At 36.0% G+C, this 53,279-nt stretch overlaps 1 protein-coding gene across 3 annotated transcripts; it reads left to right on the top strand.

The window, feature by feature from the left end:
- Nucleotides 1–12,031: 12,031 nt before the first annotated feature.
- MTMR6 (myotubularin related protein 6) lies at nt 12,032–47,097 on the top strand. Of its 3 annotated transcripts, XM_081814743.1 has the most exons (15): nt 12,032–12,201; nt 21,716–21,832; nt 25,777–25,939; nt 27,171–27,328; nt 27,815–27,943; nt 30,771–30,905; nt 32,261–32,374; nt 33,769–33,901; nt 34,624–34,733; nt 35,138–35,263; nt 37,948–37,997; nt 38,424–38,624; nt 40,375–40,506; nt 40,592–40,718; nt 43,761–47,097. In XM_081814743.1, exons 1-15 carry the CDS (start codon nt 12,178–12,180, stop codon nt 44,019–44,021), a joined length of 1,980 nt encoding a protein of 659 aa, XP_081670869.1. In that variant the 5' UTR covers nt 12,032–12,177; the 3' UTR covers nt 44,022–47,097. The 3 variants fall into 3 exon arrangements, with proteins under 3 accessions (XP_081670869.1, XP_006738185.1, XP_081670870.1); XM_006738122.3 differs by lacking the exon at nt 32,261–32,374 and having other exon boundaries at nt 43,761–45,989; XM_081814744.1 differs by lacking the exons at nt 32,261–32,374; nt 40,592–40,718 and having other exon boundaries at nt 43,761–45,989.
- Nucleotides 47,098–53,279: the final 6,182 nt, after the last annotated feature.

The following is a 53,279-nucleotide window of genomic DNA, read 5'->3' as shown; positions in this document are numbered from 1 at the left end:
CATCATGATTGTTTATTTAATGCTTTGTTGTGTATTTTTTATTTTTGATGCAAAAAACCACCATCTTTAAGTGGAAGTTCAATTAAGAAAATGCTATTTAATTAAAGTCATCAATAATTAGTCACATCACTATTGTAAGTGGTTTTTGTAGGCACATACAAGGCAAATCGAGGTGTCCCCTAAAACTTGGATGAAAAAGGAAGTTATAACTATACACATCAAAACAAAACTAGTCAAGGGTGCCTGGGTGGCTCAGTCAGTTACACATCTGCCTTTGGCTCAGGTCATGATCCCAGGATCCTGGGATCAAGCCCCACATAGGGCTCCCTGCTCGGTGGGGAGTCCGCTTCTCCCTCTCCCTCTGCCTGCCGCTCCCCCAGCTTGTACTCTCTCTCTGTGTGTCAAATACATAAATTAAAAAAAAAAACTAATTAAAGCACAAACATTTAAGGACTCCACAGAAAGAGAGCATGGTGTCTAGACCATATCTTGATATGAACTTAGTTGGCCGAACGGCATAAAGAAACAACAGGGCCCTCAGAAGGAGGCTTTTTCAGCAATAAAGCCTAAATTAGGGTTACTTGATATATCCCTATAATAATGAACCTTCAGGGCTGCCTCCAGAGGCTTACCTGGCCCAGAAACACTACTATATTGTCCTGCAGTTGATACATCCCAATAGGATTTACAGATGCATCAAGATTTTGACTAAGTGAGAACAGCCTATCACAACATTTTTTCCCTTGCTCTGAATTCGTCCTGACTAAGCAAACTTCTCAACAGTAAAGTGTCTGTATAGCTTTATAGGAAGAGAATATGTTGACCATGATACTGTCTGCTTTAAACTCTATTTCTCAGGGTCAATGATTAAGTTGGTATTTTGATATTCACCAGTCTAACTAACCCTAAGAAACAGATTTCTCCTTGGCTGTCTGGTCTTCCTTCAGGTTAGCCTCAGTGGACTTCTTCATTGAAAACTATAACTGTTATAAGTGCCCTATTTGCATAAGCGATGAGATGAAGATAGCAGGAAATACTTAATCTGATTAATTTTATTGTGCTCCCACTTTTTTAGGGAAAGAGAGGATTTAGGAACACTGGTGCACATTGAAGTCCTCTTAAACTGGACCATATGTTTGATGAACATTAATAAGAACAAAACACATCTAAATGAATGAAACTCTTCTCTTTTCTAGTGTCTCTTTATTTCCCTTGAGTGAACCACCCCTTTGTAGTGACAGAGGAATTGGGGCTCTTTGTTTCTTGCGGTAATTGCTGGGGGTAGAGCTACTGACAGAAAAGCAAATGGTCTAGATCCTTTGGAACCTGTGTATGGTGCCTAACTGGGGCTTCTACTCAGTTTCTGCTACTCGTGAAAACAAGACATCTGTTCCCAGACTTCCTTGTGCCCATTCAAATGCACAGTCCTTTCAAATAGTGATATGGGAGATCCCTAACAAAATGCTTACCTCATCGTTCTATAGCTTGGCTTGCCAATTGTCAAACTCTCCTACAAAGATTGTTTCTAATTAACATTTTATTTCTTGAAAGGATGGTCAAAGATCATCAGATATTAAAGAACAGTTGTGACGTGAAAGTCAGAAACCAAAACAACAAACCTAGAAGGAATCTAGAGGGAATAGAGATAATTCGGGAAGCAAAATAAATAAATAAATAAGTTTATTTTTATTGTATCTCATACCTAGAGATATGAGATCCACAAAATCAGAACCAGGTGCTACCAAAAAAAAAAAATTGGAAAAAGGAAAATGTATGTAACCAAATAAACTCTTAGCCTGGAAGGAACAATATTCCAGTAGCAATAGGCACACCTAGTGCTCAGATCTTGGATTCTAATATCATTCCAGGTAAAAGGACTAGATCTCCTTGGAGAAATGGTTAATTATAAGAGCTGGGGTGGAAAAGATGCAAGATGAGCCTGGAGCGTATTATAGTGCTAGAAAGTAAGGAAGTGCTCAAAAACAAAAACAAAAACAGCCCCACCTATGTTGATGAGATATGTCAAAGGGACATAGGAGCCAAGTGAAAGATTTCTTGACGGCCAAAGCTGGAACAATTCGAGTAAGAAAATAAGGAACTCCGAGATTATAACCAAAAGTATAAAATGAACATCCATGAGTTCATACTGATGTAAACAAATGATAGAATGAATGAATGAATAAATAAATAGGGAAGAATAGAAAAATATCTTGTGCTGAAGAATTCCAAATAATTTATGTAGAAACACTGCCCTACAAGAGGGGAAGAACAACTTCCTACTCTGTAAGTGTAGACTGTGAACAGTGATCTCTTTCAAAAGAGGACACTATAGGGTTGCCTGGGTGGCTCAGTTGGTTAAGTGCCTTCAGCTCAGGTGACCATCCCAGGGTCCTGGGATCCGCATTGGGCTCCTTGCCCAGCAGGGAGCCTGCTTTTCTCTCTGCCTGCCACTCCCCCTGCTTGTGCTCTGTCTCTGACAAATAAATAAATAAAATTGTTAAAAAAAAAAAAAGAGGACACTATAGAAATGGGGAAATAGTACCTTTATGGAGGAGAAACTTGACAAACATTACCTCAATCAGGTGATTAAGGTGAACATCAGCAGTGATTAATCATGTTGGGTGTATGTACCCTTGACATGATGTGATAAAAATGGCATTTTATCTCTGTGATCTTCCTCCTCTAAACCCTGAACCCTAGTTCAACTATGAAAAAAACGTTAGGCAAATTCCAACACAAGGGCATTCTACAAAATACATGACCGGTACTCTGCAAAACTGTCAAGGTTATGAAAAATCAAAGAAAATAAAAAACTGTCATAGTTGAGGGAGACATGACTCCTAAAAGTAATGTGATATCCTGAATAGAATTCTGGCACAGAAATGGGACATTAGATAAAAACTAAAGAAATCTGCATAAAATGTGAGCTTCAGCTAATGATAATGTATCCATATTGGTTCATTAATGTAACAAATATACTAATGTAAGATACTAACAATAGAAGAGACTAGATATGAAGTATGTGGGAACTGTCTGCATTACCTTTTCAATTATTCTGTAAATATAAAACTGTCCTAAAAATAAGGTCTATTTAAAATTTAAAAAGAGCTCTTGGAAATTAAAAATATAACTGCAGCAATTAAAAAACATTAGAAACAATGGACTATAAAGTTATAAGAATTTCCCAGAAAGTATATTAGAAAGACAAAAGCCTAGAGAATAGGAATAAAAGGATAATAAAATTAGAGTCAGACCAGGAGTTTTCACATCTGATAAAAGAAAGAAAGAAGAAAGGGAGGGAAATAGGAAGAACAATGAGGAACAGAAGAAGAAAAGGAGGAAAAAAGCAGAAAAAAAATAGAGAAAAAGGAAGAAAAAGTAATTATCTCAGAAATAATACAAGAAAATTTCCTAGAACCAAAGAAAATGTGTTTTTAGATTAAAAGAGCTTAGCATGTGTGTAAACACTAGATGGGAATAAAGGAGAAAACCAAGTTTCCTTATTTTAAAATTTCAGATCATGGGGGTAAAGAGATCCAAAAAGCTTCCTGAGAAAATAAAGCAGGGATACCCACAGGGAAATGAGGAAGTCATCAGATTTCTGAACAGGTACATTGGAAGTTAGGATGTGTTTCTGGGAGCTCTCATAATCCTAAGAGAATTTTTTTTTTTCCAGCACAGGATTCTAGACCCAACCAAACTATCCATCAAAGATTTGCCTTTCACCTTACTTCAGGAAGTCAATAAAGAATATACTCCACCAAAATAAAACAAGAAGAATAAAACATAAGATCTAGGAGTTCAACACAAAAGACTTATTAGGACATTTCCCTGGCTGATGGTGAAGGGGAGTCCCAAAGATAATATCTGTTTGGTAGGCCTAGAGAACAATTAGACCAGACTGGAACAAGAGAAGTAGAGGTTCCTAGAGATACCTAGGGACCTCTAGAAAGATGTCTCAAGGAAAAACAATGGACCTGAGAAATTATCTGCCAGTGTTAGCCATGAGGAGTATTGTATCTAGTGTGAGACTAGTTAACACGAGAGTGAAAGAAGACTAAGCAAATTACTCCAAGAGGCCACTGAGCCAGAAAAAAAATTTCAATTATATAAGAAAGGAAACGTAAGTAGTGTACTTAATTTGGATTAACAGTGAGCAGTATATAAGAATAATAATGACAATATGAATAGGCATTTAATTTTTTTAAAGTGTTAAAACTCTAGGAGGACAAGAGGTGGGAGAAATGTGAGTCTGGGAGCAGGGATGTTGCAAAATAGCAAAATTCTGACCTCCAGTTAAGGAAGTAAACAGATTATCTAAAACTGAAAAAAAAAAAATCAAGAAAGAGTCCCATAACTATGTTACTTAGACATATGTAAGTAAAAACAGAAGAAATAGACAGAAATCAAGATGAGTACTTTGGGGAAGTAGGAATAGTGATGAAGCATGGGATAACCAAATTTTGTCATAAGTTTTATACTACTCTTGAACTTTTAAAACCATTATATTATTTTGGAAAAAAGTTCACATTTCCTACTTCATAGACTTTTCCCAATTGTGAAAATATCATACTTGCAGAAGAAGGCATAAAGTATATAAGTACTGTTTACAGACTAGACACCCTCATCTCTAAACACCACATTGTAACTACCACTCACATCAAGAAACTGAGTGCTGTAAGCAATTTAGAAGTTAGAAGCCCTTCCTCAATCACACCCCAATGGTAACCATTATCCTAGCTATTGTAAGGATATATTCTTTACTTTTCTTTATAGATTTAACACCTACATGCTCAGCCCTAAACACAGTTGAGTTTTGCCTATTTTTGAACTATAATATAAATGGAATCATACCGTATGCATCATTTTGTGCCTTGAATTTTTTTAAAATTATTTTTAAAGTAGGCTCCACACCCAGCATGGGGCCCAGAGCAGGGTTTGAACTCACGACCCTGAGATCTAGACCTGAGCTGAGATCAAGAATCAGATGCTTAACTGACTGAGCCACCCAGGTGCTCCTGTGCCTTGCATCTTTTGCTCAACCTTATGTTTAAATTTTCATCCTTGTTACATGTAACTGAAGATTGTTCCTTTCCATTGCTGCATGGTATTCCATTTTTTGACTACATCACCATTTATCTGTCTCTTTTACTGTTGCTATTGTTTATAGTTTTGGGCTATTAGAATGGGGCTGCTATAAACATTATTATACATGTATCCTATGCATATGCTTAAGATTCTCTAGAGTCCACATTTAGGAGTGAGCTGATGGCTCCAAGGCTATGTACATGTTCCATTGGATAAGGGGATGATAAACTGTTTTTGAAAGGCTTTGTAACAAATTACACTGCTACAGCAACCATCATCTGAGAGTCCATGCTGTTACATATCCTTGCCAAAACATGTTACTATCAACATTTTTTAATTTTCCTGATTAATAATAATGTTAAATACTTTTACATATATTTATTAAACTTTTGGCTATCCTATTTTGTTAAGTCCTGTTCAAAGGTTTTTCCCATTTTTCTGTGGAGCCTCTGCCTTTTTCTAATTTATTTGTAGGAATTCTTTATATTTTCTGAATATGAATCCTTTGTATATTATATGTGTTAAAACTGTTTTACACTTGGGGCACCTGGGTGGCTCAGTTGGTTAAGCCTCTGACTCTTGACTTCAGGTGTGGTCATGATCTCAGGGTCCCGGGATTGAGCCCCATGTGAGGCTCTGTGCTCGGCACAGAGCCTGCTTGTCCCTCTCCCTCTGCTCCTTCCCCCTACTTGCTCTCTTTCCCTTTCTCAAATAAATAAATAAAATATTTTTAAAAACTGCCTTACACTCTATGGTTTGCCCTTGTACTGCCTTATTGTTGTCTTTTTTCTTTTTTAGGAATAGAAATGTACAATTTAAATATTGTTCAATTTATTATCTACAATGTTTTTATGGTCTGTTTTAAATATTATTCTCTATAATAAAGTCATGAGAATATTCTCACTTACCCTCCAAAAGTTTATTATGCTGCTCTTCACATTTGGGTCTTTAATCAACATGGGAATACATAGTGTGGGGTAAGGATCAAATTTCATTTTTTGACCCATATAGATAGCAAATTTTCTCAGCCCCATTTACTGAAAAGAGAGTTTCCCCACACTGATCTGCAATATCACATTTTTCATAAATCAAATATCTACATATATGTAATTTTATTTCTGGACTCTCATTCTATTTGCCTATTCTTGCAAGATGCCACCCTACTTATTGTAAATTTATAAAGTCTCGAAAATTCCTTTGGGAAGATCTTGTCTTCTCATTCTTCCTCAGAATTATTCTTAGCCCTTTACATTACCGTATATGTTGTAGAATCAGCTTATCATATATACATAATGACAACTCCCCTGCACCTCCAAAATATATACACACACCAATCTGTTAGCATAGTGATTGGGAATACATTGAATTTGTAGATAGATTAGTTTGGGAAGAATTGATATATTTTAAAATTGAGTTTTCTATTCCATGAACATAGTGCATCCTTCCATTTATTTAAGTTTGTGTGTGTGTGTGTGTGTGTGTGTGTGTGTGTGTGTTGGGGGGAGAGAGAGAGAGAGAGATTGAGATTGAGATTGATCTATCTCAATATATCTATCCATCCATCCATTTATGGAGTTTTATAATATTCTCTATAAATATCTTACACATATTTTGTTAAATTTGTTCATTGACATCTGATATTCTTTTTGTGCTGTGGCAAATACACTTTTTAAAAATTCCATTTTCACCTTCTACTAAATTGGAACTTATATGCTGTTTCTATTGTTTTAGCAGTTACCCTAGCAATTAAAACATATAAACACAACTCTTTTTTTTGAGAGGGAGAGAGAGGGATGGGGGCATGGGGGAAGGAGAAGAGGGAATGGGAGAGAGAGAGAGAGAGAGAGAGAGAGAGAATCTTAAGTAGGAGAATCACAACCCTGAAATCATAACCTGAGCCAAAATCAACAGTCAGAGGCTTAACTGACTGAGCCACCCAGGCGACCCTAAGCACAACTTTTAAGACTGCATTCCTACTCTTAACCAAGATGATGCAAGGATCCTAAGATACTTTATTTCACTCCTCACTCATATATTTGAATTGTTTTTTCAACTTTACAGAACTTTATTATTATTGTTTTATGCAGTGTTTATTTACATTTACTCATTTCTTTACATTTAAAAAAATCTTCATTTCTTTTGTATCTTAGATCTTCCATCTGTGATCATTTTCCTTATTCTAAAGTATAATTTAGAATTTGCTTTAATATGGGTCAAGGCAAACTCAGTCTTTTGTTTTGTTTTTTGGAAAATGAGTTTTTCCCCCTACTCTCATTTTCTGAAAGATATTTTTTTTCTGGGAAAAGTATTTTATTTATTTATTTATTTATATTCATTTTTTAAAAGATTTTTTTTTCTAAGTAATCTCTACACCCAACATGGGGCTCAAACTTACAACCCGGAGATCAGGTGTCACATGCTCTACCGTCTGAGCTAGCCAGGTGCCCCTGGGAAAAGTATTTGAGATTGTCAGTTGTTTCTTTCTGTATTTGGAAGATACCATTGCAATGTTACATGGCTTCTATTGCTGATAAGAAGTCAGCTGTAAGTTTAATTGTTGATCTACTGGAGGTAATTTGTACTTCTAGTCTGGATGCTTTTAAGATCCCCATTTTTGTCTTTGGTGTTGCCATAATGAATTCATCATAGTGAATCTGTAGTTCACTATTACGTGTCTGGAGATGGATTTCTTTTTCTTTATCATACTTGGGATTTGTTGGCTGCTTTATTCTGTGAATGGATGTCTTCCATGCATTCTGAAAAAAAAATATCAGGCATTATCTCTTCAAATATTATCTTTGCCCCAGTTGCTCTCTTTCTCTCTCTTATTCTTGTGAAACTGTGATCAGGTTTATTATAGGTCTTTTGAGTCTGTCCTTCATTTTTCTTAACCTCTTTTCATATAATCTTTTTGTCTCTCTGTATTCCTTTCCTTTGGGGATAATTTCCTTTTAGTTATTTCTGGTTTTCTAATTCTTCTTATTTGTCTAATCTATTAAACCCATCCAATGAGCTTTCCATTCCAATTTTTGTATTACATTTGTAGAAGTTACATTTGGTTCTTCTTCATATTTGCTATATTATTCAAAAATCATTTTCTCATATACTGCAGACATTTTAAATATCTTTCATTTCTTTAAACACAACAGCTGCTTTATAAACAAAGCCCGATAATTATAAAATCTTTTATTGCCATTATGTTGTAACTGCCAATGATCTCTTGAGAATTGTCTCCTTACGTACTAGTTATTTTTTTATCGTGATGAATTATTTTCCTTTGAAAATTAATTGTGAGGATTATTTGAAACCTATTGTAGAGGGATAGTCCAACCAAAAAGGATTTGTATTTGCTGTAATAAGATTCCTAGGCACTACTAAATCCAAACACTTTCAACTATATTCACAGCTTGACATTTGGGGTAAGTTTTTTAGGTGGTAAGAATCTAGGCTGTAAATCCATCTATTAAATTTTTGTGGTTGTAATATATCCAAGACAGGCAATTTCTCAATATCAATGCAAATTTTCTGATGTATTCTAGGGGTTGGGTTGGTTGTGTTTCCATACAGCCCTGGCTTTATGTGGGAAGACTACCTCATTACACTCCCCCCTGGAGTGGGCTCTAGATTTTAACTTCGGAATTTCATGTCCTGTAAGAAATGGAAATTGTCCTCTTGCCACAATTTCACTATCCTGCTTACCTCTGTGGGTATACACTTTCCCTTATAGTTTGCACTTGTACATTCTCACTAACTTGTCAGTTACCTGGTGCTTTACAGAACTTGATTTCTACTTTGTTATTTTAGGTTTTTTTTTAAGGCAGGTTCATTTCCTAGCCTATTATATTATCATAAATGGAACTTCTATATGGATTTTGAAAAACAAATCAGTGTAGAATAGCTGTTAAGAAAACAGACTCTAGAGTCAGACTGTCTGGCTTTACATCGTGGATCTAGGCTTTATCTTCTCTGCGATATTGGGCAAGATACTTAACTTCATTGTATTCCACTTTCCTCATCTTTAAACTGAGGGAAGGAATAGTATTTTCCTCACAACACAGGTGATGTATTTGATAGAATTTCTGCCTCCTGATAATCACTTATTACCTCTCTGTGAAAATTGGTGAGAGAGAAAAAAGTGAGAAAGGACAAGAGAAAAGAGCGGGAGAGGATAACCTGCTATGTGAAGGCAAACTGTAGGGAAACAGGAACTGGGAAAAATGACAAAAATGTGGGAGAAACAGTATACAAAGAGGTTTTATTAAAAAAGTCTTGATGTATGTTATTCAATATAATTCACCCTATTTTGCATTCTCAAAAGATCTTCAGTAAGGACCTACATTAGTTTTCAATGTGTGTTTTTTAAAGCAGGATTTGTGTTTTTTTTGGGTGTGATACTGTACCAAGACTGCTGTCTAGGTGGCTCAATCTTATTCTTATTTCATATATACCTACAGGAGTAAGTAATTTCATCACAAAGACTGCTATGTTAAATAAGCGCTTGCTTTGCCAATCTGTCTGAAGCAGAGCAGGCTTAAAAAAAAAAAAAAATCCCAAACCAAAACGAACCAACACCAAGACAAGTTGAATTAAATAAGTGAATGAAATGCTGGCAAATTTTTAACTAGAAAAGAAAACTTAAGATGTTAGGCCTTTGTAGCACCAAACACAGCAAAGAGGTGATGTAAAAATGATGATGATGTTTTACAAAGAGCACTTTCTAGTTACAATAAGTGAAACTGCTTAGAACCCCTGGGAAACATAAAGCAGGGTTTCTCCACCGCTTCTCCACCTCTTCACAGGTGACATGTCGGCCTGGTAATTCTTCACTGGGAGGTGTGTGTCTGGTGCGCTGTAGGATGTTCAGCAGAAGAGCTAGCCTTTGCCACTGGATGCCAGTAGCACTCTCCACACGTGCACCCAGCTGTGACCACCAAAAATATCTCCAGATATTGCCAAATACCCTCGGAGGGGCAAAATCACTTCAGACTGAGAACCACTGAAATAGAGGAATTACAAAAAATCATCCACAATCCTCCCACCTAGAAATGTAAACTTTTTGTTTATATAAATAAAAATTACAAAACAGAGTCACATTGATCTTATTCTATAGCCAGCTTATTTTTCACTCGGTAAACAGCATCAACATTTTTGTTATATAACAGTCCTCTGCAGCATAATTTTTTTGGTAGTGCAAGTACTTTATAACAAAATAATCCTGATTCCTCCTTCCTCCCTCCCATCCCTTGTATCATTGCTGTCCTTCCCTTCATTTCACTTATAAACACATACACAAACACATATGCACACGTGTGTGCACACATACATAATCAGATATATTATTGCTATTATTATTTTGAACAAAATGCTTCTTATTAGATCAATAAAGAATAAGGAAATGTTTTTATTTTACTTTCACTTATTCCTTCTCCAATACTCTATGCATAGATCCAATTTTCTGATCTATATCATTTTCCTTCCCTCTAAAGGATTTCTTTTAACATTTTTTTCCCAAGGCAGCTCTACTGGGAACAAATTTGCTCAATTTTTGTTTATCTGAGAAAGGCTTTATTTCACTTTACTTTTTTCTTGCTTGTGCAGCCTCATCACATCTGAAGAGAAGTCAAATGTGATTGTTATCTTTGCTCTTCTATTGGTAGACTGTTTTTCCCCTCTGGCTTTTTCAGAATTTTTTCTTTATCTTTGACTTTGTATAGTTTGAGAATGATATGCAGTTTTTCTGACATCTATGCTGCTTGGTGTTCTCTGAGCTTACTGGGTCTGACTTTTGGTGTATGACATTAATTTGAGGGAATATCTCAGACCTTATTGTTCCAAATACTTGCTTATGTTCCTTTTTTTCTTCAGATATTCATTACATGTGTGTGTTACACTTTTTGTAGATGTCCAGCAGTTCTTGGATATTCTGCTCTGGTTTTGTTTTTGTTTTGTTTTGTTTTTCAGGCTTTGTTTCCTTTATTTTTCAGCTTTGGAGGTTTCTGTTAAGATATTTCAAGCTCTCTGTGGATAGAGATCTCTTTCCTTAGCCATGTCCAGACTATTAATAACCCCACCAGAGGCATTCTTCATTTCTTTTGTAGTGTTTTTTTTAATCTCTAGCATTTCTCTTCAGTTCTTTCTTAGGATTCCCATCTCTCTGTTTACATTGTCCATCTGTTCTAGCATGTTGTCTCCTTTACCCGGATAAATTAGAGCCTTTAGTATATTAATCTGAATTGTTTTAAATTTTCAATCTGATAATTCCAACATCCCTGTCATATCCAAGTCTTGGTTTTGGTGCTAGCTCTGTGTCTTCACACGTTTTCTGCCCTTCAGTATGCCTTGTAAGTTTTCCTGGATTGTTGGACATAAGGTACTTGGTAAAAGAAACTGGCGCCCGGTAAGGCTGCTGCTTGTGGGTTTCTATTCCCTTAACGTTGTGTATTTTGCCTGCCCCTCTCTCTAATTCTGGGGGTAGCGGTTTTCCCCGTGACCTCAGGTCTCTTGCAGATCAAGGAAAAGTTGATGATTTTTCAGTTTGTTCAGCTTTTACTTGTTAGGATCTACTGCATATTATTATTATTATTATTTTGCCCATTGAACATTTATTTAAGATCTACTCCATGATTTTTAATGGAAAACTGGTGTGTATGGACATAGTACACTTTTACATAACTAATTGTGTAGTATTGGGAATTTTGATTGTTTCAAATAAGGCTACAGTAAATGTATCTGATGATCGATCCTTAGAATAGATTCTTGGAGGGGCGGGGTTGGTGGTGATGAGCCTCCACCAGCAGGCGGCGCTGTAGGACCTACGGCGGCCCGGGAAGAGCCAGACGCCGCTCTCCCTTGGAGGGCACTCTGCCCCGCCCGTCTTCTCCCCTCCGCGGCCGCGGGTTTGCGGAAGTGTTTCTAGGAGACGGCGCCCGCCGGCTGCGCCTGCGCGGTTGACGCTGCCAGGGGGCGGGCTAACTGGCCGCGGCGCGGCCCGCTGGTAGTTCCTGCTGGGCCTGGGTCGTTGGGCCTCCCCGGGTTCTCTCGCTCCATGGTACGCCTGTGAGTCACGTTGCCGGCGAACGTCTCCTCGGGATGGAGCACATCCGTACGACCAAGGTAGTCGGACGCGGAGAATTGTTAGCCGCTAGCCATGGTCTGACCCGGCAGAGGTGGGGGGCGACGGTAACTCGGCTGGCCGGACCAGGGCTGAGGACCGGCCGCGCGGGGGCCTGCCCGGGCCTAGTCTGGGAGGGCAGGGGCAGTTCGGGCCAGGGTGGGTGCGGAGGCCTCCTGTACCTATGGGAGTGGGAGTCCCGCTTTCAGCCCTTGGTGTTGGGGTGTGGATGTTTTGGGCTGCTGGGGGTTGAGTCCCATGAAATTGGTCGCCGCCTTCTCAGCGCTACACTTTCTTGGGCAAAATTGGGGCTGCTTTAGCTTCAGCTGCTTTCAGGCATTCGCCTCCCTAAAGACCGGAAAACGGGTGGGTCCTCAAATCATCATTGTAATATTGTGTAAGCTTTTCCTTGTTCACGTTGAATTGTCCCGTGTCACAGATTCTTGATGCAAGTTTTGGAGGCGCTGAGATCAGCACTCTGCCCCACCTCACTTTGTTGTCTCTGTCTCCATCCAGTCATTTAGGTTTGGTACTCCGTCTCTCTGCTTCAAAACTTCATTGTCTTTAGTGTCAATAGTCAGTTTAACAGAGGAGTTACGGAGAAGGAAAACATGTTATCCCATATTTTAAAGTGTCTGATGGAATTCTTTTTCAGTTGATCTTATTAAATCCCATGCTTAATTTTTGCACGCGAAAGGCATTTATTTTTAGGAACGAACAAATATTCTTATAATTCCATTACAAATGTTGAAAATGAAGGCAATGGCATCAAAATATTACCAAGTTACGTTACCAAGAATGAAGTTCAGCTTCAACCTTGGGCGGGAGAAAACATAAACCAAGACCAGAAGAATTGAATCACATAATTTTAAGATCGCCTGGAGCCTAACAAAATTAGGAAGAGGACCCCCTGTGAATCTTGACTCCTCTGTTTTCCTAACTCCATTGCTCCATTGCCGCGCATCCTAAAGTTACCGTTCATTTAGAAAAAATTGCGACATACGTTATCTTCATTTGTTCCATGGAGAATTTGAGGTCTATGTCATTAAAATTTTTCACGAACCTTCTTAAGGTGTTATGGATTTTGTTAGAGCTTGTTTATAACATTGCACGTACTATAATATTTGAAGATGCTAAAAACTAACCCCTTTTTAAAAATCTTTTTTTTTTTCTTAAGGGAAGAATGGTAAAGTAACTGTATAATTCAGGTTGCTGGCTCTTAAAGTTTGAAAATAGAAGGGTGGTTAAGTAAATAACCAAACTAGTAGAAAACGCAGAGATGGAAAAGAGGACTAGAGCATGCATCAGCTCAGGTTCTTGTCCTGGTTCCAGGGTGCCAAGTGTGTATTATATAGTAGTTTTTCACAGTGGGCCTATCCTGATGGTTTAGTAAGGTCCTTTTATGACTTTTTAAGGAGCAGAAGATTTCTGAATAATTTTCTATTAAAATTACTTTTCAGGTTGTGTTCTTTTATTACTTTGAGTTATTCTTCTAGCATAGGACCACCAGTACTCTGAAATAATCATAAGTGGCTATAGGTAGACTGCAATTAAACTAATACTTACTAGGTCCCAGTTGTGTGCCAGGTACAGGATAGATACTGGCTGTAGAGCAGTGAGCACGATAGACCTGGACCTCACTGTACATTCTGACAATTGTGTGAACTGTAATATTTTCTTAAATTATGACTTATTCTTAAAAGATTGTTGTGAACATAGCCTATTGCATTATTATACTACTTTGCATAACCTTCACTTGGACATGGTTAATTTACTGCAAAAATGATTGTATTTCAAAACTAAAAATGAATTGCTTTCAGTTTACTTAGCTGTTTTGAACTATGCAGTTTAGTCACCGATCAAGAATTGACTGTAGAGTAGTTCTATGTAACTTTATTCTATGTGGAGACAGCTGTATTTGAGAAGTAATAATTACCAATTCTTGAGCAACTCTATGTCAGTGTAGCCAACTGTGCAATATTACTTTACACTATTTACAGTTTCACAAGTATGCTAATTTATACACAGTTGTCACTAATTTCTTTTTTTTTTAAAGATTTTATATATTTATTTTGACAGAGAGTTGTCACTAATTTCTTAAATAACCCTGCCAGTTGGATACATTATCAGCATTTGCAGATGAGAAGGAAATAGGCTTGGAGAGTTGAAGTAATCTGCCCAGTTATCTCATGAGGGGTGGAGTTAAGATTTAAACCAAAGTTTGTCGTAATTTTTTTCATTACTCTCTAGTTTTAATCTGATTGTTAAAATGTATTAATATTCAGAAATGAATCCTAATGAATTCTAAGAGCTTTTTTCCTCTAAACCTCTTCTTGACATAAGTAAATAATATTTATGTGGTATTATTTTTGTATTGTTTATGGTCATTTTTTTTTATTATTGTTTACAAACCAGAGATTTATCAGGTAAAGTATTTTAGCTGAGTACTGATTAAATGGCTTTATAGCTATAAAATTCAGGAACAGATATACCATCCTGTTTTGGTCACATTTGGTTTACTTACTGCATAGCATCATTAAAGATGTCAAGTCTAGTCTGAATTTGAATTTTTGAAAGACTATTTCCAAGCTCTGCCTATCACTTTGAGCTCTAATTTTGCCATAATGAGATAGTCTTGCCAGGAAACAATGGGAAATATGCAGAGACAGTTCTTTATGCAGTCTTTCTCCTTTCCCTGCCAGGCTCCAGTGCTTTGGCTGACATCATCTGTTGATGTCGAATGATATTGTGCTGTTTGTGAATGGAACTTTACAGAATGTAATGGAAGAATGTTTTCCTAAACTATATATGGAAGACTGCTTTCTACAGTTTGTTAAGGGATGGAATGTCCCAAGAACATCTGACCCCATTAGGGCTCAAGTTGAATTATACCAAAAGTAATGCCTAGTTTGTTCTTAGCTTGCTACCCATTTTTGTCATTAGAATGTGTGATCATAGGTGTATGTACACAAATATGTGTAATCAGTTACAAAGAGGGAAAGAGATGCAAACTAAGAATGACTAAAAATAAGAACCAATAGATTGTGGGGAGCACCTGAATGCTTTTCCTCACATAAAGGCTATTTTGACTCACTAATATTATTCCATTATACAGGTGAGAAAACTGAAATTTGCAGAAATTAAATAACTTGTCCTGACTCAAACAGCTAGTTCTAATAAGGAAGAGGTGGAGCTGGGAACTTGAATCCAGGTCTTTCTGATACTAGTCCTGTTCTCTTAATCATAGCACTCCTCTGCCTCACAGAGTAATTGTCTAATCAAGAGATTTGAGGGGCACCTGGGTGGCTCAGTTAGTTAAGTGCCTTCGGCTCAAGTCATGATCTCAGGGTCCAGGATCGAGCCCCACATCAAGCTCCCTGCTCAGGGGGAGTCTGCTTCTCCCTCTCCCTCTGCCCACCCCCACTTGTGCACCCAGACACGCTCCCTTCTCCCTCTCTCTCTCAAGTAAATAAATAAAATCTTTTAAAAATAAATAATTAATTAATAGATTTGAATAGTGAGGTACGTCAGTGTGAGTAGGACTGGAAGGAAGGTAGGGGATGGAGGAGAGGAACTTAGGTGGTAGGATTTTGTCTAGTAGGTAGCCTATTATGAGGTTGTAGGGTTAGGGGAAAGGTATGGTCCAGAAGAATAGATTTGGGAGTTGTCAGTGTTTAGGTAGTCATTGATGTTTTCTTTTATGGATGAGTTTATGCAAGGAGTACATGTGTAGAGGCTCTTTGGAGAAGAGTGTGAAGGTTAGAGCCCTGAGAATACTTACAAAGGGGCAAGCGGAGGAAGAGGAGTCAGAGAAAGAGTATTAGGGATATAATGGGAAGAGGTGAATCACAAGAAGGGAAGTCTTCCCTATTCTAATTTCCTTCTTTGCTCCCTCTTCCTCTGCTCTCTCTTTTTCTTAGGGCCTGGTACTGTTCTATGTACTGGGGAAATGGTGGTTCCCAGACAAAAGTCCCTGCCATTCCAAAACTTATTTTCTAGTTGGGGGAGACACAACAGTAAACAAAGTTAATAAGCCAAATAATAATATAGTAGATGGTAGTAAATGCTATGGAGAGTGCCAGGGTGAGATTGGGGGAGGACAGTTGTAAATAGGGTAGTTAGGGAAGTTCTTACAGAGATAGTGACAGTTGAGTACAGACTGAAAGTGGTCAGGGAGCAAGCCATCTTCATAGGGGCAGGGGTTGGGGAGGGGTGGCTGGAAGAGTCCCAGCAGAGGGAACGGCAAGGGTGAAAGCCCTATGTTGGGCATGCCTGGTTAGTAAAAATCAGCAAGAAGACCAGTGTGGCTAGATCGGAGTGAGTGAAGGAGAGAGCACAGTAGGAAATTAAAAGTTGGGGACAGCAGCAAGGCTTGAAGGCTAATGTGAAATCTTTGCTTTTACTTAGTGAGACAGGAAGCCATTCATAGAAAGTCACCTGTATTCAGTGCTGCAGAAAAGCAAAGTAAGATAGGACTGAAAAGTGTCCTTGGATTTATGATCTATTTTGTTTGGTGATTTATGTAGCCAGACGCTGTTGTAGGAACTTGGGATACACGAACAAAGAAAAATGAAAACCTCTGTCCTTTTGAGGGTTATTTTCCACTTCGCAAAGGCAACTTGATGCTCTTTTTTTTTTTTTTAAAGATGTCAGTGCTATGGAGTGTGGAATAATGATACTAAGAGTCGCGAATGGGTGCCTGGCTATAGGGGCAGCTCACAACAAGTCAGAGAAGTCATGACAGTGTGTTTTCTACTTCGGTAGCCCTGTCATGTAGTTGTAAAGTACAACTGTTGGCTACAGAACATTGATTGAAGATGGCCATTGGTCCTTTCTTGTCCCAGAAACCACTTGGTGTCCGAATTTTCTGGATGTAATACTGAGTATTTGTGATATCCTCTGTTTTTTCATTTCCAGCTTTGTAATCAGCTGAAATTTGAACTTCCTGTTCAGAGTACCTTTTAGTGCAGGCCCAAAGTTGGCAACAATTCAACTAAATGGCCCTCAAAGTAATGTATTGGCATTTCCCATCCTTACCATAATGACTACACCCTCCAATTCTCCTCTTCCTACTCTGTTTCTTCTTTGTTCTTTCTCTTCCCAAAACTTTGTCCTTCTTCCCCATTCTCTTTTTGCCTGTGATAACCTATAATTAAAGGGTCCTAACACTATTTCCGTAGTGTCTCAGTGCTAGTGACCTGGAAGTCGTGATTGCTTCCTAAATACTTGACTTAAAACATTTCCAGGAAAGCATTGGGAAAAATCTGTAGCAATATCTGTAAAGTACTTTCAGTTCCTTGGTGAAAAGGGGAAATATGAGGCAGCAGTTGGTGCTTAGAAGTTGGCTAAGTCTCTGGTTTGAAATTTGTATGCTGATAATTTTAGCAAAGAAAAGGCTCTGCTTTCTTTTGTTTTTTACATTTATCTTAGGATTTGCAGCTAAGAACAGAATAATCAGTAAACTCAGAACCTAAAGTTTTTCCAGAACCTAAAGTACTAAATAAATGTTTTAGAATAATGTTCAGATTAATTTTATTATCAGTCATATCCATATAACGATTGCCATATTGAAGCAGTCATGTAATGATTTTTCTATTATATTTTCTTGATTTGAATATAATTTTCCATTTACTAAAGTAATAAATAACCCTCAATTTATTAAAGTCCTATATAGTCTCTTTTCTCTCAGATTTATATTTCCTTTTGTACCTTATCTTAGTGAATGGCAACCAGTCTGACAAGCTTAACATCTTCAAGAAGCCTCTCTTTCTCCTTCCTTCTCACATCTGTTTTGTCATCTCAAGATGGGCTTCCTCTTTATCCTGTCTATTGCAACTTAATCTGGGCCTTTATCATATCTCTCCAGGCACCCTTAGATTACTTCGTTAGCCTTTTACCTGGTTACTCACCTCCTGTCTCTTCTCTTCTCAACATTTTCTCCAAATTGCCATTGGAAACATCTTCTTAAAAACCATATCTAGTCATGGCTACTGTGCTTAAAATCCTCTGTATCCTTTTATCTGCCACACAGATGCTCTACCTTAACAGGTGTTTCTTTTTCATCAAATATTATTGTCTCTCCCCTTTTGTGTTCTCTCTCTTCTGAGAATTCTGTATTTTCTGTTATAGTTAAGAAAATTTTGTTCAGCTTTGCTTTCAATATTATATTAGGAAAACAGTTTTTTCCAGCTGTAGGACACATTAGAATATTGAATTTGCTTTTAAAGTCCATGTGCCTCCTCCTTCCTTTCTCCATTTGAACTTGAACATTAGTTTAAGACAGAGGACTGTCAGGGCTCAACTTACCTCATCAGCTTACTAACTTAACTAACAGTACTCATTTTTGCAGACATCTGAGCATTTTATTGCTTACTGTTTGTCAAGCAAACTTGGGGTCAAGTACCTACATTTATTATCCAGCCTTACTACAGCCCTCAAGGGAGAGATTGTTGTCCTTATTTTATAGATAAAGAAAATGGGACCCAGACAATTTGGCCTTTAGTTGGTGGCCAGTAAATTTCGGTGGAGTGAATCAGTAAACTCTCTTTCCCGAAAATGTCTGTTTATGTGGATGTTCTTCAAAGATGTGTGTGTATGTGTGTGGGGGGGTGGGGTTTGCATATACCCATAATGCAGTTGTATATTTTAAAGGACCAAAGTTGTAAGAAGCGCTTTTAAAAAGTGGAAGGACTACACAAGCTGGAGCCTTAAATACTTGGGAGAAGAGCATAAAGATAGAGAAGGAACCTAGCCTAATGTGAGTTAAGAGCAAGAGGGATTAATTTGGAGTTGCATAAAAATGACCTGGTGAGCTTCTTAAGATCTTTGGGGGCACCTACGTAGCTCAGTTGGTTAAGCGTCTGATCCCGGGGTCCTGCTCCGTGAGGAGTCTGCTTCTGCCTCTGCCCCTACCCTCGTGCACACTCTCTCTCTCTCTCTAATAAATAAAAAACCTTTAAGAAAAATACAGATTTTTGGTCTCCATCTCCTGAGATGGCTGAGTGAAGTTGAGTGGGGCTTAGGATTTGTATTTATGCAGAATTTTGGAGATGATTCAGATGAACAGCTAGGCTTTGGGACTTGAATGTAGGTAATCAGAATTAAAGATCTAATAAATGGAATTTCAGATAATTTTGGATTTAGAGATTGGGGGAATCAAGAAATAGGCTTGGAGTGTTAGGAAGAGTATTTTTAACTTGAATTTCCAATCTTGATAGACAACAAGCTCGAAAGAACTATGTAGTGTTATGCAGCTCTAGAGGAAGAGTGACTTTGTCTTAATTGGGTGAGTTGTATAATAAAGTTAGATTTTATTTATTTAAGGAAGAAATGGTTCTAAATAATGAAATAAATGATGATCTCCAAGAAAAGTTTTCATACAGGTTTATAAGAAGGAAGTTTTCCTATTATCTTAAAGGACAATGTGTATAATGATTTTTATATGTCAAATCAACTGTCAGACCTGAGCTATATAAATTAGATCATCTCTCTAAGTTTCCAGCAGAAAGTGTTAAAATTCAATTCATTGCCTCCCCATACAAATAAAATTTTGTATCAAAAACATGTATTTTAATTTTACATTTAAATTTTAATTTATTTGAACAGCTGCTGTTATAAGTAAAAAAAAAACACTCTGGAATTAAATTTCTTTGGGAGGAGCTAAGTAGCTTTTTACGTGGTAGTTATTATTTTGGAAATCATAATTTCATAATGAGGGGCTTTTGCTTCTTCAATTTTAGTAAGGGAAAAGAAAATATATGTGGGAGGGAAGTACAGAATTAATGAGATAATTGTTAGTAATCTGGTTTGAAGACATACAGGTTAAAGAACTATCTACGAACTGCTGTTATAGCTGTGGATTAACAATTTTAAGTTGGTAGTGGTTGTTTTACTCTTTTTCTCCTCCCCAAAAGAATGGACAGCAATAAATAATTGTGTTTTCAAAACAGTAGTCTCTTACATAGTCCTGGCCAACTCTAACCCAGCTCTCCAGTGGCAGCATTGTGTGTGTGTGTGTGTGTGTGTGTGTGCGCACGCACACGCACGCACACACGCTATTAATAAAGAAGTACTATGTACCTCACTGTCTCAGCCACTAGAGGACATAGAAACAGCATGCGATATAATCTGTGATAGGGAATTCGAACCAGGAGGAACTAACTACAAAGCTGAGACATTAAGTAAGTAAATTAATTTTCTGAGAAGGATTCCAATTAGGAGACAGAGCATCAAGTGAGCCCCGAAGAATGCTTAGCACTTAGCTAAGCAGAAGAGACTATGTTAGGAAGGAAGAACAGTATGAGTAAAAGCACAGAGCTGACCACAAAACATTGTCTTGGGTGGAGTGGTGAGGAGAATATAGAGATTAAGTTGGACTTTGCAACCATTTGTTTCTTGATTTAATTTTTCTGGTAGTTTACCTCCATGATGCTAGATAATAACCTTATATATAAGAAACAACAGGTGTTGCTGAGGTTGTGGAGAAAGGGGAACCCTCTTGCACTGTTGGTAGGAATGTAAACTGGTGTAGCCACTGTGGAGAACAGTATGGAGGTTCCTCAAAAAGTTAAAAATAGAACTATCCTATGATCCAGCAATTGCACTACTAGCTATTTACCCAAAGGATACAAAAATACAGATTCGAAGGGGTGCATGCACCTCAGTGTTTACAGCAACATTATCAACAAAGCCAAACTATGGAGAGAGCCCAAATGTCCATAAACTGATGAATGGATAAAGAAGATGTGTGTGTATATATATATACACACACACACACATACACACACACACACTGGAATAATACTCAGCCATCAAAAGAAATTTTGCCAATTGCGACAAGGTCGATGGAGCTAGAGGGTATTATACTAAGTGAAATAAGTCAGTCAGAGAAAGAAATAGATATGATCTCACTCATATGTGGAATTTAAAGAAAACAGATGAACATATGGGAAGGGGGAAAAGAAAAATAGGAGAGAGGGAAATAAACCATAAGAGACTCTTAATGATAGAGAACAAACTCAGGGTTGATGGAGGGAGTTGGTGGGGGATGGGCTAGATGGGTGGTGGATACTTAAGGGGGTACTTGTTGTGATGAGCACTGGGTGTTGTATGTAAGTGATGAATCACTGAATTCTACTCCAGACACCAATATTGCACTGTATGTTAACTAAATAATATTTAAATTAAAAAATATATGGACTCTTGAATATGAAAACTGTTTATACCATGTGCCTCCTTCCTGTTCCCCTTAATATTTGTGTTATTTTTTTACAGAGTACCTTTATTGGTTGTATTTCTAACTCTAAACAGTACCTGTGTAATGTGGTTTACATATTCCCCAAGATATGTGAAATTTAATGTTCAACATTAAATAAACTCATGTTTTTGAATAGAAAGAAGAAAAGCTTTGAAAATGGTACATTTAAAAAAAAAAGAAAATGGTACATTTAAATCCTAGGATAACAAAGAATTTGTATTACTTTTGAAATGAGAAATAACTTCTTTTTCTTTTTTTAGGTTGAGCAAGTAAAATTACTTGACCGATTCAGTACCAGCAACAAGTCACTAACAGGAACGCTTTATCTTACGGCCACACATCTATTATTTATAGACTCTCATCAGAAAGAAACCTGGGTAAGAAGGGCATCTTCTGTACTGCTTACCATACTTAAGTAATGGACTTGGCCTTTTGCTGTATTTCATTTTGATCATGTACAAAAAATTTAATCATTAGTTACCTGTTTCAACAAAAAATTTTTCAAAGTCACCTGATCACTTCTACCCTCCCTCCTAATAAAACATGGATACCATGTAGAATGTGGAACTCTTTTATAAGATACAGCAAGACTCTTTTTATCTGCATTAATAATTATAGAATACCTACTTGTTCCTTTTAATTTTTAAAAATGTAATTAATATATGTACATTTTAATATTTAATATTAAGTTCACATGGCATAGTCCACAGTATTTTTTTTTAAGATTTTATTTATTTATTTGAGAGAGAGAATGAGAGGGCACCTCATCCATGGTATTTTTGTACAAAATTACAATTACAGTGTTTTTTAATTGATTGATTGTAGATCAAATAATACAGTAATGGATATTTTGTATATATTACTTCCTGTATATATGCCAAAGTTTCTCAGAGGTATCTGCCTGGGAGTAAAATTACTGGATCTTATAATAAAAATAAGGGCATATTTTCCTTCACTAAATATGGCCCCTTTCCAAAACAGTTGTCTCAAAATATTCTCAGTAGAAAGTGATACATTGTCCACCATTGTTGGCAACATTGATATTGTTAGCTTTAAAATTTTTGCCTCCAGTGGATGTGCAATTGTGATTTTAATTTGCTGATTATAAGGAAATTGTCCTTTCAGATATTTTGGCCTTTAGATTTCCTTTTCTTTTTCTCTTGGGCTATTTGTCCTTTTACTGGCTTTATAAGAGTCTGGTTTTTAATGTTTTGTCAGGTATGTGTGTTGTAAATAACTTCTCCCAGTGTGTGGCTTGTCTTGTGTGTATATACATCTTTGAATTAAAGTTTAAAATTTTAGTGTATTAGATTTTTCATTTTTTTCTTTTATGGTTTATGCTGTATTCTGACTTAAGGGATTCTTAAAGGCATAAAGATTCTCCTGTATTTTTTTCTAAAAGCTTACATTTTATATTTCAAGTATAAGTTGTTAACACATATGGGAAATATTTTCTTGGATGATATAACTTAGGGATTCATTTTTGTTTTTATTCTTTTCAAATGGATACTGGCGCCATTTATTGACAGTTTCGATGCGTTAATGTGTAGTATCAACTCTGTCATAAATAAAGTGAGGGTTTGCTTTTGACCTCGCTATTCTGTTCTTTTGATGTATTGATTCCACTGTGTAATAGCATACTGCTTTATTGACTCTAGCTTTTTAATAGTCTCTCTTTTTTTTTTTTAAAGATTTTTTATTTATTTGACAGAGAGAGACACAGCAAGAGAGGGAACACAAGCAGGGAGAGTGGGAGGGGGGGAAGCAGGCTTCCCGCACAGCAGGGAGCCCGATGCGGGGCTCGATCCCAGGACCCCGGGATCATGACCTGAGCCGAAGGCAGACGCTTAACCATCTGAGCCACCCAGGCGCCCCAATACAGTCTCTCTTTTATTGTACTCTCTTGATTTCCCCAGGAAGGCCATCGAGTTGATAGGTGATTGCAATAAGTAAGTCAAGATACTTACCTGAGATGTTGATCTCGGGGAGTTATATTCCCTCAAGCACTAGAGTTCTTCCCCATCCAGTGTTGGCCCAGGAACTGTCAAGGGTTTTACGTAGCAGGACCTTGTTAAATCATTAGTCATGTTATCATCCACTCTGTCTACCCTGCCTTTGTCCATCTGCCTTAATATCTTCTCAGTATGTTTTCCATCTCCTAGAGATAGACAGGGAAGTTTCCCATAGACCTCTTCTTGCATATGTTGGGAACGTAGTTTGGGGAGCAGTGAAAAAAGATCTATGTTATTCTCTCCTGTTGTTGTTTTATCAGTATATTCCCATCTATCTCTCCTGAATGAAATCTGTTTAGTATACTCGATCCATAGAAATGAACATTTTAGATCTAGACGGGGACTAACTTTACCTTTTTTCTCATTTTACAGATAATTCTTTTTTCAAGATCACATTATTAGTGGCAGAGCCAGGTCTCTTCAACATTTTCTTCTTGCAAATGATTTTGGGTCTTAATTAGAATCATAAAAGTGATACATTATAGTAGCTTATTGTCTCTTATTCTCTACTTAGATGTTACTGTTAGATCATTTTGAGTAACTTGGCACAAGCCTGCTAATATAAATGTTACTAGTGCTAAATCTTAGCCATAAGTTGGGCCATGTGTAGTGTATACTAAATATCTGTGTTGTGTATACTTTCAATGTCTGTAGAACAAGCTCTTTTCTTATTAATCTTTTTTAAGCTTTTCTTGATGATTTTATGCATTTAACCTTGCATGTGAACTTTAGAAAATACATATAATTAATATGATTAATATCAGCATTTAATATTATAATTACATAGTATATATGTATGATATAAATAATCATCCATCTCTTACCCTGCCACAGAAAAAGACAAAAAGCAGTTTGGAATTTTTTACTGAACTTATATCAAAGTTTTAGATTAATTTGGGATGAATTGATTTCTTTCCATGATTGAGTTTTTATCGTTCAGGAACCTGCCATGACTCTAAGATCTTTGATTTTCTAGAAAAACTTTCTATAAATATTTTAAATTCATAGGAATGGTATTGAGAAAAAGAAAACTTTTTTTTTTAGTAGCAAACAATATTAGAACTGGTATGAATGATAATCATATATTTAAAATGCCATCAAGTATTGAGTTTATAGTAGGACTTTCTATTCATTCAATAAACATTGTGATGGAGGTATAAGCAATGATACTTGTATTGCTGGTTTGGTCAAGTTTTAAGTTTGGATTTCTAAGATACGACATTTGAAACTTTTTTTTTTTTTTAATTTGAGGAGGGTCATTATAATGTTCCAGATACTGGAGATAGAATGGTGCTCAACTTAGCTGTAGTATTGCTCCTTACAAAGTTCTCAACATCCGGCTGGAGAAATAGACATTCACTATACAAAGAATTACTCATGTTCTAAGTACTGTGAAGGAAAAGTATAGGCATAAGAAAATGGACAGGACCTAACTTACTTGGGAAAGGCCATGGGGGTTGTCAGGCTGTTCTTCTTGGTGATGATGTTTAAACAAAGGCCAGAAATAATACTAGGAGTTCCTAGGTGAAGAAGTAGATCTACGGGCGCCTGGGTGGCTCAGTTGGTTAAGCGACTGCCTTCGGCTCAGGTCATGATCCTGGAGTCCCGGGATCGAGTCCCGCATCGGGCTCCCTGCTCAGCGGGGGGTCTGCCTCTCCCTCTGACCCTCTTCCCTCTCGTGCTCTCTGTCTCTCATTCTCTCTCTCAAATAAATAAATAAAATCTTAAAAAAAAAAAAAAAAAGAAGTAGATCTACAATTTCCCAGTTAGTAAGAGCAACTCAGTGTGTATAGAGGAGGTTGGTGCATTTGAGGAGCCAAAAGAGGACTCTGTCACTCGAACTTGATGTGGGGAGGGACTTGAAATGAGTCTAAAGCCTACAGTCTGGGAAATGACATGACATCACTTTTTTAAAAATCGCTTTTTAATGGTCACTCAGCTGCCTTGTAGAAAATGGAGTATAGGGGGTCAAGAGTAGATACGGAGAGAGCTTTCCTAAAAGGCCACTTACAGTTACCTAGGTGAGAAACAATGGGAGCATTGCAGCTAAGGGAGTGACCGGACATGGAGAGAAGTAGGCAGGCTGCAGAGATATGTCGGAGATGCAGTTCTCGGGGTTTGATGATGTATTGAGTATGTGGAGTGATGGAGGAAGTATCAGAGAGCGTAGCTCCGGCTTAGGCATTCAGTCACACATTTTGAGTACTTTGTTTGAAGAGGGCATTTCTAACATTTATGTATTCTGGAAGAGAATATGATATTTAGTGCTCTTTGATGATGATGATGATCACGTTTTTTCCATGCTGTAGATATTGCACCACCATATTGCCTTAGTAGAGAAACTAGCTTTGACTACTTCTGGATGCCCACTGGTGATTCAGTGCAAGAACTTCAGGATTGTGCATTTCATTGTTCCCAGAGAAAGAGATTGCCATGATATTTACAATTCTTTGCTACAGCTGTCAAAACAAGGTACTGTTTTTAGAGACCAAAGCTTACTTAATTTTGAGATGGATTATCTAAGATACTTAATATGCCATTGTTACTTTATACTTGAAGTTACTCTTAAGTTCTTGTGCACTCTATTCCAAAAAGTTTGACTTGGAAATAATTAGATGCTTCTGATCTGAATCGTAAGAATGGTTTCCAAAGAAGGGGTAAGAGTAAGGAAAAAGTTAAACATTTAGAGTACAGATTTTAAAAACCATAGATTTTTATTAATGTTTTTAAAATTTGTTGGTAGCCAACAGCACAGCTTTTTTTTTTAAGTGGGTATCCACAACCAAGGGGAATAACTTGGAAATTGATTGCTGAATGAAAAGTTAAGGAAGCTCAGGCTCCTCTGGTAGCAGTGGGACCAATGAATTTAATTGACCAGAGTGGAGCATAAGGGAGATGACCAGAGAGAAAAGAGAGGGTGAATCCTACTTTACTAGAGGTGGGAGTGAGAGGAGTGTAGGCCAGAAAGAGGAATCCTGTCACTATGCCTTTGGGATCAGGAGGCTTTCTCCCCCCAACTTGACTTGAATTATGTAGATCTCTCCAAGAGACAAGGCACACTGGTTACTGAATGTTACTTTGTTGTTGAACACCTGGACTGCAGTGGTCTAGGAGCAGGGGTACACCCTTCTCTCCTAACACATGAAGCCTAAGCATTTATCCCATTGTCCCAAGTTAAGCCAGATCTTACAGTAAAGATGGTTCTGTCACTTTCGGGGGCTTAATATTATTCAGGAGTAAGTGCTCTCTGGAGCTCTCGGCAACCATTGCCAGTTTTGGTCAACACTGTCCTATAGGATTATATATGCAATTTCAAGTTCTATATGCCGCCTCTAGTTTTTTATCACAACATTAGTATTTCCATTTTATATCTCATTTGGGAAGTGTAGTGGGTAAGAAGTGTCTGTGTCTGTGTCATTAAAACTTTACTTTTAAGAAAAGGAAATACTACACTCTAGAGTATTAAATATAAAAGTTGTTTATTAGCTTTTGCTGATGATATATTGATATGTATGCCTTTAGATATGATCGTTTGAATTAAAGAACTGAGAAAATAAATTGAGTTCAAATATATTCAGATAAGAGTTATCTCTGAAAATTTTAAAGAAAAAATGGAGGGATAAAGCTGAAAAATTACTGTTATTTGTAGAGTTTTAAGTCCTAGAAGTTGCGTCGTAACATTTATGTATTTTGTATACTATAGCAAAATATGAAGATCTCTATGCATTCTCTTATAATCCCAAACAAAATGATTCGGAACGACTACAGGGTTGGCAGCTCATTGACCTTGCCGAGGAATATAAGAGGATGGGAGTGCCAAATTCAAACTGGCAGCTGTCTGATGCCAACCGAGAATACAAGGTAACTTTTTATTTACATTCCAGTTAACATACAGTGTGATATTAATTTCAGGTGTACAATATAGTGATTCAACACTTCCATACAGCACCCGGTGCTCATCACAAGTGCGCTCCTTAATCCCCATCCCCTGTTTCCCCCATCCCCCCACCCACCTCCCTTCTGGTAACCATCAGTTTGTTGTTTATGGATAAGAGTCTGTTTCTTGGTTTACCACCCTCTCTTTTTTTTTATCCCCCTTTGCTCATTTGTTTTGTTTCTTAAATTCCACATATGAGTGAAATCACATGGTATTTGTCTTTCTCTGACTGACTTATTTCGACTTGGCCATTCTTTGGAGAAATTCAGAATTCATAGTAGCAAGTTGTCTATATATTGCTATGTACTGTTCTTGCATTTAATAAGTTTTAAAGTTTTTTAAAGGTGATTTTTAACCTCATAGTTTTTGAACTGTGAGTAGAATGGTTATGTTTTATTTGATTTTTACAGATTTGTGAAACTTATCCCAGAGAACTTTATGTTCCCCGAATAGCAAGCAAACCAATAATTGTTGGTAGTTCCAAGTTCCGGAGCAAGGGAAGATTCCCAGTTCTTTCCTATTATCATCAAAATAAAGAGGTAACAAGAGAAGATTTTCTTTTTTTATTTTACAAATGTGGTATAACCCCTTTTCAGGTTTAAGTATCCAAATGAACACTCATTTATACATAGGGAGGTCATTATTATAATGTTGCTGATAGAGAAGTGTTGGCTTTTCTCATGATTACGTTTTTGAAATTTTAAAATTACCCTGATATATAGAAACTTTCATACTTGTCATCTTTCTTTCCTCCCACACCCTCCTTCAGTCTTTCTTTTCTTCTGGTAGGGACTTAAAAATAATGAGATTAGTGAACAGATAGGTTCTTCTTTCCTGTGGTTCTCTTTTGATACTGCTTATATTTAGGAAAACCCGATAGTTTTGACAAACCAACTATTGAGAAAAAGAAGAGAGCCAAGGGTATTTCAGGCTCTCAATTTTTATAGAAAGCTCTTCCAATCAGAAGGATTTTGCAATACGAAGAGGTGGAGGAGACATCTTTATACTGAGATGCTGTAATAGGGATTGCTCATTACAGCAAAATTTTCCTTTTGTAGCTTATAACAGTAGACCACAAGGTGCTATGTGTTAGATGCTTTATATGCATGAAATCCCATGATAATTTTATAAGGTAGGCTCTGCTAATTACCTGTAACTTTCAACCTGTAAAGAGAAGGTAAATCACCTTTCCTATATCTAACAGCTAGCAAGTTGTGGAGTTCCATGCCAGTTCTGACTCCCACTGCTTTGTGACCTGATTTTTTCTCCTCAGGAAGCTTTTAGAATCTTTTCTCCCCAGTGTCCTGAAATTTCACAGTGAAGTGCCTTGGCGTGTTTTTTTAAATTCTATCTGGGAACTCACTTTTGGGAAATTACTTCTTTATTTCTGTGGTAACTTCTTCTCTTCTGTTACTTTCCTTTGTACTTGTGTGTGTGTTACTTGGCAAGTGGGCTTCTCTAAGCCTCCGTTTTTCTTAATTTTGTCTCCTATTTTCCATTTCTTTCTAGTTTTTAGAAGATTTCCTCAACTTTGTTTCCAGTCCACCTCTTTATTTTTGCTATACCATTTTTAAAATCTAAGAACTCTTTCCTATTTTCTGAACTTTTTAGACACTTTTCTGTTCTTGGCTGTGATGACTGGGTTCTCTGAAGACATTAAGGATTTTTTTTAAAAGAATTCTTTTGCTCCCCACATTAGTTGTCTGTTGCTCAGAGTTCCTTTTTTCTGTTTATTTTGTTTCTCATGTCTTTCAAATATCTGATTCAAAGAGTGAGGTACCACAGCTTGTTTAGAAGTTTGTGTGCATGAGCTATCTGTATCTTTGGATTATTTCTGTTGTTAATTTTCATCCCAATATGTGTGTTGGTTCTGTCCAGGATTCAAGTGTGCGAAGGCGGATGGGAGGATCTCACATTTTGTTTTGTAGGCTTTACTTCATCCTCTTGTTTTGGGGGGTACAGGGCTTCACTCCCACCCACATCTCTGCATATTGTCCAGAGTCTTCAGGTTAATCCTTTTCATAGAATAAACTCTGCCTTCAGGGCGAGGGAAGAGCTGGGAGCCTTAATTAGCCCTTATATGGATATTCAACCAATTCTGTTTTCAGCTGTACTCCAGCTCCGGCTTTCAGAGGTACCGAATCTTGAGCCTTTCTGGGATTTTGCTGCTCAAAATGCTTGCTTATTGTTGACTCGTAACAATTTGGCAACTTTCTTTGTTCTGGTAAATTGGTCATTACTAGCTTGTACAATCTGCTTTCATTTCCTGAAATTTTATAAACATCTCTACCCTATTTTTCTCTCCTTTTCCATTCTCTTTGATCTTTTGATTTTATGCATTTTAGATGTCTTTACTAGAACTTTAGTTGGGTTTTAGAAAGGAGCCAGAGGTAAAAAGTAAAACTTTAAACAGAAATTCCTAATCATAATTAGGAATAACAAAGTCATAGGGAGTTATGACTGGTTTTAGCCTCTGTTTGACACACCCATGTTTGTATACACTGTTGATTGGAAGGCTGGGCTCAAAATAGATATTCGTGCCTAACTTAAATCAGAAAGTACGTCTGAAAAGAATTTTATAAAGCAATTCTCATTTTCTTCTATTTTATTAAATGCACATGGTTTTGTGTGTGAATTTAAAATGTGAATTTATGTATACTTTTTTTCCTTAATGATACTATGGTTGGAATGATTGGGTAGAGTTAAGTTGGAGTTGGTATGAATGAGATTGGAGATAAAATATATGGGTCTAAATCTTCTAATCTTTTTTTAAGACTTTAAACAAAAGTAAATATCTAATCCACCATTCATTATTTCTTACAGATATTTTTACCCTCTTAGATTTATATTTTAACTCAAATTTGAATTGAAGTTCATTTTTCCCATTTTATGTCTCATTTTATATTGCTGATTTCTGGAGATCTGAAAGCTTTTGGAATATAAGAGTTCAGATGTTGCTATTTTTAAAAATCCTGTTCTATCTTTATTGATTAATCCCTTACTTGAACTTGAATTGAAAGTATCTTGTAATCTAGAGCATAGCGTGCAAGTATCTTAGTAGGTTACATGATAGAGAATTGACCAAGTGTTGCTTCTTAGGACTTAAGATTTTTTCATCAAGCTAACATAAGGAGGCATTTCACTTTTTCAGAAGAGAATATTAGGAAAACTTATGTAACATCAAGATATTCACATAGTGTTTAATTCAAATAGGATTTCAAGGTTAATGTCTTCTAATTATCCTGCCAACTTTAAACAGATTACATGTTTGATTTTAACTTTTGTTTTTCTTTTAAGCATTTTTTTTTAAAGAAATATTTTAGACATCTTTGGATAATCTGTTGTTTTCTGTCCTTTTAAAATTAGGCTGCCATTTGTCGATGTAGTCAACCACTATCAGGATTCAGTGCCAGGTGCCTGGAGGATGAACATTTGCTTCAAGCCATTAGTAAAGCCAATCCAGTCAATCGCTATATGTATGTCATGGATACCAGGCCCAAAGTATGTGTCTTGAATCTAGTACAGTCTGTTAGTTTAATTATCTTTGTTACTTTAATTAATGAGAGTTGTTCAATTTGCCCATATTTAACCTATCTGAATCCCAGTTTTAAATTAACTGAGGCTAATGATACTGAGGAAAGCAATCTTTTAAAGGATACCAACTTAAGAGACCTGTTTCCCAGATGGTGATTTCTTATTTCTGATTTATATATAAATTTAGAAAAACAGATTTTTATATTGGGAACTCTTGATGGTGTGGAAGTCTTACATTATTGTGAAGAAATGTTAAATAGTGCGTGTGTTTGAAAAATTAGAAAATCTTATTAATTTTTTTGGTAGAATTTTTTTTGGTAGACTTTTTAATTGTCAAAACACTGTGTGTTAAAATAATGGGCCTTAATTTGAAATATTCAAGAAAATAAGGAAAATAGTAAGTTAGAAAACATTGAACTAGAGAATTATAAATAGTGAACTGGTACATATATACAATGAAATATAACTCAGCCATCAGAAAGGATGAATACCCACCATTTGCATCGACATGGATGGAACCGGAGAGGATTATGCTAAGTGAAGTAAGTCAAGCAGAGAAAAAACAATTATCATATGATTTCACTCATATGTGGAACATAAGCAATAATACGGAGGACCATAGGGGAAGGAAGGAAAATCTGAAGGGGGAGAAATCAGAGAGGGAGATGAACCATGAGAGACTATGGACTATGGGAAACAAACTGAGGGTTTCAGAGGGGAGGAGGGTAGGAGAAGGGGTAATTGGGTGATGGGCATTAAGGAGGGCAAGTGTTGTGATGAACACTGGGTGTTATATCGAACTAATGAATTATTGAACACTACATCAAAAACTAATGATGTACTTATACAGTGGCTAACTGAACATAATAAAAAAAATGATTCTATAAATACTAGTTGGAGTAGAGAAAATATATCATTTTATCCTCACTACATACTTGTTATACAATAAAAAGAGATCATTTTCACCAATTCAAAACAAAAAACAAAACCACATTGGATTTTGAAGACACAGTGCAAAAAACACTAAAATATTCTATAATATTTTAATATTGATTACATGCTGAAATGGTAATATTTTTTTCTATTTGGAGTTAAATAAAATATATTACTAAAATTAAAAAAAAATAAATAGTGAACAGGACATAGTTGTCCTGTTAGGCATCTGTAATGTTAGGTTCAGTTTTTATCATTGAGACAAATGTCAGAATGCCTTTTTCTTTCTATAAACACAGTTAAGCAACTAATTCATATAGGATCCTGAAACTAAAGTAATTAAAATCCTCAATGGTAATAGCTAATATTACTTTCAATTTTTATTATAGCATCGAATGCAGAGCTGGTGGGCTACACAAAAGGACATTGGCAGAATTATAGTGAGGATTTCTTCAAAAATCTGGAATGATGAGAAAATAAGAGAAAGCGATGAGAAAAAGCGAGTGAGCGATATAGAGCACAATTTTAGGCAGCTTTGTTGAAAGGAATGGTAGCTGTTTTAGAAGTTATTCTCATCATTATGCATTCTCACAAAAGATAATGGAGGAAACAGAATATGAGATTAATATGAGTAAATTAAGAAGTATTAAAAACTAGAAATTGATAATCTGATAATTTTTTATCTTGTTAAGAAAAGACTTTCTTAGAAGTCAAGAATGTTGGTGATATCTCTTGTAAGACATTTTATTTTTCTTCCTTGTTTAATCTGGGTGGATTCATTGGTCAGAATTACTTCTAGGTAATATTAGGTATAAAAGATGGTTGTAATACAAGAGTGTCTGAATATGAGGCCTGAGGGTGATCTGTTTCCCAGGACCTAGTACCTCTATTTGTATAATTGACTTCTACACAGAAAATAGGCCTTTCTTTGATTGTTTTGTTTGTACTATTTAAACTTCAACTTAACTAGTAATAATGAAGCATTTTAATATCTAACTCTCACCTAAGTCATCATAAGTGCTGAATAACCAGTGAGTCAGTAGGTAGAATTGAACTGTTCTTTTTACCAACCTGGGCCATCTACTGAATGAAAAGCTACTTTTTCTTCCAATTTAGGTTTTGTTTCATCCAAATTCATAAGAATATTTTGTAAACTGTAATAATGTGCAATATGAAATCCTAGTCTCAAAGAATTAAACATACCAAATCTTAAATGAACCTCTGATAGCATTTGATCTAGTGACCAAAGACCATGCATGGGCCTACTGGTGGTCTGTTTTCCCCTTGGAGACCAATTTTGGCCCAATTCTTGGAGATATATCAAGCTAGTGGATTGTATGCCATGGTATATACTGTGTGGGCCTCCAGTAATCTCCAATATGGAGGACCTCAAATAATCTGACGTGTATTTCAGATCTGGTTTTTCAGGGTCCCTGTGGCTTTCTGAATGATCATGTGTTCCACAGGCTTGCTCTGAAGTGAATCTAATAGGTTCATTCTATAACAGGAAACTTCCCAGCTTGGCTCATCTCTGAATCATTTAGGATTCAGATAAGAGATACTTCTTTCTTTTTTAAATTTTGAAATATTATAAACATATGGAAAACTGACTAAAAACATAAGTGAATTAGTTTCATAAATTATTTGTGGGGGAACTTCTTGTCTGACCTTTCCATTATGTAGCAGTCATGTTGTTACTTTATATAAAGTATCCTTCTTTACTCTTAATAACATATGTGACACTTTTACTTATTAAAAACGGTAGCATATTCAGTTTTGAAGAGTTCTTTAAACTCTGCTAAAATGTGGTTTATTTAGTATTTTCATGATGTTTTGGTAAACTAAGTTAAGAGGTAAAAGCAATTTGTCTCTAAATTTATAAAACTTTAAATTTTAGCTGAATGCAATGGCCAACAGAGCAGCTGGAAAAGGTTATGAAAATGAAGACAACTATTCTAACATTAGATTTCAGTTTGTTGGAATTGAAAATATTCATGTCATGCGGTCCAGCCTTCAGAAATTATTGGAAGGTATGATTATTTTTTGCCTTTGAGGCAACTTTGTCTAATAGAAATATAATGTCAGCACATTATAAAATTAAAGATTATGTAATTTAAAATTTTCCTATATCCACATTCAAAAAAGTAAAAGTTGAAATTAATATATTTTGCATAATGTATTAAAAACATGTTAACATGTAATCAGTATAAAAAATTAGTAATGACACATTTTAGGTTTTTTCCTTGAAGTCTTAAAAATTGACTAGTTTGTATTTTACACTGTTAAACCACATCTCAGTTTGGACTACCGACGTGTCAGTTCGGGTAGTGGCTACTGTACTGGACAGTACAGTTCTAATGGTTTTGAAAAAAAACAAAGAAAAGGTTATTATTAGGTAAATATTCTTGCTTATTCTTGAAGATTAATTGATAATAATGCTCCATTTAAGTATTAAGGTATCTTTCCAGTCGTGTAGAATTTTAAAAATTAAAATACCAAACTTTTAAATTAAGCAGTTCATACACCAATTTTTTTTTTTTAAAGAGATTGGAGCTTTTTTTAAGCACAAGAAATGATAGAAAAATGTACCCAAAAAATCCAGTATTGCGGTTCTGATAGTATCTTTTCATTTATAGAGTCTCATTTTTTATTTTGTCCTCTTCCTCCCAATTCACTCACTCAGAGAGAGCTTGAATAGGAGAAGTGGAGACTCTAGCTGCATTCTAATGAAATGTTTTTTTCGCCTTTTTAGTCAATGGTACCAAAGGGCTTTCTGTCAGTGATTTCTACTCTGGTTTGGAGAGCTCAGGATGGCTCCGCCATATCAAAGCTGTTATGGACGCTGCAATCTTCTTAGCCAAAGTAACTCTTCTTCTCTCGTATTTTGTTTGGGGATTTATAATGGTTGGGAAGGAATGCATTTATCCTGTTGGGTGCTGCTACCCTTTCCAGTCAGATAACTTTTATGTTTTACCTCTTTAATGAGGCTTACTTTAATTTGAGCTTTAAAAGATCATGTAGTACTTCATGTAGGGACTTAAAAAGAAACCCCCATACACTTGGAAACAGCAATTTTGGTTTTGTTTTTTTGTTTGCTTTGTGTTTTGTCTTGTTTTTTTGAAATTATGCTGTGACAGCATTATCATTGCAGTCCTTGCTCTTCCTTGTAATGCAATACTTGCTAGTATAGTTTGAATAAGTAGAATTTAATTGATGTACCTAAAATGTATTCTGCTGTAATCTAAGTATGTGATCTTTCTTTTCAGGCAATAATGGTTGAAAATGCAAGTGTGTTGGTACATTGTTCTGATGGTTGGGATAGGACTTCCCAGGTTTGTTCCCTTGGCTCTCTTTTATTGGATTCCTACTACAGGACAATCAAAGGATTCATGGTAAGGAGTGATTTGGCTAGATCAGTGATTCTCAAATAGGAATGATTTTGTCCTCCCAGGAGACATTTGGCAATGTTAGGAGACAGTTTTGGTTGTTATAAAGAAAAGGGTGCGACTAGCACTTAGCTGATAGAGGCCCAGGATACTGCTAATATTCTGTACTGCAGAGGATAGCCCCTGCAATAAAGACCTAACTGGCCCAAACTGTATTTAGTGCTGAGGTTGAAAAACCTTGAGTTAGACTGATTTCCATTTGTGCCATCTCTTTGACAACAAGTTTTGAATATAAAAGTTTTTTTTCTAAAATGTTATAGTAGAAATATTCAGTATTTTCTCCTCCATTTTTATACGACAAATGTGAATGATGTAAAACAAGGCACAAATAGGAGTACTTAAAAATTACGTTCTAGAGGAAACTTTCTATTTAAAACGCCTTCATTCATTAATTGTAATTACACATTAGGAGGAAGCATATTTTATATCTGAAGATTAAATTTCTAGTTGAATAGATTTTCTGCTTTGTGAAGCTAAAGCCCTGGCTCCTGTTTTTTGTTTGTCTTTTAACACAAGATCAGATTAACTTATGTTTTCAAAATTTACATCTTAATTCATGGCAAGTCAAGTAAGTGAAGAGACGGTAGAAAGTTTTCACTAGTTTAGAATAATTAAATGCAGTGCCATCTTAAAGCAGGGGAAGGTTTAACATCACCACATCCCTTTCAGCACCATTATTTGGTGGCACTAACATATTGAGTCTTGGACAGGCTGAATGGAGGTACTGCTAATAAAATTATGTGCAGCTTACCTTAAGGGTGTAAGATGAGGAATACTTTCTCTGCCATGTTTGGCTTTAATTGTTTGCTAGACATTCAAATGAAATCATGTAATAAATGCCCAGGGACAATGTGAGAGCTTCCCAGGCAAAAGGAACAATGAGAACCAAAGCATAGCTCTGTAGGCTGAATGCAGGTGATGTGTAATGGCTGGAGTTGAGGGTGTTAGCGCGGGGAGCTTGGGTGCAGAAGGATATAGTGGGATGAAGGCCTCAGGAAGAGAAGACGAATTTGGCCTTTACCCTCTTTGGGTAGTGAGAGCCATTAAAGGGCTTTAAATAGAGGAAACAGTAACTTGCTTGGATCTGCTTTGTAGAAAGATGGCTTGGTGTCTTCCAGGTGGAGGCTGGGAGACCAGTGTAGAAACTGTTAAGATAACTCAGGAGAGAAAAGAGGGCCAGGAGCAAGGCAGTACCACGCGAATGCAGAGGAGGTAATAGGTTCAACCTCCAAGGATGCTGAGAAGGTAGAACAGTAGGAATTGTTCCTGGATTGGATGTGGAGAAGAGAGGAGGCCTCTTCCAGGATGATTTCCAGTCTCTGGACTCAGTTGCTAGGATGGTGCTGTTCTCTTGCTCTCTACTGAGAAAAGCAGAAGTCTAAGTTTAGTGAGAAAGATACTGAGTTAAGTTTTAGATGTGGATGTGTAGATGACCGGCAGAGGGCCTGCAGTAAAATCTGGGGCTCCAGCCTGAAGACCACTTGCCTGAGGTCACACAGGTGTGGAAGTGGCAAAGCTAGGATTTGAGCCCATGCAATATGGCTCCAGAAACTGTATCTTTCCCCGTCACATTATATGGCCTTCTGGAAAGATTTACAACAAAGAGAAGCTAAAGGTGGCTGTTTTTTTAAATCCCTGGCAGTGAGTACTACCTCCCTCCCTCCCTTCTTTCTTTTGGGGTGTGTTTCTCCATCTCGTCATTTTGTCCAGTAGGAATTTAACCTCCCTGTTCCAGAGTGTGCTCAGCTGAAAGTAAGGAACATGTTGCCTCTCGGTGCTTCTTCAGTGAGGCTTCTTCTTTCGCCTTAGTTGTGGAGTTTGTTCTGTCAGTCTTCAAGCCAATTTCTGGGGTATTCAGGATGATTTGATAATTATCTGTTTGTGTTCAACTGACAAGACCAGCCTGGGATCCTCCTACTCTGCCGCCATCTTAGCTCCCCCCCCCACCAGGTGGCAGTTTTGACACTGAAAAGAATGTACTTGGTGCTTATATAATGAAATTATGAGATATATTAAATACTAAGAAGATAGGTTGTATAAATTAGACTGAAAAAAATTAGAAGCCTATTACTTCAGTAGAGTTGTGACAGAGAAAACAGATAAAGACAGTCCATTCAAGAGGTTAGATATCACCATCTGAATTTGAATATACACTTTTTATTGGTGTCTTTATCATTCTTTTTCTGTTAAGTACCATATAAGTAACGTACAAGTAAGCCAGAAGGTTTAAAGCATACACCCCAGTCTACCACCTACAGTTAACACTGTTAACATTTTGATTTACATTTTTGTAGCCTTTTTTCTATGCAGATATCATCATTAGACACACAGAAATGTAAATGTGTTAGCGCTTTATAACAAGTAGTTTTCACTTAAAATGTAATAAATACAACCTAAATGATTTAAGTCACAGGACTACCGTATTTCTTTTATGTGTCATTTTTACTCTTTGTTAAACCAGCCTCTAATCCAGGTTCTTGCTGTCTTTTGCCTATAATTAAACAAAAGTTTGTTTTGTTTGCAACCATAAGTTAAAAGGGTAAATGCTGTTAAGATAATAGGATTCAATCCATTTTAAACAAAAGAAATTGAAAGTAGTTGTAAAATGGGTTTTGCTTTTTCTCATTAAGGTTTTAATAGAAAAGGATTGGATCTCTTTTGGACATAAGTTTTCAGAGAGGTGAGTCATAGTTGTACATTTATATATTTTGTAAAATTAGTAAAACCATTTTAGAGTACCAGAATATTTCTGTTCTTCATGAACTCACATATCCAGTGGTAGGTGAGAGTGCTATCAGGTTTTTTGTATGAAAACTGATTTAATTTTTTTCTGTCATTTCTTTCAGTTCTCATTCCTTAGTTAAATTTTCATGGCAGTTTATTGCCTTCCTTTTTGTCTGGACTGTGGTACTTAGAAAGTAAAGATCCTTTAAAGTTGTGGTTGAAAAACATAGATTTAAATTGTTTTTAATAAAAACATTATGCTTTTTTTTATGACAGTAGAATAGTGTTTTAGGTTCATGTGTGTGTGTTTAAATTTGATAATATGTGAATAATTAACTTCTTTCAGAGGCATTTTTAAAAGCTTGTACTTTCTGGGGGGTAGGTGTGGCCATTTGGATGGTGACCCAAAGGAAGTTTCACCGGTGTTTACTCAGTTCTTGGAGTGTGTGTGGCATTTGACCGAACAGTTCCCACAAGACTTTGAATTCAATGAAGCATTTCTTCTTCAGATCCATGAACATATTCACTCATGCCAATTTGGAAACTTCCTTGGAAATTGTCAGAAGGAAAGAGAAGAGCTCAAGTAAGACAGTTTGCATAAAATGGGCTCTTTTTTTCCTACTTGGTTGAGGTCTAACATAAGTCATAGTGGAACATAATAAAATATCTTGACAGTATATAATAGAATTGAATTTTGTTGTAAAGATTTTATTGTCTCTATTTCTGAAGCTAAGTGCCCTCTATCCCTCACATCCTCGGGTTAACAGTAAAAACACATTCTAAAGAATTTGTTTTGAAATGTAGCATACATATAGAAAAGTGCATATGGCATAAATGTGAAGCTCAGTAAATCTGAAACTCATCCATCTATGTAACCAGCACCCAGAACAAGAAACCTTACCAACACCCTGGAAACCGCCATTCTACTCCTTTCTAATCTGAATATATATTTAGAGCAGAAAAATACTAACTTATTTCATTTCTTAGAAAGTATTGGTCACTAAGCTTTAAAGTTTGGTTAAATATTTTTAAAAACTGTTGGTTTTAAGGTAAGATGAGGCCTTACAGTTTTCCTCACATTTCTAAACAGATATTCTCTGGGGAAAATAGATCTGTGTTAGCTGTAGTGTGTCTGTCCCTGAGTTGGGTCTCGTACCTCTTCTTTCCTAACCAATCTTTGGGAGTAGGGGTTTCTGGTTAAATTTTGATGCAAAGGAAATGTGGGGTAAGGCTGTGAGAAGTGCTTAAATATAAATTTTTTTTGGTTGGGTTTCTGAGTTTAGATTTCTTACAAGTCAATAAAGAGCAGTTATAGATTCTTGAATGTCCAAGTGACATATTAGAGAAGCTAAATCTGGTAGTAGTTTGAAGACAGCCACATACCCTCACTCTCAACAGAATTGAAGGCAGAACTGAGAGCACTTGGAAGATTCTAAAGATGTGTAAAGGGAATTACAAGTGAAATCAGAGTATGACAGAGGTGAACAAATCAAAGAGCATTCAGACTTTAGCTCTGTGCCATAGTAATTCACAGTAGTGTATCATAATTTGGAGCAGGTGACTCTTAGAGTACAGAGCTCTTTTAGGAAAAACTGTTCTTCTCAGTTAGTGCCAAACATCCTCTTACAAAGGAAGATGGTAATAAAAGCACTTATTTCCTAGTAGTCTTTCTCTAAGAACTTACTTATTGGTCATCTTAGGGGTCATAGAAAAATGAGCAGACTCTCCATTTTTCCCCTGTACCCCCAATTATTTTATGTTTATTTGGTAAATATACTATCTAAACCATTCTACCCTTTATCCACTTACTTCACTTAACTTACTCTTAGAGTTGCAATATGATTGGCATCTTTTTACTGTTGAATAATGTCCTGATTTTTCTTAACTCCCTTTTTTTGCTACTCACTCACACTTAAATTTGTCCCTGCTTTGTAATACATGTTATTATAGCCCAGATATAGGGCTAAGAGAATGAGGCCAAAGAGTGATACAAGTGTCTTACTCTCTGTATACATGTGTATGGTGATTTCAAATAGGTATAACAGAGACCATGTTTATGAAATTGTGTGAGTTGAAAGGAATCTCTTAACGTGTATGGTTGTGAGAGAAAATGGTAGACCTGTGTTATGTTCAGAGAAACATGGTTTTATTTATTTCATGATTATAAGTGAAAGGACAAAAGGGAGAATACAGAATTCAGAGACAAGGTGAGGTTAGGTTGCGAAGAGAAGGAAAAATTAAAACTTAAGTCTACTTGGGAAACAATTGCCTGATTTATAAAAATGAGTATTAGCATCTGTGGGAAAGATCTTTGTTTTTCTCATTACATTAAGGTTAAAGGAAAAGACTTACTCCCTGTGGCCATTTCTCCTGGATGACCAAAAGAAGTACTTAAATCCTCTCTACAGTTCCAAATCTCCGAAATTTGCAGTTTTGGAGCCAAATACAGTATCTTTCAGTTTTAAGTAAGTTGGCATCATTGAGGTATTTATACTTGATTTTTCTCAAACACAATTTATTGAGTTGTTGTTTTTTGTTTTTGTCATAAAGGTTTTGGAGAAACATGTACCACCAATTTGATCGAACATTGCATCCTAGACAGTCTGTGTTTAATATAATTATGAATATGAATGAGCAAAATAAACGGTTAGAGAAAGATATTAAAGACTTAGAATCTGTAAGTATTCTGAAGTGTCTAATGTGATATATTTGGAATATTAAATTAGTGTATTTCCTTATGTTCTCAGTGTAAATTAGTATATATAGAAACCTCTTAAGTACACGACTGCTTCCAAATCAGATGTCCTCTACTTTCAGTATGTTAGTTTGATTGCTTTCCCTGAATTTTAACATTGAAGTATTTGAAGTACAGTTGACCCTTGAACAACATTGGTTTGAGTTGCACAGGTCCACTTATAAGTGGATTTTTTTTGATAAAGTACAGTACTGTAAATGTATTTTCTCTTGTGATTTTCTCAGTAACACTTTTTTTCTCTAGCCTACTTTATTGTGAGAATATAGTATTAATACATACAACTTAAAAAATATGTGTCAATTGACTCTTTATGCTATTGGTAAGGTTTCCAGTCACGAGTGGACTATTAGTAGTTACATTTTGGGGGGAGTCAAAAGTTATATATGGATTTTTGATTGCATGGGGGGTTGGTTCCCCCAACCCCTGTGTTGTTCAGGGGTGAACTGTATATAGAAAAGTAGAGTTATGAACATAATAAATATCAGGGAATCCACCACCTGGCTTTGTGAGATTTTAACATCATATTCGCTTCAGATCTTTCATGTTTTTGTTTTAAGAAATGAAACATGATAGATATTTGAAGAAATATACTCCTTCTTAGCCCTCCCCACCTGCTTTGGGCTGAATTTGGTGTTAATTGTTCCTGTGCATATTTTTATACTTCTACTATATGTGTTTTTATCCACTATTTATAATACTGTTTTGTGTGATTTGAAATATTTTTATTTTATATTGAAGAAATACAAAAGAATATATTTTTATAAGGCATAAAAGAGCAACAGAAACATGAAGGCACATGTACCCTTCACCCAGCTTAAGGAGCTGCATATTTTAAAGGTTGTTATACTGTCATACTTCATTTTACTCAACATTGTTTTGAAATTTATCCATGTTGATACATGTAGCTTCAATTCTTGTGTTTTATTAATAACTACTGTATAACATTCTCTTATATGCATATATCACAGTCTATCCATTCAGCTACTGCAGAACATTTAACTTGTTCTCAGTTTTGGATTTCCATGATAACAAAGGAAGTTGAATGACTTTGCATATATTTGCTGGCCATTTCGTTTTTCCTGTTCTCTGAATGGCCTATTCAAACTTCCACTCATTTTTCTGTTGGTATATTTGCCTTTTCCTTATTTATCTGTAAGAATTCTTTATACACCTGACATCAGGGGCGCCTGGGTGGCTCAGTCGTTAAGCGTCCACCTTCGGCTCAGGTCATGATCCCAGGGTCCTGGGATCGAGCCCCGCATCGGGCTCCCTGCTCTGCAGGAAACCTGCTTCTCCCTCTCCCATCCTCCCCCCGCTTGTGTTCCCTCTCTCACTGTGTCTCTCTCTGTCAAATAAATAAATAAAAATCTTTAAAAAAAAAAAAATTCTTTATACACCTGACATTAATTCTTTGTTAGATATCTATCTATCTATCTATCTATCTATCTATCTATCTATCTGTCTATCACAAGGGGCTTTGTTCAGTCTGTTCTCGTCTTTTCCATTTTATTTATGGTATGTTTTGTATAGATGTTTTGAATTTTAATGCAGTCAAATTGATCACTCTTTATGTTTTATGCCTTCTTTTGTGTCTTGTTTAAGAAGTCTCTCTCCAGTGCTTACCAGAGCACATACCCTCCCCAGTGTCTGATCTGTACCTATGAAACAAATAATGCAATATATGTTAAGAAAAAAAAAAAGAAGATAGCAGGAGGGGAAGAATGAAGGGGGTGGAAATCGGAGGGGGAGACGAACCATGAGAGACTATGGACTCTGAAAAACAAACTGAGGGTTCTAGAGGGGAGGGGGGTGGGAGGATGGGTTAGCCTGGTGATGGGTATTAAAGAGGGCACGTTTTGCATGGAGCACTGGGTGTTGTGCACAAACAATGAATCATGGAACACTACATCTAAAACTAATGATGTAATGTATGGGGATTAACATAACAATAAAAAAATTAAAAAAAAAAAGTCTCTCTCCACCGTAAGACTTTCTTGTAATCTTTTCTCTGTCATCACATATAAGCAAAAAGGATCGGTGAGTCCATACTTTAAAAATCCTAGACAGTTGGTATAACTCAGACTGTCGGGTCTGCCTCTCAAGCAGGACTGTTCCTTAGTCATCTCTCAGATACGGAGGTAATTAATGGCTGCTTGAGGAAACGATAGGAGGATGTGTAAAGAGAGAGGCAAATCCAAGACATAGGTAAATATCAGCAGAGTGGCCAGAGATCAGTCCAGGGATTAGAGAGCATGACACTCTGTCACAGAATACTTTTAAAATCTTATGTTCTGTTTGGAAAAAAAAATTCTGTTGGGACGTCTGGGGGTGGCTCGGTTGAGCGTCTAACTCTTGGTTTCAGTTCAGGTAATGATCTCAGGGTCATGAGATCAAGCCAAAGCTGGGAGTCTGCTTGAGATTCTCTCTTTCCCTCTCCCTCTGCTCCTCCCCTGTTCTCCTGCTCTCTCTCTCTCAAAGATATATAAATAAATCTAAAAAAATAAAAATAAAAAATATTTAAAAATTCTGTTGTGTTCTAAAGCTGGTTATGTTCACCTATCAAATCATTGTAGGAAAACCATGTAAAAAATTTCTTTAGGTAAATAAGTGTGTGTTTGTTATATTAATAGTTATGATTCAGGGTGAAGTCTCATACACATTTCTTTTATTATAAAATGTTTACCTTTTATACTTCCTAAGTAATCTATGCCCTTTTCAAATATGAAGGCTTGATCTTTTACAGTCATGTGTAATAACCATTTTCCACTGTAAAAGTTGTAAACAATTAAGATTCTCAACCATGTCTTACTCTCCACTAGATTTTATTAATTTTTTGAGATCTAACTTTGTATATTGTTCATAAAGAGAACATTTACAAAAGCATGGTTTCTTCTTTCATCTAACCTGTATTGAACATGTAGTGTGTGTAATTAGTAATTTTTTTCAAATTTGGATTTGTTCTAGAAAATTAAGCAACGTAAAAATAAGCAAACAGATGAAATTCTCACCAAGGAATTGTTACATTCAGTTCATCCTGAATCACCTACCCTCAAAACTTCCTTGTGTTTTAAGGAGCAAACTCTGTTGCCTGTGAATCATGCTCTTCGAACTATAGAGGGCAGCAACCCAGCAGATAATCGTTACAGTGAATACGCTGAAGAGTTCTCCAAGTCGGAACCTGGTGTGGTCAACTTAGAGTATGGTGTGGCCAGAATGACCTGTTAGATCCGTAGAGTATTTTCTGGACTGACTGTAGTGCAAGAATTGGATTCTTGTGAGAATGATGTGCGCATGACCAAAAGGAATTTGTCAAATAATGATCTTAGAGTTTAATAGTCGAAGAAAGGATAATAACTGCTCTTGTGAGAGAAGTAAGTCCGTTTAATTGCATTTCCAGCAGGGAATGACTTTAAGTTCTTTAAGAAACGAGTGGTGTTGGCAGATTTATTCAAAACACAGTTTGTACTGTATACTAGTGAATTGACATTTCTGTATGATTTATATGTTAATTACAGCCAAACAATTCTGAATAACCTTCCTTAACTATAATTTAATTGCCAGGAAACAAAACTCGAGAAAGTTCTCCCTTAATAATTCACATGGCATGTACTTTTGATTATATAACTCTGTAACTATGGATATTTACATATTTTGCCTATTAGTGATGTTTAATGTTGAAGTGCCATGAAAAATATTCTAAGAAAGCCTTAAAATTTCAACTTACTCTTAAGTTTTATAGCCAAGAGCAGGTTTTTGGGTTTTTTGGTTTTTTTTCTTTGGGTCAGCCTTGTTTTTATTTGTAAAGAATTGCACCATCATCCCTGCGGGGGCTGCATGCTACAACAGTCCTGTATAAACAGATGTGTATGTACAGCATTAAGTTCATGGTCAGCTGCTCCCACATCCATATTCAAAATTAATGAAACTGAAGGTTTTATTCTGATTACAGTTTGTACAGTGCTACATTTGATGACAGTATTTACAACTTAGATTATTGACTTTTTGAATATGTGTAAACTTATTTGACTGTCTTTTATGTATGGATTACTGCATTCTTTTGATTCTTACTTTGTGCTTGGCTTTATTCCTTGAATAACTGTAACTTTAAAAAGCTAAGGCTCTAAAACTGTTCTTAGAAATAATGAAGAATGTGTATGTGTACACACACATACACACACATACTGTTCTCTCTCTCAACTCATTCAATGAGTTGCTCTTCCTAGAACAGGCTTTCAGTTTCCCCCAAATTTTGGGGTTAAAAAAAAGGAAGTACAGATAGTTTAGATTTTGCTTGGTTGCATGAATTTTAAAGCAACCATTTCTATGTGGAACATTTTTTCTTCTCCATTAACATAGGAATAAAAAAGGAAAATTAAGGATAGCCTAGTACAAAGTTAATGTTTAGCAGGAACAACTTAAATGCTAGGAAGAGTTTCATTTTGCCATGTTATATTAACTGTTCTGTGTGCTAGTAACATATCTTTACATGACAAAAAAAAAAAAAAACAATTCACATGCAATTGACGGTATCACCCAGCTGGCTTTAAAATTGAAGGTTTAAACGTAACATGACTGACAAGAGGTATGATTCAGGGGTAATAGGAAACCTGGATAGGATCCCTAATGCTTCTCTTTACTGTACTTAGATCTATATTAGTTTTAGGCATAAATATCTTTTTCAAATGGAAAAAAAGCTTTAATGTATGAGAACTTATCTAATCCTGTTTATTTTTCCAATGCTTTTGTGTAATGCATTATGTAATAAGAAAAATACTCCTTTTTAAACAGTAACAGAAATGTACTATAAAATATAGTTTGTGATTTAGCCAAGCCTATTTCCATACTTAAGCACTGGGACAGAAAACTTAATCTTTGTGACCACAAAGGGAAACTTTTGTGCCTTGTTCCTTGGTTCCAGTTACTGATTATGGTTTTGGAATCTTCCATGGCAGACTTCTTATATTCAGGTGTTTTTTTGGTTTATTATTATCTTCAACTTCAGGCATATATATATGTGTTTATGTGCTCACACATGGACTGAGAAATCAGTTAACATCTTAAGTGACCTACAGGGTATATGTTGGTAAAAAGCAGATTGTGTATATGTCTTACAAAATTTCAGTGTGTTTGGGAATTAGTATAGCATGTAAATTATTACATATTATTTAAAGGAAATTAAATGTTCATATTTTACTTTGGATGTTTTTCTTTTGGAAAAAAAAAAAATGGGATCAGTTGTGATTGGTTTTTTTCTTTCCTCACTTAGGCAAATGGACCTGCACATTATACTAATCATAACACTAAGGTTTGAGCAAGTCATTTTTCAAAAGGTTGATGTTGACAAATAATAACTTGTATATAAAAATAATTTCCAAAATATCTAAAATAGGCATAGTGGGCTAAAAGGTTCAGCAAATATAGTTGATAATGTCACTAATTTTGGTGGAAGGCAGTGTCCAGTGAGTATATACATTCAGGGTAAAATGTCTCACCAAAGGCAGATCTGGAGATAAACAGGATGATGAAAATGACTTGCAGGAAAGAGTTTATATGGGAGTGTTTGGAAAGGTTAGCTAGGCCAGAAGTAGCTCAGGGAATCTTGACTAAATAAAGATGGAGGGAAGTCCTTTTTTTTTTTTTTTTTTTTTTAAGTTCTCTTTATTTGGTAGAGTAGCAGGGCAGGGGGGTAGTATCAGGAGCCCCCCCCCTTTTTTTAAAGACTATTTTTTTTTTTTTTTAAAGACTGTTTTTTTAAGAGAAGTTTTAGGTTCACAGCAAAATTGAGAGAAAGGTCCAGAAATTTCTTATATACTCCACCAGAGTAGTACATTTGTTACAATTGATGAACCTGCATTGACACATCATAATCACCCCAAGTGCATAGTTTACCTTAAGGTTCATTCTTGGTGTTGTATATTCTGTGGGTTTTGGACAAATGAATAATGACCATATAGGGTATTTTTCATGGCGCAAAAAATTCGCTATGCTCTGCCTATTAATCCCTCCCTATCCCCCAACCCCTGGCAACCACTGATCTTTCTGTTGTCTCCATAGTTTTACCATTTCTAGAGTGTCACATAGTAGGGATCATATAGTGTGTGGGCTTTCAGATTGACGTCTTTCACTTAATAAATGCATTTCAGGGTCTTCTATGTGTTTTCATGTCTTGATGGCTCATTTCTTTTTTAACATTGAATAATACTCCATTGTCTGGATGTACCACAGTTTGTTCATTCACCTATTGAAGACACCTGGCTTGCTTCCAAGTTACAGCAATTGTGAATAAAGTTGGCTTTAAACACCCGTGTGCAGGTTTTTGTGTGGATGGAAGTTTTCAACTCCTTTGAGTAGATACCAAGGAGTGAATTACTGGGTTGTATATAGTAAGAGCATGTTTAATTTTGTAAGAAACTGCCAAACTGTCTTCCAAAGTGGCTGCACCATTTCCCACCAGCAGTGAATGAGAGTTCCTGTTGCTCCACATCCTCACCAGCGTTCAGTGTTGCCAGTGTTCTGCATTTTGGCCATTCGAATAGCCTTTTCTGGCCTCTTTTTTTTTTTTTTTTTTCTTCAGGTCAGCTTGAGAGTACTGAAAAATTTTCAGTTGGCATTCTAAGGTGTATGAAATTCTGTTCATTTACAAAACTATTGAGAGCAGTTGCAGACTTTTATCAGTGATATCGATCCATTTTCTTTGGCCAAGTTTTAGCTATTTTGTTGGCTTTTCCATGCAGTAATCCAAATGGTATTAACATGTTTTGGTTAAGTTAAAATGTAGAACCTATTTTTAAAAATACATATCTGTAAGCTTTAGAAATCTGTCTCTAGAAAAAGATCAACTGTAAAATCATTGAATATCTGAAGAACAGGATATATACTATGGTACTTGTCTTCTAAGAAAATAAAACACTAATTTCTGCCATTTTTATGAACACTATTAGTGTTGCCTTAGTTATTTCTAAGCAAGTAAAATATCCCTTTGCACAGCAACTTTGGTAAAGTAGTGGAATGTGTAACTGAAAGCAAATTTCAGAAGCGTTTGCATTTAACAATATTTTGGAGCTTCTGTTGCAGAATGATAGGAGTATCACACTCTAAACCACCTACCCCAATCAGTAAACATCTCTCTTGTTCTTAAAGGAAATGCACAATTACTCTGCTACACAACAGGGGGTAGAAACCTTTGTTTTAGGCCACTGAGAGTTTGGGCTCTTTGTTACTGTAGTTATAAAATAGAAAATTATAAAAATAATTTCCAAAATATTTAAAATAGGCATAGTGGGCTAAAAGTTCATCCTGAACAATGAAACCATTAGCACATCCAAGAAGCTAATTATCCTCTTATTTCATCTAAATTCAGTCTTTCATTGACTCCACATGGGCTTTTCTTTATTTTTGCACTCCTACCCAGTTAAGGTTCATGCATGGCATTTGCTTGTAGCTCTTTAGTCTCATCTTGAACAGTCCCCTCACCTTCCTTTGTACTGATGTCTTGAACCAGACCAGCTATAGAGTATCTTACCACTTCCTGCATTTGCCCAGTTGTTTCCTCATGGTGTAGTTTAACTTGTTCCTCTATCTGCTGTACCTCCTATAAAGTAGGCATTAAATGAGATTCAGATCAAGCATTTTAGGAAAGATGCTTTGCACTTCATATTGAATTACTCAAGAGGGTATAATATCAGGCTGTTACACTATTTTGATGGTAAGTTTGATCACTTGGTTGATCTCTCCTTATAAAGGAGAGGTCTCCTTTAGGTTGGTTTCTCTCCTTTGCACTTAGCAAATGCTCTGCCAGGTGTTATTTTGACATCAAAATGAATATCCCATTCCCTAACAACCTGCGCATTGATAATATTTGCCTGAATCAGTTATTTCATTAGGTGTTCCAAAATGGCGATTTTCTAATTTGTCTTTAGTTTTACATTTATTAGGTGGTATTCTTTAAAGAAGTGCTTTCAGGGGCGCCTGGGTGGCTCAGTCGGTTGAGTGTTTGCCTTAGGCTCAGGTCATGATCCTGGGGTCTTGGGATCGAGCCCCACTTCCGGATTCCTGCTCAGCGGAGAGCCTGCTTCTCCCTCTCCATCTGCCTGCCACTCTGCCTACTTGTGCTCTCTCTCTCTGTGTCAAATAAATAAATAAAATCTTTAAAAAAAAATCTCTTAAGTGATTTCATTCATCAAATCGCAAACTTCCTCTAAAAAAAGGCGTGATAAAAGCTTAAATCTTCCCCTTTAATCACTAGTTTTCAGAATAAGGAGTTGTAATGGTCACCTCCAAACACTAGTTTTCTCTCTGTAGGGATGCGTATTTTTACAATCAATTACAGCTCTTTTGCTCAAACTGTTCTAAGTCTGTCCAGAAGAGCTCCAAGGTCCTTTCATACCCTTTTCGTGTACCAGTTAGTTTTGAGCACATTTTCGGTTTCCAACATGAGTAGATGTCCCAGGCTCATCTTGTGCTTTCTTTACTGCAGTTTTGGAATCAGCCATTTCTTGTTCCTGTTAGTGGGGAATGATATTTAAAACCAAACTCTGGACATAAGATGTGCTCATTGCTACTGGACCATCATTGCTTCCAGGCCCTTTCAATGGACAGAACTAGAAAATGTATTTTTAAAAATAATGAGTTTAAACAACATTAACCAAGTTATTATTACCACAGTGTTTTCTTCTTTGATGTGTATCTCTATTTCCCTTATACTATAAATCTTGGTTTCTTGGGGCGCCTGCGTGGCTCAGTCGGTTAAGTGTCTGACTCTTCATTTCAGCCCAGGTCATGATCGCAGGGTTGTGAGATTGAGCCCCGTGTTGGACTCTGTGCTGGGCGTGGAGTCTGCTTAAGATTCTCTTTCCCTCTCCCTCTGCCCCTCCTCCCCCTCTAAAAAAATACATAAAAAATAAAAATCTTATTTTCTAATAGCATGTGTAAATTGACATTTTTTTGCTTTATACTACAATATTCAAAATATAGTTTCAAAATTATAATTAGTACTACTACTAATAATAGGAATACTGAATAAAATACAAGATTTCTTTGCATCTTACCAAGGATGTACAAAATACTGTATTCAGGAGTCACTTGAAATAATTTCTCTGTATGCATTATAGGCATACCTCAGAGATACTGGGGTTTGATTCCAGACCACTGCAATGGAGTGAATATCTCAATAAAGTGAGTCAAATGAATTTTCTGGTTTCCAGTGCTTATAAAAGTTATTTTTACACTATATTATAGTCTATTAAGTGTGCAATAGAATTATGCCAAAAAAAACAATGTACATACCTTAATAATACTTTTTTGCTAAAAAATGCTCACCATCATCTGAGCTTTTAGTGAGTCATAATCACTGATCACAGCTCCTGTAACAAATATAATAATAATGAAAAAGTTTGAAACATTGCAAGAATTACCAAAATGCAACACAGAGATATGAAGTGAACAAATGCTGTTGGATAAATGGTGCCAATAGACTTACTCGGTGTAGGGTTGCCACAAACCTTCAATTTGTAAAAAAATAAATTAAAAAAAAGCAGTATCTATGAAGTGCAATAAAACAAGGTATGTCTGTACTAATTTGAAATACAACTGAGATATTTTGTTTTCAAATTTAGGATTTGCTAATTTTCTTTTTGATTTAGTGGATTTTTAAATAGGCAAAACATAGTTCAAAATTCAAATTTATATTAAAAGGTATATGCAGAAGTCTTACTTTCATTACCTTCCCTTCCACCTTGTTTTTTTTCCACGACTCTTCCATCTTCCCCACCATAGGTAGCCACTTTTACTGTTTCTATTACCCTTCCAATGTTTCTTTTTGTAAATATATATGCATACTTATATTATGTATATACATATATATATTTATTCCCCTTTTTCTTGAACAAAGAATACACACTACATATACTGTTCTATATCTTATATCTTGCTTTTTTTTTTTTACTTAACTGAATCTTGGCGATTACTTCTATCATTACAAATAGAGCTTGCTCATTGTTTGTTTATGGTTGCATCATACTTCATTGTATAGATTTTATTAAACTAGTTAATTCAAGTCGTTCCTATTTTTTTAACTTTTTATTATGCAAATGTCCAAAAGTTAAAAAATAAGAGTAATATAATGAACCTCCTTGTATCTCTCTAGAATCAATTATTAATAGCACTTTGCTAATCAGATTTGATTGATACTCTACCGTTTTTTGTGGTTGACATATATGAAAACAAATTTCAGACATGCCATTTTACCCAAATAGTTCAAAATGTGTGTGTGTGTGTGTGTGTGTGTGTGTGCACGCGTGTGTTAGGAAGTTCTGGTAAAGATACTGTAGGTTGTTGGATAAGGCATCAATATATTTTTTCTTTTTCATATATTTAAGGCCATTTGCACTTCTCTGTGAATTGTGTGTTCATGTCTTTTGCCCATTTTTTTTTCTGAACAGGTTCTATTTTGTCTTAAGAGCTTTTTATATTTTAGGGAGACCAACTCTCTGTGATATAATGTGCCAAATATAGTCTCCTTGTTTGTCATTTGCTTCTGGTCCTTTTTGCCATGCAAGAGAGTTTTATATTTTGGCAGTGGAATTCTATTAATCTTACATTGCTTCTTGTTTTGAGTTATAGTTAGACTTTCTAATTCTAGGCTATAAAAGAATTCACCCATGTTCTTTTAGTACTTACTTATAGGGGTTTTTTGTTTGTTTGTTTTTTGTTTTGTCCCATTTGACTCTGATTGATTTGGAGTTTGTTCTGGTATATAAAAACAAATATGGATCCAAATTTATCTTTTCCCAAATGGTTATCTGGTTGTTTCAGTCATTTATTAGTAAATTCATCTTGTCAGTGATTTGAGACATTATGTTTATGTACTTCTAGATTCTCTTCCTTAGCATTTGTGTGTCTATTCATGTACCAAACCCATACAGCTGTATTTATCAAGACTATATGGTAAAGCTAATCCTGCCTTGTCACTTTTCTTTCTCAGGGTGTTCTTATTATTTTTATTTATTTTGAGACAATCTCAACTATTCAGAAAAGTTGCAAGTACAGAAGGAACTTTTTTCCTGAGCCCCTTTGATACTAAGATGCCGACATGCTGTCCTATCTCCTTTAGGCACTTAGTGTATTTTCCCTACAAAGACATTTTTATATAACCACAATGCAGCCATCAAAACCAGAAAGTTAACATAACCACTCTATAATCCTCAGACCCCCGTTCAAATTTTCCAGCTGTCCCCTATCTGAAAAGACAATCCAGCTGTTGAATCCACTTGTTGAATTTGGTTCTCCAGTCTCTTTAGCTTCTTCAATCAGGAACAGTTTCTCAGTGTTTCCTTGAATTTCATGATGAGTTATTTTGTACTATCAGGTGAAATCAGTTTATTCTGCCACTGGTGATCTTCATTATGATCCCTTGATTAAAGTGGCATGTCCCAGAGCACCTGGGTGGCTCAGTCGTTGAGGCTCTGACTGTTGGTTTCGGCTCAGGTCATAATCTCAGGGTTTTGAGATCAAGCCCTACATTGGGCTCCATTCTGGGTGTAGAGTCCACTTCAGATTCTCTCTCTCCCTCTCCCTTTGCCCTCCCCTGCTTGCTCTCTCTAAATAAATAAATAAATAAAATCTTAAAAAAAATTATATCCCTCTGCTCCCCCTTTTCTCTCTCTATAAATAAATAAATAAATAAATAAAAATTTTAAAGAGTGGTATGTCCCAGGTTTCTTCAGTGTAAAATTACTTTTTCCTCTTTAAAACTAATTATATTAGTATTTTGTGGAAAAGTACTTTGAGCCTATGTAAACAATTCTTTTTATCATCAAATTTTTGATTTATTCATTTATTTATAATAACATGGACTCATCTTTGGTGTTAGCATTGCCATAATTTATTACTTTATTGTGTGTACATTTACTGCAACTTTCTACATTTACTGTATCTTTTTACTATGTAGTCTTTTTAAAAACATTTTTAAACATTTCTTTTAGTAATTACATATTAGGACTTGTATTCAGTGGTTGCCTTTTTAGTGATACTTTATATGATGCATCTAGTTTATTTTTTACCTTACTTAGGTTACTGATTTTTTATTGTCCTCTGTATGTAATAATCCTTGGCTCTCATCTGTTACTTACATGTCAATCAATGACCTGATTCTACTCTTGCCTTTCTCTCTCACTTCTCCAACCTTGTTCGGCTGTGTTTTATTTCAACTTTGTCAGAGCATATAACATTACCAAAATATCCTTCCACTCTTATCCTCAGTTTTGTTGTACTCTAGAATTTTTCACTAAATATCTTAGATGCTCAACACCAGTCTTTTGCCAAAGTTTCCCCAGTGGAGCTTATCCCCTAGAAGAGTCTTCAAAAGGGCTTGCCGGTATAATCTTTCTGTAGTTCTTGTGTTTCAAATTCTTTAAGGGTAGCATGGCTGGGTATAAAATCCTTTGCTCACACTTTCCTGGAGTTTCTTTTTTTTTTTTTTTTTTT

The sequence above is a fragment of the Leptonychotes weddellii genome, chromosome 3, assembly GCF_054177405.1.
Source record: "Leptonychotes weddellii isolate Sample4059 chromosome 3, ASM5417740v2, whole genome shotgun sequence".
NCBI lineage: Eukaryota > Metazoa > Chordata > Mammalia > Carnivora > Phocidae > Leptonychotes > Leptonychotes weddellii.
This window is presented reverse-complemented; position numbering and strand designations above follow the sequence as displayed.

Coding starts and splice junctions, on each gene's coding strand:
- MTMR6 (XM_081814743.1), top strand. CDS start 12,178: ATGGAGCACATCCGTACGACCAAG. Junction 25,940..27,170: donor GCTACAGCTGTCAAAACAAG/GTACTGTTTTTA, acceptor TGTATACTATAG/CAAAATATGAAGATCTCTAT. Junction 40,719..43,760: donor ATATTAAAGACTTAGAATCT/GTAAGTATTCTG, acceptor GATTTGTTCTAG/AAAATTAAGCAACGTAAAAA.